The sequence below is a fragment of the Haliotis asinina genome, chromosome 14 (genome assembly GCF_037392515.1).
Source record: "Haliotis asinina isolate JCU_RB_2024 chromosome 14, JCU_Hal_asi_v2, whole genome shotgun sequence".
NCBI lineage: Eukaryota > Metazoa > Mollusca > Gastropoda > Lepetellida > Haliotidae > Haliotis > Haliotis asinina.
Window position 1 is genome coordinate 53,464,319 of NC_090293.1, and position 72,089 is coordinate 53,536,407.

At 37.6% G+C, this 72,089-nt stretch overlaps 2 protein-coding genes and 7 long non-coding RNA genes across 12 annotated transcripts in view; 8 read left to right on the forward strand and 1 right to left on the reverse strand.

The window, feature by feature from the left end:
• Window positions 1-3,074, forward strand: part of LOC137262187 (uncharacterized) — a 3,745-nt gene extending 671 nt beyond the window's left edge. Inside the window, exons 2-4 of the long non-coding RNA XR_010954895.1 lie at window positions 635-679; window positions 2,000-2,023; window positions 2,920-3,074. This is a non-coding gene — a long non-coding RNA (uncharacterized lncRNA). The remainder of the gene's footprint in view (window positions 1-634; window positions 680-1,999; window positions 2,024-2,919) is intronic.
• A 3,510-nt stretch (window positions 3,075-6,584) lies between these two features.
• LOC137262216 (uncharacterized) lies at window positions 6,585-10,391 on the forward strand. Its single transcript, XR_010954901.1, has 4 exons — window positions 6,585-6,632; window positions 7,887-7,931; window positions 9,399-9,422; window positions 10,237-10,391. It is a non-coding gene; the product is annotated as an uncharacterized lncRNA (long non-coding RNA).
• Window positions 10,392-13,793: 3,402 nt separating this feature from the next.
• On the forward strand, window positions 13,794-18,900 carry LOC137262217 (uncharacterized). The gene is made up of 4 exons (XR_010954902.1): window positions 13,794-13,841; window positions 15,097-15,141; window positions 17,908-17,931; window positions 18,746-18,900. It is a non-coding gene; the product is annotated as an uncharacterized lncRNA (long non-coding RNA).
• A 3,515-nt stretch (window positions 18,901-22,415) lies between these two features.
• Window positions 22,416-26,253, forward strand: LOC137262291 (uncharacterized). The gene is made up of 4 exons (XR_010954907.1): window positions 22,416-22,464; window positions 23,720-23,764; window positions 25,232-25,255; window positions 26,105-26,253. It is a non-coding gene; the product is annotated as an uncharacterized lncRNA (long non-coding RNA).
• Window positions 26,254-27,636: 1,383 nt separating this feature from the next.
• Window positions 27,637-38,536, reverse strand: LOC137262185 (uncharacterized). 4 transcript variants are annotated; one of them, XM_067799972.1, is made up of 19 exons: window positions 38,279-38,536; window positions 35,430-35,577; window positions 35,254-35,348; window positions 34,885-35,001; window positions 33,185-33,454; window positions 32,946-33,074; window positions 32,196-32,276; window positions 31,822-31,878; window positions 31,619-31,657; window positions 31,399-31,431; window positions 31,190-31,231; window positions 30,782-30,820; window positions 30,377-30,406; window positions 30,216-30,254; window positions 28,961-29,022; window positions 28,448-28,550; window positions 28,178-28,262; window positions 27,962-28,031; window positions 27,637-27,870 (listed from the first exon to the last, which is right to left on the reverse strand). In XM_067799972.1, the coding sequence occupies exons 1-19, from the start codon at window positions 38,405-38,407 to the stop codon at window positions 27,864-27,866; spliced, it is 1,575 nt and encodes a 524-aa protein (XP_067656073.1). In that variant the 5' UTR covers window positions 38,408-38,536; the 3' UTR covers window positions 27,637-27,863. The 4 variants fall into 4 exon arrangements, with proteins under 4 accessions (XP_067656073.1, XP_067656075.1, XP_067656076.1 ...); XM_067799974.1 differs by lacking the exon at window positions 38,279-38,536 and adding an exon at window positions 35,798-35,897; XM_067799975.1 differs by lacking the exon at window positions 38,279-38,536 and adding an exon at window positions 35,740-35,774.
• Window positions 38,537-39,061: 525 nt separating this feature from the next.
• Window positions 39,062-45,571, forward strand: LOC137261590 (uncharacterized). Its single transcript, XM_067799369.1, has 14 exons — window positions 39,062-39,179; window positions 39,934-40,005; window positions 40,223-40,297; window positions 40,501-40,557; window positions 41,030-41,089; window positions 41,469-41,775; window positions 41,932-42,057; window positions 42,274-42,448; window positions 42,616-42,740; window positions 42,904-43,033; window positions 43,221-43,376; window positions 43,519-43,641; window positions 43,795-44,415; window positions 44,583-45,571. Exons 6-14 carry the CDS (start codon window positions 41,567-41,569, stop codon window positions 44,625-44,627), a joined length of 1,710 nt encoding a protein of 569 aa, XP_067655470.1. The 5' UTR covers window positions 39,062-39,179; window positions 39,934-40,005; window positions 40,223-40,297; window positions 40,501-40,557; window positions 41,030-41,089; window positions 41,469-41,566; the 3' UTR covers window positions 44,628-45,571.
• A 3,290-nt stretch (window positions 45,572-48,861) lies between these two features.
• LOC137262244 (uncharacterized) lies at window positions 48,862-52,670 on the forward strand. The gene is made up of 4 exons (XR_010954903.1): window positions 48,862-48,912; window positions 50,167-50,211; window positions 51,679-51,702; window positions 52,516-52,670. It is a non-coding gene; the product is annotated as an uncharacterized lncRNA (long non-coding RNA).
• Window positions 52,671-56,190: 3,520 nt separating this feature from the next.
• LOC137262255 (uncharacterized) lies at window positions 56,191-59,982 on the forward strand. Its single transcript, XR_010954905.1, has 4 exons — window positions 56,191-56,241; window positions 57,497-57,541; window positions 59,009-59,032; window positions 59,845-59,982. It is a non-coding gene; the product is annotated as an uncharacterized lncRNA (long non-coding RNA).
• Window positions 59,983-68,328: 8,346 nt separating this feature from the next.
• Window positions 68,329-71,336, forward strand: LOC137262190 (uncharacterized). Its single transcript, XR_010954898.1, has 4 exons — window positions 68,329-68,377; window positions 69,135-69,179; window positions 70,262-70,285; window positions 71,182-71,336. It is a non-coding gene; the product is annotated as an uncharacterized lncRNA (long non-coding RNA).
• Window positions 71,337-72,089: the final 753 nt, after the last annotated feature.

Sequence of the window (72,089 nt, forward strand, 5' to 3'; positions counted from 1 at the left end):
AGAAGAACGATAACTTTCAGAAGGTTGAAGTTTCCTCCTGAGGGGGAATGTAGGCCTAACTTCATTCCAAATGTTTATCATTTTCCATGATTTTAATCGTGGAATGTATGTATTTTTAATGTTTGGCTAATTTGGCTAACACCGGAAAGGAGAATTTAAATCCAGCGAGGGACCATGCAGGTAGCAAAGTTAATTTACGTGGCTGTGTTCCCTGGTATCTACCTGCAGTTACTGTTGATAAGAGTATTAAGTGTAATATGAAATCACAAGAAAGATTATTTTAATATTTGAAATAGGTTTTAGATCTAAATTTCATGTCTTTCTAATACTTTTACTGTGTTATGTGACTGATATTTTTTATAGTTAACATAAGTCTTCTCTTTATTAAATGACTAACGTATTGTACAAGGTGACCTTAAATTTTAACCCACCAATGCACTTATAATCAGTTCTCTTAGTTTTTGTTAGTGGTATCACATCGAGTGGTCAGACTCACGTTCCTGTGTATCATATCGATGTCATTGATGTCAATCACTGAAATGTATCATCCACTATTGATGAGAATGGCGTAAATCAATAAATAAACAACCAAGAAATGTACTGAAACATTTGTTTTCTCGCTTATATGTTTCAGTTATTTCCATGGTACAAATGAATACACATTCTGGGATTGTGGATGGTGAGTAGAACAGCCTTTGGGTCAATCATCTGCTCCTTCAGTCCCCAGAGACAGTATATAGAAGATACTAATCGTGTCTCCGCTAACAACACAATACATTGAGGTTCTTGAGAGGTATTTAGAAGTCGGTATTCTAATCTACGACAAATAGTTATGCATATCAACTTCTTCAATATTGTTTTTACGACGTTTGTGTACTATTCCTTGCCCCTTCGTCAGGTGGATGCTAACTAACAGTTAAACAGGATCTATACACTAGTAATGTACATGGATTAGTGTACAATAGTCGGGGGTGATAGTCTAACAATATACAAAAGCTAGGATAAGATAATAAGGGTGGGATGATGCTGTAACAGTGGATTAGGAGGTGATTGGTGAAGCCTTGCGTCTATTTCATTTCCCAAGCATTGGGTAGGTAAAGCCCTTGGTCTCTGTTCATCCGTATGGCTAATCTCTTGATGTTGATAGCTTCTGAAATTTTGCGTCGTCGCCAATCATGGACGTTCGTGGCTATGATTGTAGTTGCTTGCCAGCCAATGGAGTGTGACAGATTGTTCACAATATGTTCAGAAAGGGCGGACTTTACATCTGATTTCTCTGCTGAACTTCTGTGCTCTTTCAGCCTAATGTCAATGGGGCGAGATGTCTCTCCTACGTAGTTGGTACCACAGTTACACATAAGCTCGTAGATGCAGCCCCTAGGCTTGTAAGTGGTCTTGGTGGGTGTACACCTGTCATTGGCCTTCAGAATGGTCTTCAGTGTTTCGTTAGACCTGAAGGTCACGTCACATCTATCTCGGCAGTTTTTTTCTGCAGTCGACTGATGTGGTGGCTAATCTGACCTTGGTAGGGAATGTTAATTCTACCTGTGGATGGCTCAGGTTTTCGTTAGGGTTCTTCTTGCTGTTGCAGGGTTGATGATATGGTTCTGTCTAAAGGTTGTTTGGGATAGCCGTTGAGGTTGACGAATGTAGTTCTTAGATGGTCTACTTCAGTATGCACGTTTGCTGTGGGGTTGAAGGTTGGAGAGGTACTCATTCTACTGGTCGGTATGGGTGGGTTTTCTGTAGACGGAGAAGGCCATGTTGTTGGGGGAGTTCTGCAAGGACACATCTAGGAACGGTAGTTTCTCTTGGTCTTCTATTTCCATCGTGAACAATGGAGTAATCATATTGTTTAGTTCACTAAACCGCATAACCGGCTTGCCATTTTGAGAAAATTCTCTTCACAACATGCTTCTAGAGAAGGCCCTTCATTCATGATCACACTTGGGTGTATCACATCAGAACATGTGCTGATACAGGTGTGTTTGTTTTTCAGCATCCGCCGTCGTGAGTGGCAATAGTGAGTATGGCAGTCCAACAACACTAAATGAAAATATGGAAAGAGAAGCGACAAGATATTACAACATTGTCCTTTTTAATCACTCTCCCATTTTGACTATACCAGGTTTTGTAGAAAGGTGAACTTAATGTGGTCATGTGTTATCATACTTTTTGACTTGTACTTCGTCCTTATTCTTTTTACACTCTAAACATTGGAACCACAACGTACTTACAGCACTTGACTTAGCTACAAGAATGCACATGTAGAAAAGTACAGTGAGTGAAATTTGATGGTAATTATAACATGTTGCACCTGCAGTTTGAAAACGTTTCGCATCTTTCCTTAAAGACCAGCTAGAAATTAATTGTTTAAGTACTGTGTCATCAAGTCAACACATCTTCGGCTGTAATGTTTTGACACTCTAAAGATTAGAACCAGAAGATAGTTACAGCTCTTGACTCAGCTATTTAGCAGACAAAAATATTTGTAGCAGCAGCAACTTAAAAACATAGGAAATACAGCCTCTATGTTACTTATTTCACTCTGTATTTGGTCTCTAACGTTTGTTTAGACAGATATTTTACAATGTAACTCTTTTCGTCACAATATGACTAAAATACTGCCGACGCACTTATAACTTTTGACTCGCTCATTCACTCTTATCAGTGAAAATTGCAGGTGGGAAAGTTGATGATTTTCTTGTCCTAACAGTGGACGTGACTTAATAAAAGGAGTTTGAGCGTGTCTGCGGTAAATCACTCAGCTCAAGATGTCTTTCACTATTGCCATCAACATTCATGAATTAGATGGTATCATTGACGGCAGTGTTCCTCATCATACAGAATATGACACAGGTAAATTATCTTCCTTACCGTAAAACCAAACTCGTTCACACACTGACCTCTTATGTACAGGAATTCCTTTTGGGAAGCGAAGCGGTGGTGAGGATTTGACAGACCCTTCTGGAATACCTGATAATGGTCCCGAGGTAGAGAAATGACGCCGAAGAAGAACTCCCGAACATGCTAACATGTAGAGACTGAAATAAAGAATTCTTGGTCCATGAAAACAGTTTGTTTTCCTTTTTCCGATGCGATGTTTTGATGTGCTACATGGCGTATGGTACAGCTCCGTGGATTACTGAATTACATTTACACGTTACACTAGTAAACCTATGGCATAATATAGACGTATTGCTCCAAGATTTGAAAAATATGTTGATTCCCAAGTTGAAGGGATTGTGTACTTTTATATTCTAGTTGTTTTACTGTCCTCCTCTGGCAGGTTTGTAGCTCTGTTATATAACAGGTTATATATTATCCAAGAATTTGTATTATTTTAAATAATCTCTCAACAAATGCCGGTGAGAACAGCATAACCACAGATATATCCTCAGCAACCAAGGTTGCTCCACCACACTACGATTGGGCAATATTCAACGCCCAATTACCGGTATATCCATTGAAGGTCACATGCAAAGCAAAGCACAACTTTGTAAATTTGGAATACCTTTTGTTTTGTCTTACAATAACAGATTATCAAAAATTGAACTAAGAAACCTGTAAAATAATGCGATGGAAAACTTCAACAGATTCACTAATTTCACAGCAGCGCAGGGGTGAAAAAGGGCTTGAACAACTGAGTTGCACTGCACCCAAAGCGTTTGTGCAGCCACGAGTTTCACATGTTTGGAACCAGAAAGGTGACTCGTAAAAACAAAGCAAGTGATGCATGCAAGGATTATTTCTTTGGTTAAACTTGGAAAACAAGAGATGTTTCTTGTGACTGCAATTAACTTGGCTCTACAGAAATAGAAATACACTGGCTCCGTACTTGGTTGCAGCTTCACAACTTTTCAAGACACTGTAGCATACTAATTCCATTGTTAAAGGTCACATATACTCAAATGGGGTACAAATGCAACATCACTTGCTGGCATCGTTATAAATGAAACCCCGTCATTAAAACTGCTCATTTCCATCTTTAGTTACCTTAAATCGACCTTTTTGTTGACAGTGCACAATTCTCAGCCGCAAACGAAATTTCAACCAATCAGAGCGGCGCGTCTCCGTGACATAATAGTAGGTATAGAAATGAGGGTCTGTGCAGAATTCATCTACATTTCAGGGGGTAAATTATTTCGTTTACAGGTTTGTACAAACCTGAAATCGCGAAAGCTGTTATGAAAAATGAAAGCTATATATTCTCAAAATCTACTATGACTTAGTTTTGTCTCCTGCTTTGCCTTGTTTCCGAGTTACAATCCTTGTTTTCATAGACGATTCTGCCAAAATCACTTGGTGTTGCTAGGTTGCAATTGTAATCTGTGTTAGGTGGTATGAACCTACACGTTATTTGTCATCATTCATTTGATGCTCAGTTAATGAATTTATAACAGGTATAATTAGGGGTAACGCCACTTAGACTACCCGACAAAGGCCCCCATTTGGCATTTCTTGTGTCTGGATCGATCAATGGATTACCCGATAACACACTGATTGATTAATTACTTTTATGCGGATTTAAATGGGGGATTTGTCAAAAGGTAGTGTTTATGTATGTACATTTACTAATCTAGACTGAATACACTTTACCGCATCTGTGTCTGTGTAAAAACAACACCCTTCTTTCAAAGGATTAACCGCCAATACACTGATTGACTATTGGCTAACTAACTACTTTTTTAAAAGAATGACGCACATTATGCAATTAGTTGCCAGGTGTGCAGGTGTGTGTGCAATAATTGACACCCATGATATGAAGTAGGTATGATGCACTGTGCGAGGTATTATTGTACTCGGCATGTAATGACATGCAACAAAAGAAACATTTCCCCTCCTCCCTTAATAAACCTATTACAATCTATTTAAGTGAGGATGAAAGTTTCTCCTGCATTTTATAGGCAAACGATATGGAATCAAAGAGCTAGTATAAAGCTGTGTTGCTAAGGTTTCTTGTAAACTAATACATTCTGACAAATCTTTGATAGTGTTTAAATAATTCTTAAAGGCAGGAGGATAAAGTACCTTTTAACGTTTAGTGTAGATGTATTAAACATATATAAATTTTTGATATATGCGTGCATCTTTTCAAAAATGACATTTGCATTTGTTGGATCTGATCTGGAATTTGTTGTAATATTCATGTTGTGCACAGGAGCAGATAACTGGGGTGTACCATGTGTCTCAATCTTGATGTATTTAGTATGTGATATCTCAGCAAGTGTACATTGATGCCAAATTGTTCAGGGTTTCATGTTAAAGGAGGAGATCATACCCAGGTGGATTCGTTGTGAAACAATAAATCTGTGATACTATATAAAATAATGAATGTCACCTGATACCTCATAGTTAGTGGCATTCTTTGCTGATAACTGGCGATGTGGTAGCCTAGTGGTGTTGGTGTTCGATCGTCTCGTACACATCATATCACATGGAGAAACAAACTAGTATCATACATTGATTATCAAGTAATCACACTGTGCAGACTAATCGAATGGCACCACAACAATGCAAACAATTACGTTTTGGAATTGTTGATCAATGGGAAACACTTAAGATATATTTATTGGTAAAACCCTGCTTCATTCTTACATTCACACATTATACATTCGTTCATTTACACATAGCATGCACATTCACGCATCACGCATTTACACCTCACACATTCGTACAACAGCTGTATATTACGTACAGATTAAGTTTAACACTGCAAAAGAACTAATTATCACAAACTACTCAATACCTACAATATGACAAAGCAGCCAAATTATCAAAGCATATACAGAATGTACACATGACATGAATATGTACAACCACAAAAAGTATTGAAAGAGACTAACCTCTGGAAATGATCCCGACAGTTCCAACAAACTAAATGTCCAAATCAAATCATCCAAATGTGTTTTGTGGCCAGTAGAAATGTTAAAACTCAACTGCTAATAGACAGCAAACTTTAAACACATGACGGCTAGTAAGCTGACAAGGTTTTTGACAAAGGGACGCTAAGTGGCGCGCTTGGGCTGGCTATTGTGTGGCAGTCCTCAGGGTTATTGTAAGCTGAGAGAGAGGGAGTAGAGAAACTGGAGAGTGAAGTATATAGTGTTTAAAAACATGCTAAAGTGAATATTTAATTCAGTTAAAACTAAAGAATAAAAACACAGAATATTTACAAATATTTCATCTTGTCACATTGTAAAATAAGTTCATAACGTGTACAAGATCATTGTCATGAGTTCTGTAAATGGTGGAAATCAGACGAATGCTTAACAAAACTTTACACCACAAAGCAGCTGTTCACATGCAGGTTTGCAGTTGATTTCCCCAAGTTAATGGAGAAATCGATCTTTGATGTAACCATATATATATTGATAACATACTGTCAGTGTTGGAAATCGAAACATTTGAAGAGGAATATACATTACAGAACCAATGTCACAGTTCTATAAATATTCATTATGCTGAAAGATGAAACTCAGTAAGGTGAACCATTCCATTCACAGCTGGAACCAATCATAATGTTCTCCGTGCTGTGAAAATGTTTATAAGTCTGTTGTGTTGATGGATAAAACAGGTTTCCTGACTACCCACACGATTCAACATGAAGCTGTTCCTTCTGATGGTTCTTGGTAAGTTAGCCTATTGTGTGATAGAAAACATCTGTGGCCTTTGAAAACCACATCACATCTAATTTCATTCAGTCTGTTTGCAGTGCAAAAGTACTGATGAAGTTGACTTTATGCAAAAAAGTAAAACAAGTAAAGTGGAATTAAGATTGCGAATCCTCATAATTCGACCTGTAGAAATGTACCTTTAAATCTCAAAATTTTAGTCCACCTTTTGGTTGAGCTGATTTTCTGTCTACACTGCATTACAGGGTAAATGCTTGCACACAGAACGCGAACAACCTGCATAACTGAGGGAAACCCCACGAAAATGATAATTCGGGTTTTGGGCCACTAAATGCAGATCAAATCCTTCCCGACATTAGACTTTTATTTTTGTACGATGATGCATCTTGACGTACTTCTTGAGGTACTTTCCATGCGACTCAAATATCAAAGGAAAGCTGAAGCGAACGTATTGGGGTTGCATTGATGTCATTTCCTTGTGAGTAGCACGGAAAGCGTACTGATTATCAAATGGTTAGTAAATGTTGAACATCAGTTATTCCTGAAAGAAGCATTTAGTCATTCTTCACCTTCTAGAAGGATTACATCTTGGCATATGAAGACCATAACTATTTCTAAGAAGAACGATAACTTTCAGAAGGTTGAAGTTTCCTCCTGAGGGGGAATGTAGGCCTAACTTCATTCCAAATGTTTATCATTTTCCATGATTTTAATCGTGGAATATATGTATTTTAAATGTTTGGCTAATTTGGCTAACACCGGAAAGGAGAATTTAAATCCAGCGAGGGACCATGCAGGTAGCAAAGTTAATTTACGTGGCTGTGTTCCCTGGTATCTACATGCAGTTACTGGTGATACGAGGATTAAGTGTAATATGAAATCACAAGAAAGATTATTTTAATATTTGAAATAGGTTTTAGATCTAAATTTCATGTCTTTCTAATACTTTTACTGTGTTATGTGACTGATATTTTTTATAGTTAACATAAGTCTTCTCTTTATTAAATGACTAACGTATTGTACAAGGTGACCTTAAATTTTAACCCACCAACGCACTTATAATCAGTTCTCTTAGTTTTTGTTAGTGGTATCACATCGAGTGGTCAGACTCACGTTCCTGTGTATCGTATCGATGTCATTGATGTCAATGACTGAAATGTACCATCCAGTATTGATGAGAATGGCGTAAATCAATAAATAAACAACCAAGAAAAGTACTGAAACATTTGTTTTCTCGCTTATATGTTTCAGTTATTTCCATGGTACAAATGAATACACATTCTGGGATTGTGGATGGTGAGTAGAACGGCCTTTGGGTCAGTCATCTGCTCCTTCATTCCCCAGAGACAGTATATAGAAGATACTAATCGTGTCTCCGCTAACAACACAATACATTGAGGTTCTTGAGAGGTATTTAGAAGTCGGTATTCTAATCTACGACAAATAGTTATGCATATCAACTTCTTCAATATTGTTTTTACGACGTTTGTGGGCTATTCCTTGCCCCTTCGTCAGGTGGATGCTAACTAACAGTTAAACAGGATATATATTCCAGTAATGTACATGAAGCCAGGGTGATGATTTTAAGCATGTATGTACGATTAAAACATAGCAGATAAAAACAGGATTAAAATATACAAAAGCTGGTATGGTGTTGTGACAATGGATGAAGCAATAGAAGCTAGTGTATTTGATTGGTGTACAATAGTGGGGGGTGATAGTCTAACAATATACAAAAGCTAGGATAAGATACTAAGGGTGGGATGATGCTGTAACAGTGGATTAGGAGGTGATTGGTGAAGTCTTGCGTCTCTTTCATTTCCCAAGCATTGGATAGGTAACTCCCTTGGTCTCTGTTCATCCGTATGGCTAATCTCTTAATGCTGATAGCTTCTGAAATTTTGCGTCGTCGCCAATCATGGACGTTCGTGGCTATGATTGTAGCTGCTTGCCAGCCAATGGAGTGTGACAGATTGTTCACAACATGTTCAGAAAGGGCGGACTTTACATCTGATTTCTCTACTGAAGTTCCGTGCCTAATGTCAACGGGGCGAGATGTCTCTCCTACACAGTTGCTGCCACAGTTACACATAAGCTCGTAGATGCAGCCCCTAGGCTTGTAAGTGGTCTTGGTGGGTGTACATCTGCCATTGGCCTTCAGAATGGTCTTCAGTGTTTTGTTAGACCTGAAGGTCACGTCACATCTATCTCGGCAGATTTTTCAGCAGTCGACTAATGTGGTGGCTAATCTGACCTTGGTAGGGAATATTATTCTACCTGGGGATGGCTCAGGTTTTCGTTAGCGTTCTTCTTGCTGTTGCAGACTTGATGAAATGGTTCTGTCTAAAAGTTGTTTGGGATAGCCGTTGAGGTTGACGAATGTAGTTCTTAGATGGTCTACTTCAGTATGCACGTTTGCTCTGGGGTTGATGGTTGGAGAGGTACTGATTCTACTGGTCGGTATGAGTTGGTTTTCTGTAGACGGAGAAGGCCATGTTGTTGAGGGTGAGGACACATCTAGGAACGGTAGTTTCTCTTGGTCTTCTATTCCATCCGGAAGTATGGAGTAATCATATTGTTTAGTTCACTAAACCGCATAACCGGCGTGCCATTTTGAGAAAATTCTCTCCACAACATGCTTAAGATATTAAGTACGCAGTTTAAAGTGGAGAATATGATATCTAGAGAAGGCCCTTTATTCATGATCACACTTGGGTTTATCACATCAGAACATGTGTTGATACAGGTGTGTTTGTTTTTCAGCATCCGCCGCCGTGAGTGGCAGTAGTGAGTATGGCAGTCCAACAACACTAAATGAAAATATGGAAAGAAAAGCGACAAGACATCACTAAAGTGTCCTTTTTAATCACTCTCCCATTTTGACGATACCAGGTTTTGTAGAAAGGTGAACTTAATGTGGTCATGTGTTTATTATACTTTCTGACTTGTACTTTGTCCTTATTTTTTGTACACTCTAAACATTGGAACCACAACATACTTACAGCACGTGACTTAGCTACAAGAATGCACATGTAGAAAAGTACAGTGCGTGAAATTTGATGGTAATTATACCATGTTGCACCTGCAGCTTGAAAACGTTACTGTGTCATCAGTTCAACAAATCTTCGTCTTTAATGTTTTGACACTCTAAAGATTAGAACCAGAAGATAGTTACAGCACTTGACTCAGCTGTTCAGCAGACAAAAATATTTGCAGCAGTAGTAACTTAAAAACATAGGAAATACAGCCTCTATTTTACTTATTTCACTCTGTATTTGGTCTCTAACGTTTGTTTAGACAGATAGTTTACAATGTAACTCTTTTCGTCACAACATGACTAAAATACTGCCGACGCACTTATAACTTTTGACTCGCTCATTCACTCTTATCAGTGAAAATTGCAGATGGGAAAGTTGATGATTTTCTTGTCCTAACAGTGGACGTGACTTATCAAAAGGAGTCTGAGCGTGTCTGCGGTAAATCGCTCAGCTCAAGATGTCTTTCACTATTGCCATCAACATTCATGAAGAATATGACACAGGTAAATTATTTTCCTTACCGTAAAATCAAACTCGTTCACACACTGACCTCTTATGTACAGGGGTTTCTTTTGGGAAGCGAAACGGTGGTGAGGAGTTGACAGTCCCTTCTGGAATACCTGATAATGGTCCCGAGGTAGAGAAATGACGCCGAAGAAGAACTCCCGAACATGCTAACATGTAGAGACTGAAATAAAGAATTCTTGGTCCATGAAAACAGTTTGTTTTCCTTTTTCCGATGCGATGTTTTGATGTGCTACATGGCGTATGGTACAGCTCCGTGGATTACTGAATTACATTTACACGTTACACTAGTAAACCTATGGCATAATATAGACGTATTGCTCCAAGATTTGAAAAATATGTTGATTCCCAAGTTGAAGGGATTGTGTACTTTTATATTCTAGTTGTTTTACTGTCCTCCTCTGGCAGGTTTGTAGCTCTGTTATATAACAGGTTATATATTATCCAAGAATTTGTATTATTTTAAATAATCTCTCAACAAATGCTGGTGAGAACAGCATAACCACAGATATATCCTCAGCAACCAAGGTTGCTCCACCACACTACGATTGGGCAATATTCAACGCCCAATTACCGGTATATCCATTAAATGTCACATGCAAAGGAAAGCACAACTTTGTAAATTTGGAACACCTTTTGTTTTGTCTTACAGTAACAGATTATCAAAAATTGAACTAAGAAACCTGTAAAATAATGCGATGGAAAACTTCAACAGATTCACTAATTTCACAGCAGCGCAGGGGTGAAAAAGGGCTTGAACAACTGAGTTGCACTGCACCCAAAGCGTATGTGCAGCCACGAGTTTCACATGTTTGGAACCAGAAAGGTGACTCGTAAAAACAAAGCAAGTGATGCATGCAAGGATTATTTCTTTGGTTAAACTTGGAAAACAAGAGATGTTTCTTGTGACTGCAATTAACTTGGCTCTACAGAAATAGAAATACACTGACTCCGTACTTGGTTGCAGCTTCACAACTTTTCAAGACACTGTAGCATACTAATTCCATTGTTAAAGGTCACATATACTCAAATGGGGTACAAATGCAACATCACTTGCTGGCATCGTTATAAATGAAACCCCGTCATTAAAACTGCTCATTTCCATCTTTAGTTACCTTAAATCGACCTTTTTGTTGACAGTGCACAATTCTCAGCCGCAAACGAAATTTCAACCAATCAGAGCGGCGCGTCTCCGTGACATAATAGTAGGTATAGAAATGAGGGTCTGTGCAGAATTCATCTACATTTCAGGGGGTAAATTATTTCGTTTACAGGTTTGTACAAACCTGAAATCGCGAAAGCTGTTATGAAAAATGAAAGCTATATATTCTCAAAATCTACTATGACTTAGTTTTGTCTCCTGCTTTGCCTTGTTTCCGAGTTACAATCCTTGTTTTCATAGACGATTCTGCCAAAACCACTTGGTGTTGCTAGGTTGCAATTGTAATCTGTGTTAGGTGGTATGAACCTACACGTTATTTGTCATCATTCACTTGATGCTCAGTTAATGAATTTATAACAGGTATAATTAGGGGTAACGCCACTTAGACTACCCGACAAAGGCCCCCATTTGGCATTTCTTGTGTCTGGATCGATCAAAGGATTACCCGATAACACACTGATTGATTAATTACTTTTATGCGGATTTAAATGGGGGATTTGTCAAAAGGTAGTGTTTATGTATGTACATTTACTAATCTAGACTGAATACACTTTACCGCATCTGTGTCTGTGTAAAAACAACACCCTTCTTTCAAAGGATTAACCGCCAATACACTGATTGACTATTGGCTAACTAACTACTTTTTTAAAAGAATGACGCACATTATGCAATTAGTTACCAGGTGTGCAGGTGTGTGTGCAATAATTGACACCCATGATGTGAAGTAGGTATGATGCACTGTGCGAGGTATTGTTGTACTCGGCATGTAATGACATGCAACAAAAGAAACATTTCCCCTCCTCCCTTAATAAATCTATTACGATCTATTTAAGTGAGGATGAAAGTTTCTCCTGCAGTTTATAGCCAAACGATATGGAATCAAAGAGCTAGTATAAAGCTGTGTTGCTAAGGTTTCCTGTAAACTAATACATGCTGACAAATCTTTGACAGTGTTTAAATAATTCTTAAAGGCAGGAGGATAAAGTACCTTTTAACGTTTAGTGTAGATGTATTAAACATATATAAATTTTTGATATATGCGTGCATCTTTTCAAAAATGACATTTGCATTTGTTGGATCTGATCTGGAATTTGTTGTAATATTCATGTTGTGCACAGGAGCAGATAACTGGGGTGTACCATGTGTCTCAATCTTGATGTATTTAGTATGTGATATCTCAGCAAGTGTACATTGATGCCAAATTGTTCAGGGTTTCATGTTAAAGGAGGAGATCATACCCAGGTGGATTCGTTGTGAAACAATAAATCTGTGATACTATATAAAATAATGAATGTCACCTCATACCTCATAGTTAGTGGCATTCTTTGCTGATAACTGGCGATGTGGTAGCCTAGTGGTGTTGGTGTTCGATCGTCTCGCACACATCATATCACATGGAGAAACAAACTAGTATCATACATTGATTATCAAGTAATCACACTGTGCAGACTAATCGAATGGCACCACAACAATGCAAACAATTACGTTTTGGAATTGTTGATCAATGGGAAACACTTAAGATATATTTATTGGTAAAACCCTGCTTCATTCTTACATTCACACATTATACATTCGTTCATTTACACATAGCATGCACATTCACGCATCACGCATTTACACCTCACACATTCGTACAACAGCTGTATATTACGTACAGATTAAGTTTAACACTGCAAAAGAACTAATTATCACAAACTACTCAATACCTACAATATGACAAAGCAGCCAAATTATCAAAGCATATACAGAATGTACACATGACATGAATATGTACAACCACAAAAAGTATTGAAAGAGACTAACCTCTGGAAGTGATCCCGACAGTTCCAACAAACTAAATGTCCAAATCAAATCATCCAAATGTGCTTTGTGGCCAGTAGAAATGTTAAAACTCAACTGCTAATAGACAGCAAACTTTAAACACATGACGGCTAGTAAGCTGACAAGGTTTTTGACAAAGGGACGCTAAGTGGCGCGTTTGGGCTGGCTATTGTGTGGCAGTGCTCAGGGTTATTGTAAGCTCAGAGAGAGGGAGTAGAGAAACTGGAGAGTGAAGTATATAGTGTTTAAAAACATGCTAAAGTGAATATTTAATTCAGTTAAAACTAAAGAATAAAAACACAGAATATTTACAAATATTTCATCTTGTCACATGTATTGTAAAATAAGTTCATAACGTGTACAAGATCATTGTCATGAGTTCTGTAAATGGTGGAAATCAGACGAATGCTTAACAAAACTTTACACCACAAAGCAGCTGTTCACATGCAGGTTTGCAGTTGATTCACAGTTCTATAAATATTCATTATGCTGAAAGATGAAACTCAGTAAGGTGAACCATTCCATTCACAGCTGGAACCAATCATAATGTTCTCCGTGCTGTGAAAATGTTTATAAGTCTGTTGTGTTGATGGATAAAACAGGTTTCCTGGTGACTACCCACACGATTCAACATGAAGCTGTTCCTTCTGATGGTTCTTGGTAAGTTAGCCTATTGTGTGATGGAAAACATCTGTGGCCTTTGAAAACCACATCACATCTAATTTCATTCTAGTCTGTTTGCAGTGAAAAAGTACTGATGAAGTTGACTTTATGCAAAAAAGTAAAACAAGTAAAGTGGAATTAAGATTGCGAATCCTCATAATTCGACCTGTAGAAATGAACCTTTAAATCTCAAAATTTTAGTCCACCTTTTGGTTGAGCTGATTTTCTGTCTACACTGCATTACAGGGTAAATGCTTGCACACAGAACGCGAACAACCTGCATAACTGAGGGAAACCCCACGAAAATGATAATTCGGGTTTTGGGCCACTAAATGCAGATCAAATCCTTCCCGACATTAGACTTTTATTTTTGTACGATGATGCATCTTGACGTACTTCTTGAGGTACTTTCCATGCGACTCAAATATCAAAGGAAAGCTGAAGCGAACGTATTGGGGTTGCATTGATGTCATTTCCTTGTGAGTAGCACGGAAAGCGTACTGATTATCAAATGGTTAGTAAGTGTTGAACATCAGTTATTCCTGAAAGAAGCATTTAGTCATTCTTCACCTTCTAGAAGGATTACATCTTGGCATATGAAGACCATAACTATTTCTAAGAAGAACGATAACTTTCAGAAGGTTGAAGTTTCCTCCTGAGGGGGAATGTAGGCCTAACTTCATTCCAAATGTTTATCATTTTCCATGATTTTAATCGTGGAATATATGTATTTTAAATGTTTGGCTAATTTGGCTAACACCGGAAAGGAGAATTTAAATCCAGCGAGGGACCATGCAGGTAGCAAAGTTAATTTACGTGGCTGTGTTCCCTGGTATCTACATGCAGTTACTGGTGATACGAGGATTAAGTGTAATATGAAATCACAAGAAAGATTATTTTAATATTTGAAATAGGTTTTAGATCTAAATTTCATGTCTTTCTAATACTTTTACTGTGTTATGTGACTGATATTTTTTATAGTTAACATAAGTCTTCTCTTTATTAAATGACTAACGTATTGTACAAGGTGACCTTAAATTTTAACCCACCAACGCACTTATAATCAGTTCTCTTAGTTTTTGTTAGTGGTATCACATCGAGTGGTCAGACTCACGTTCCTGTGTATCGTATCGATGTCATTGATGTCAATGACTGAAATGTACCATCCAGTATTGATGAGAATGGCGTAAATCAATAAATAAACAACCAAGAAAAGTACTGAAACATTTGTTTTCTCGCTTATATGTTTCAGTTATTTCCATGGTACAAATGAATACACATTCTGGGATTGTGGATGGTGAGTAGAACGGCCTTTGGGTCAGTCATCTGCTCCTTCATTCCCCAGAGACAGTATATAGAAGATACTAATCGTGTCTCCGCTAACAACACAATACATTGAGGTTCTTGAGAGGTATTTAGAAGTCGGTATTCTAATCTACGACAAATAGTTATGCATATCAACTTCTTCAATATTGTTTTTACGACGTTTGTGGGCTATTCCTTGCCCCTTCGTCAGGTGGATGCTAACTAACAGTTAAACAGGATATACAGTATGGTTCAAAATTATTGAGAATAGCTAAAGCATTTCATATTATTAAACGAGAACAAATCAGATAAAATTGAATGTATTGTGAAAGTGAACTGACCTTTTCATGTTGTGTAGGTAACAATTTAATATTTTATCAAGTCTCCTTGAGCTTCACGGCACAGTCTAAGACGGGTAGGCATACTTCCTATCAGAGAGGTTAGTGTCTCGTGAGTTATGCTGTCCCAGTATCGGACCACTTCTCTCTTCATGTCTTTAATTTTTGTCAACCCCTTTTGATTCACACATTCCTTCATCATCCCCCAAATGTTCTCAATGGGATTTAAGTCAGGACTATATGCAGGAAATGGTAATGCAGTCACATTTTTCTCCTGAAACCACTGCTTGACATGTTTTGCGGTGTGTTTAGGATCATTATCTTGCTGCAAAATCCAGTCATTTCCATAAAACACATGTGCACTTGGAAGGAGAAAATTATCTAATATGTTAGTGTAGCGTTGACTTGTCAGATTTCCCTCAAACACACACAGCGGGGTCGTTCCTAATAAGGATATCCCTCCCCATACATGAAACTTTGGACTGTATTTAGGTCGTCGATACAACGGTGCTGACGCAGACTTTGTCCATATTTTCACATTATTGGGATATACCCATATTGAGCTTTCATCAGTAAAAATCACATTTTCCCAGTCAAAGTTTTCATGTGCCAAACACCACTCAACACGCCTGTCTTTATGTTCTTGTTTCATGAGAGGAGAAGGAATTCCAGTCTTTTTCTCCCATCCAAGATCAATCAAATTTCTTCTAACTGTAGATTTTGATACAACTGTTGATCCCCTTTCTATCATTTCATACCTGATGTTGGAGATGCTTGCCCTTTGCTTTTTAGACGCTAAAATTCCCAGCCGGGCGGGATCTGAGAAGTCCAATTTTCTGGGTCTCCCTGCTCCTTTCTGGTGCCCAAAATCCTTTCCCTCTTTAAAATTCTTCCTAATCCTATACACAGTAAAAAGAGGAGTTCCTGTTCTCTCTGCCAATGTATTTACATCATCAATTCCTTGATTATACAACTCAAAAATCAACCTTCTTTTATCTTCAGCAGACATTGTTGACAGTGCTGAGGAAAATGACGTCTGCTACAAATTCAGGGGAGGTAACTCTAATTGTACTATACTCAGTAGGCCAAGATGAGTTACCTCCCTTATACCATTACTTAGTTTTAAGTATCAGTGAATCGGTTGAGGTGTTATGGTAGCTCAAAGTAAGAAGAAAAATTCTCAATAATTATGAACCAGACTATATATTCTAGTAATGTACATGAAGCCAGGGTGATGATTTTAAGCATGTATGTACGATTAAAACATAGCAGATAAAAACAGGATTAAAATATACAAAAGCTGGTATGGTGTTGTGACAATGGATGAAGCAATAGAAGCTAGTGTATTTGATTGGTGTACAATAGTGGGGGGTGATAGTCTAACAATATACAAAAGCTAGGATAAGATACTAAGGGTGGGATGATGCTGTAACAGTGGATTAGGAGGTGATTGGTGAAGTCTTGCGTCTCTTTCATTTCCCAGGCATTGGATAGGTAACTCCCTTGGTCTCTGTTCATCCGTATGGCTAATCTCTTAATGCTGATAGCTTCTGAAATTTTGCGTCGTCGCCAATCATGGACGTTCGTGGCTATGATTGTAGTTGCTTGCCAGCCAATGGAGTGTGACAGATTGTTCACAACATGTTCAGAAAGGGCGGACTTTACATCTGATTTCTCTACTGAAGTTCTGTGCCTAATGTCAACGGGGCGAGATGTCTCTCCTACACAGTTGCTGCCACAGTTACACATAAGCTCGTAGATGCAGCCCCTAGGCTTGTAAGTGGTCTTGGTGGGTGTACATCTGCCATTGGCCTTCAGAATGGTCTTCAGTGTTTTGTTAGACCTGAAGGTCACGTCACATCTATCTCGGCAGATTTTTCAGCAGTCGACTGATGTGGTGGCTAATCTGACCTTGGTAGGGAATATTATTCTACCTGGGGATGGCTCAGGTTTTCGTTAGCGTTCTTCTTGCTGTTGCAGACTTGATGAAATGGTTCTGTCTAAAAGTTGTTTGGGATAGCCGTTGAGGTTGACGAATGTAGTTCTTAGATGGTCTACTTCAGTATGCACGTTTGCTCTGGGGTTGATGGTTGGAGAGGTACTGATTCTACTGGTCGGTATGAGTTGGTTTTCTGTAGACGGAGAAGGCCATGTTGTTGAGGGTGAGGACACATCTAGGAACGGTAGTTTCTCTTGGTCTTCTATTCCATCCGGAAGTATGGAGTAATCATATTGTTTAGTTCACTAAACCGCATAACCGGCGTGCCATTTTGAGAAAATTCTCTCCACAACATGCTTAAGATATTAAGTACGCAGTTTAAAGTGGAGAATATGATATCTAGAGAAGGCCCTTTATTCATGATCACACTTGGGTTTATCACATCAGAACATGTGTTGATACAGGTGTGTTTGTTTTTCAGCATCCGCCGCCGTGAGTGGCAGTAGTGAGTATGGCAGTCCAACAACACTAAATGAAAATATGGAAAGAAAAGCGACAAGACATCACTAAAGTGTCCTTTTTAATCACTCTCCCATTTTGACGATACCAGGTTTTGTGGAAAGGTGAACTTAATGTGGCCATGTGTTTATTATACTTTTTGACTTGTACTTTGTCCTTATTTTTTGTACACTCTAAACATTGGAACCACAACATACTTACAGCACGTGACTTAGCTACAAGAATGCACATGTAGAAAACTACAGTGCGTGAAATTTGATGGTAATTATACCATGTTGCACCTGCAGTTTGAAAACGTTACTGTGTCATCAGTTCAACAAATCTTCGTCTTTAATGTTTTGACACTCTAAAGATTAGAACCAGAAGATAGTTACAGCACTTGACTCAGCTGTTCAGCAGACAAAAATATTTGCAGCAGTAGTAACTTAAAAACATAGGAAATACAGCCTCTATTTTACTTATTTCACTCTGTATTTGGTCTCTAACGTTTGTTTAGACAGATAGTTTACAATGTAACTCTTTTCGTCACAACATGACTAAAATACTGCCGACGCACTTATAACTTTTGACTCGCTCATTCACTCTTATCAGTGAAAATTGCAGATGGGAAAGTTGATGATTTTCTTGTCCTAACAGTGGACGTGACTTATCAAAAGGAGTCTGAGCGTGTCTGCGGTAAATCGCTCAGCTCAAGATGTCTTTCACTATTGCCATCAACATTCATGAAGAATATGACACAGGTAAATTATTTTCCTTACCGTAAAATCAAACTCGTTCACACACTGACCTCTTATGTACAGGGGTTTCTTTTGGGAAGCGAAACGGTGGTGAGGAGTTGACAGTCCCTTCTGGAATACCTGATAATGGTCCCGAGGTAGAGAAATGACGCCGAAGAAGAACTCCCGAACATGCTAACATGTAGAGACTGAAATAAAGAATTCTTGGTCCATGAAAACAGTTTGTTTTCCTTTTTCCGATGCGATGTTTTGATGTTCTACATGGCGTATGGTACAGCTCCGTGGATTACTGAATTACATTTACACGTTACACTAGTAAACCTATGGCATAATATAGACGTATTGCTCCAAGATTTGAAAAATATGTTGATTCCCAAGTTGAAGGGATTGTGTACTTTTATATTCTAGTTGTTTTACTGTCCTCCTCTGGCAGGTTTGTAGCTCTGTTATATAACAGGTTATATATTATCCAAGAATCTGTATTATTTTAAATAATCTCTCAACAAATGCTGGTGAGAACAGCATAACCACAGATATATCCTCAGCAACCAAGGTTGCTCCACCACACTACGATTGGGCAATATTCAACGCCCAATTACCGGTATATCCATTGAAGGTCACATGCAAAGGAAAGCACAACTTTGTAAATTTGGAACACCTTTTGTTTTGTCTTACAGTAACAGATTATCAAAAATTGAACTAAGAAACCTGTAAAATAATGCGATGGAAAACTTCAACAGATTCACTAATTTCACAGCAGCGCAGGGGTGAAAAAGGGCTTGAAGAACTGAGTTGCACTGCACCCAAAGCGTATGTGCAGCCACGAGTTTCACATGTTTGGAACCAGAAAGGTGACTCGTAAAAACAAAGCAAGTGATGCATGCAAGGATTATTTCTTTGGTTAAACTTGGAAAACAAGAGATGTTTCTTGTGACTGCAATTAACTTGGCTCTACAGAAATAGAAATACACTGGCTCCGTACTTGGTTGCAGCTTCACAACTTTTCAAGACACTGTAGCATACTAATTCCATTGTTAAAGGTCACATATACTCAAATGGGGTACAAATGCAACATCACTTGCTGGCATCGTTATAAATGGAACCCCGTCATTAAAACTGCTCATTTCCATCTTTAGTTACCTTAAATCGACCTTTTTGTTGACAGTGCACAATTCTCAGCCGCAAACGAAATTTCAACCAATCAGAACGGCGCGTCTCCGTGACATAATAGTAGGTATAGAAATGAGGGTCTGTGCAGAATTCATCTACATTTCAGGGGGTAAATTATTTCGTTTACAGGTTTGTACAAACCTGAAATCGCGAAAGCTGTTACGAAAAATGAAAGCTATATATTCTCAAAATCTACTATGACTTAGTTTTGTCTCCTGCTTTGCCTTGTTTCCGAGTTACAATCCTTGTTTTCATAGACGATTCTGCCAAAATCACTTGGTGTTGCTAGGTTGCAATTGTAATCTGTGTTAGGTGGTATGAACCTACACGTTATTTGTCATCATTCATTTGATGCTCAGTTAATGAATTTATAACAGGTATAATTAGGGGTAACGCCACTTAGACTACCCGACAAAGGCCCCCATTTGGCATTTCTTGTGTCTGGATCGATCAAAGGATTACCCGATAACACACTGATTGATTAATTACTTTTATGCGGATTTAAATGGGGGATTTGTCAAAAGGTAGTGTTTATGTATGTACATTTACTAATCTAGACTGAATACACTTTACCGCATCTGTGTCTGTGTAAAAACAACACCCTTCTTTCAAAGGATTAACCGCCAATACACTGATTGACTATTGGCTAACTAACTACTTTTTTAAAAGAATGACGCACATTATGCAATTAGTTGCCAGGTGTGCAGGTGTGTGTGCAATAATTGACACCCATGATATGAAGTAGGTATGATGCACTGTGCGAGGTATTGTTGTACTCGGCATGTAATGACATGCAACAAAAGAAACATTTCCCCTCCTCCCTTAATAAACCTATTACGATCTATTTAAGTGAGGATGAAAGTTTCTCCTGCAGTTTATAGCCAAACGATATGGAATCAAAGTGTAAGTATAAAGCTGTGTTGCTAAGGTTTCCTGTAAACTAATACATTCTGACAAATCTTTGATAGTGTTTAAATAATTCTTAAAGGCAGGAGGATAAAGTACCTTTTAACGTTTAGTGTAGATGTATTAAACATATATAAATTTTTGATATATGCGTGCATCTTTTCAAAAATGACATTTGCATTTGTTGGATCTGATCTGGAATTTGTTGTAATATTCATGTTGTGCACAGGAGCAGATAACTGGGGTGTACCATGTGTCTCAATCTTGATGTATTTAGTATGTGATATCTCAGCAAGTTTACATTGATGTGAAATTGTTCAGGGTTTCATGTTAAAGGAGGAGATCATACCCAGGTGGATTCGTTGTGAAACAATAAATCTGTAGTAATATATAAATAATGAATGTCACCTCATACCTCATAGTTAGTGGCATTCTTTGCTGATAACTGGCGATGTGGTAGCCTAGTGGTGTTGGTGTTCGATCGTCTCGTACACATCATATCACATGGAGAAACAAACTAGTATCATACATTGATTATCAAGTAATCACACTGTGCAGACTAATCGAATGGCACCACAACAATGCAAACAATTACGTTTTGGAATTGTTGATCAATGGGAAACACTTAAGATATATTTATTGGTAAAACCCTGCTTCATTCTTACATTCACACATTATACATTCGTTCATTTACACATAGCATGCACATTCACGCATCACGCATTTACACCTCACACATTCGTACAACAGCTGTATATTACGTACAGATTAAGTTTAACACTGCAAAAGAACTAATTATCACAAACTACTCAATACCTACAATATGACAAAGCAGCCAAATTATCAAAGCATATACAGAATGTACACATGACATGAATATGTACAACCACAAAAAGTATTGAAAGAGACTAACCTCTGGAAATGATCCCGACAGTTCCAACAAACTAAATGTCCAAATCAAATCATCCAAATGTGTTTTGTGGCCAGTAGAAATGTTAAAACTCAACTGCTAATAGACAGCAAACTTTAAACACATGACGGCTAGTAAGCTGACAAGGTTTTTGACAAAGGGACGCTAAGTGGCGCGCTTGGGCTGGCTATTGTGTGGCAGTGCTCAGGGTTATTGTAAGCTGAGAGAGAGGGAGTAGAGAAACTGGAGAGTGAAGTATATAGTGTTTAAAAACATGCTACAGTGAATATTTAATTCAGTTAAAACTAAAGAATAAAAACACAGAATATTTACAAATATTTCATCTTGTCACATGTATTGTAAAATAAGTTCATAACGTGTACAAGATCATTGTCATGAGTTCTGTAAATGGTGGAAATCAGACGAATGCTTAACAAAACTTTACACCACAAAGCAGCTGTTCACATGCAGGTTTGCAGTTGATTCCCCCAAGTTAATGGAGAAATCGATCTTTGATGTAACCATATATATATTGATAACATACTGTCAGTGTTGGAAATCGAAACATTTGAAGAGGAATATACATTACAGAACCAATGTCACAGTTCTATAAATATTCATTATGCTGAAAGATGAAACTCAGTAAGGTGAACCATTCCATTCACAGCTGGAACCAATCATAATGTTCTCCGTGCTGTGAAAATGTTTATAAGTCTGTTGTGTTGATGGATAAAACAGGTTTCCTGGCGACTACCCACACGATTCAACATGAAGCTGTTCCTTCTGATGGTTCTTGGTAAGTTAGCCTATTGTGTGATAGAAAACATCTGTGGCCTTTGAAAACCACATCACATCTAATTTCATTCTAGTCTGTTTGCAGTGAAAAAGTACTGATGAAGTTGACTTTATGCAAAAAAGTAAAACAAGTAAAGTGGAATTAAGATTGCGAATCCTCATAATTCGACCTGTAGAAATGAACCTTTAAATCTCAAAATTTTAGTCCACCTTTTGGTTGAGCTGATTTTCTGTCTACACTGCATTACAGGGTAAATGCTTGCACACAGAACGCGAACAACCTGCATAACTGAGGGAAACCCCACGAAAATGATAATTCGGGTTTTGGGCCACTAAATCAAGATCAAATCCTTCCCGACATTAGACTTTTATTTTTGTACGATGATGCATCTTGACGTACTTCTTGAGGTACTTTCCATGCGACTCAAATATCAAAGGAAAGCTGAAGCGAACGTATTGGGGTTGCATTGATGTCATTTCCTTGTGAGTAGCACGGAAAGCGTACTGATTATCAAATGGTTAGTAAGTGTTGAACATCAGTTATTCCTGAAAGAAGCATTTAGTCATTCTTCACCTTCTAGAAGGATTACATCTTGGCATATGAAGACCATAACTATTTCTAAGAAGAACGATAACTTTCAGAAGGTTGAAGTTTCCTCCTGAGGGGGAATGTAGGCCTAACTTCATTCCAAATGTTTATCATTTTCCATGATTTTAATCGTGGAATATATGTATTTTAAATGTTTGGCTAATTTGGCTAACACCGGAAAGGAGAATTTAAATCCAGCGAGGGACCATGCAGGTAGCAAAGTTAATTTACGTGGCTGTGTTCCCTGGTATCTACATGCAGTTACTGGTGATACGAGTATTAAGTGTAATATGAAATCACAAGAAAGATTATTTTAATATTTGAAATAGGTTTTAGATCTAAATTTCATGTCTTTCTAATACTTTTACTGTGTTATGTGACTGATATTTTTTATAGTTAACATAAGTCTTCTCTTTATTAAATGACTAACGTATTGTACAAGGTGACCTTAAATTTTAACCCACCAACGCACTTATAATCAGTTCTCTTAGTTTTTGTTAGTGGTATCACATCGAGTGGTCAGACTCACGTTCCTGTGTATCGTATCCATGTCATTGATGTCAATGACTGAAATGTACCATCCAGTATTGATGAGAATGGCGTAAATCAATAAATAAACAACCAAGAAAAGTACTGAAACATTTGTTTTCTCGCTTATATGTTTCAGTTATTTCCATGGTACAAATGAATACACATTCTGGGATTGTGGATGGTGAGTAGAACGGCCTTTGGGTCAGTCATCTGCTCCTTCATTCCCCAGAGACAGTATATAGAAGATACTAATCGTGTCTCCGCTAACAACACAATACATTGAGGTTCTTGAGAGGTATTTAGAAGTCGGTATTCTAATCTACGACAAATAGTTATGCATATCAACTTCTTCAATATTGTTTTTACGACGTTTGTGGGCTATTCCTTGCCCCTTCGTCAGGTGGATGCTAACTAACAGTTAAACAGGATATATATTCTAGTAATGTACATGAAGCCAGGGTGATGATTTTAAGCATGTATGTACGATTAAAACATAGCAGATAAAAACAGGATTAAAATATACAAAAGCTGGTATGGTGTTGTGACAATGGATGAAGCAATAGAAGCTAGTGTATTTGATTGGTGTACAATAGTGGGGGGTGATAGTCTAACAATATACAAAAGCTAGGATAAGATACTAAGGGTGGGATGATGCTGTAACAGTGGATTAGGAGGTGATTGGTGAAGTCTTGCGTCTCTTTCATTTCCCAGGCATTGGATAGGTAACTCCCTTGGTCTCTGTTCATCCGTATGGCTAATCTCTTAATGCTGATAGCTTCTGAAATTTTGCGTCGTCGCCAATCATGGACGTTCGTGGCTATGATTGTAGTTGCTTGCCAGCCAATGGAGTGTGACAGATTGTTCACAACATGTTCAGAAAGGGCGGACTTTACATCTGATTTCTCTACTGAAGTTCTGTGCCTAATGTCAACGGGGCGAGATGTCTCTCCTACACAGTTGCTGCCACAGTTACACATAAGCTCGTAGATGCAGCCCCTAGGCTTGTAAGTGGTCTTGGTGGGTGTACATCTGCCATTGGCCTTCAGAATGGTCTTCAGTGTTTTGTTAGACCTGAAGGTCACGTCACATCTATCTCGGCAGATTTTTCAGCAGTCGACTGATGTGGTGGCTAATCTGACCTTGGTAGGGAATATTATTCTACCTGGGGATGGCTCAGGTTTTCGTTAGCGTTCTTCTTGCTGTTGCAGACTTGATGAAATGGTTCTGTCTAAAAGTTGTTTGGGATAGCCGTTGAGGTTGACGAATGTAGTTCTTAGATGGTCTACTTCAGTATGCACGTTTGCTCTGGGGTTGATGGTTGGAGAGGTACTGATTCTACTGGTCGGTATGGGTGGGTTTTCTGTAGACGGAGAAGGCCATGTTGTTGAGGGTGAGGACACATCTAGGAACGGTAGTTTCTCTTGGTCTTCTATTCCATCCGGAAGTATGGAGTAATCATATTGTTTAGTTCACTAAACCGCATAACCGGCGTGCCATTTTGAGAAAATTCTCTCCACAACATGCTTAAGATATTAAGTACGCAGTTTAAAGTGGAGAATATGATATCTAGAGAAGGCCCTTTATTCATGATCACACTTGGGTTTATCACATCAGAACATGTGTTGATACAGGTGTGTTTGTTTTTCAGCATCCGCCGCCGTGAGTGGCAGTAGTGAGTATGGCAGTCCAACAACACTAAATGAAAATATGGAAAGAAAAGCGACAAGACATCACTAAAGTGTCCTTTTTAATCACTCTCCCATTTTGACGATACCAGGTTTTGTGGAAAGGTGAACTTAATGTGGTCATGTGTTTATTATACTTTTTGACTTGTACTTTGTCCTTATTTTTTGTACACTCTAAACATTGGAACCACAACATACTTACAGCACGTGACTTAGCTACAAGAATGCACATGTAGAAAACTACAGTGCGTGAAATTTGATGGTAATTATACCATGTTGCACCTGCAGCTTGAAAACGTTACTGTGTCATCAGTTCAACAAATCTTCGTCTTTAATGTTTTGACACTCTAAAGATTAGAACCAGAAGATAGTTACAGCACTTGACTCAGCTGTTCAGCAGACAAAAATATTTGCAGCAGTAGTAACTTAAAAACATAGGAAATACAGCCTCTATTTTACTTATTTCACTCTGTATTTGGTCTCTAACGTTTGTTTAGACAGATAGTTTACAATGTAACTCTTTTCGTCACAACATGACTAAAATACGACGCACTTATAACTTTTGACTCGCTCATTCACTCTTATCAGTGAAAATTGCAGATGGGAAAGTTGATGATTTTCTTGTCCTAACAGTGGACGTGACTTATCAAAAGGAGTCTGAGCGTGTCTGCGGTAAATCGCTCAGCTCAAGATGTCTTTCACTATTGCCATCAACATTCATGAATTAGATGGTATCATTGACGGCAGTGTTCCTCATCATACAGAATATGACACAGGTAAATTATCTTCCTTACCGTAAAACCAAACTAGTTCACACACTGACCTCTTATGTACAGGAATTCCTTTTGGGAAGCGAAGCGGTGGTGAGGATTTGACAGAGCCTTCTGGAATACCTGATAATGGTCCCGAGGTAGAGAAATGACGCCGAAGAAGAACTCCCGAACATGCTAACATGTAGAGACTGAAATAAAGAATTCTTGGTCCATGAAAACAGTTTGTTTTCCTTTTTCCAATGCGATGTTTTGATGTGCTACATGGCGTATGGTACAGCTCCGTGGATTACTGAATTACATTTACACGTTACACTAGTAAACCTATGGCATAATATAGACGTATTGCTCCAAGATTTGAAAAATATGTTGATTCCCAAGTTGAAGGGATTGTGTACTTTTATATTCTAGTTGTTTTACTGTCCTCCTCTGGCAGGTTTGTAGCTCTGTTATATAACAGGTTATATATTATCCAAGAATTTGTATTATTTTAAATAATCTCTCAACAAATGCTGGTGAGAACAGCATAACCACAGATATATCCTCAGCAACCAAGGTTGCTCCACCACACTACGATTGGGCAATATTCAACGCCCAATTACCGGTATATCCATTGAAGGTCACATGCAAAGGAAAGCACAACTTTGTAAATTTGGAACACCTTTTGTTTTGTCTTACAGTAACAGATTATCAAAAATTGAACTAAGAAACCTGTAAAGTAATGCGATGGAAAACTTCAACAGATTCACTAATTTCACAGCAGCGCAGGGGTGAAAAAGGGCTTGAAGAACTGAGTTGCACTGCACCCAAAGCGTATGTGCAGCCACGAGTTTCACATGTTTGGAACCAGAAAGGTGACTCGTAAAAACAAAGCAAGTGATGCATGCAAGGATTATTTCTTTGGTTAAACTTGGAAAACAAGAGATGTTTCTTGTGACTGCAATTAACTTGGCTCTACAGAAATAGAAATAAACTGGCTCCGTACTTGGTTGCAGCTTCACAACTTTTCAAGACACTGTAGCATACAAGGCTGGGCGGGACAACTTAGGAATGGCCAGCCAGTCCTAACTTGACACACAGAAGGAAGCATGCTACAAAAACATTTTTTATATCATTGGAAAGATCTCGAGGAGATGAATCCAAAAATATAATGTGCAAGTGTGTTCTTGTGTTCATAAGCTCACAAATTGGCTTTAAAAATGCATTTCTGCAGAAATTTCTGGCAGAAATTTTTTTTTCAGCAGAAATTTCTGGCAGAAATTTTTTTTTCAGCAGAAATTTCTGGCAGAAATTTTTTTTCAGCAGAAATTTCTGGCAGAAATTTTTTCTACATACATAAAAGATTTATGATATGGTCTATGTGCCTCTGTTGCTTCTTTAGTCTCTCTAACTGGACAATGGTACACTGCATATGTATATGGCAGATGCATAACATTTGAAACCTCATATGTGACTTTCACAAATTTACCAGCCATTTTGATGAGGCCAGCCAAATAAAGAATTACTTGGTGAAATCCAACAATTCACTCAAGATGAGAAATATTATCATTGAACCCAGATTTAACATCAGTAATGGGGAAAAAATAACACAAGCAAGATTGTATCACATAATTCCATGTATTCCTTCATGACCAAGTTACATATGCTTCACATGTATATATTAAACATACACATTAACAATGGTTCGACAGGTTACAAGAATTACATACGAATAATTAAACTTATGTAGGTGAGGGAGAAATAATCATGACATCTATCTTTAAATAGCAAAAGGCACCACTTCAGTGATTCATTCCGTCTCTGTACTTCAGAACTTGAGATTCTCTCAGGGTCTGAAAAAAAATCAAAGATTTATGACAGCTTATCTTAATATGTAATGGAGTGGATTCATATTGTATAAGATGACATAATCTGATTACTTACGTTATCTTATCAATATACTTGAAATGAATTCTTTTCTTTGTCTTGTCATTGAATTCAATCCGCACATATTCTGAAAAAAAAAAAATCAAAAACACAATGAGTCTTTTCACTTCATTTATAACTACATTCAACATGCTTTAGAAATTATTAGACACAATGTAATAAATATGAATCATAATTTGAATAAATAGGCTATTTATGTAGTGTCAGAAATACCTCCATCAACATGCTCGACATGGCCAGGATATCGAGCAGCTCTGTGCACCAACCATGGAGCCTCAACTTTGTCACCAGACTTCAACTAAAGGAAACATGTACAATGTATATTCATTCTCATAGGATATCACAAAGTGTAAAACATCACAGTGAAAATCACAAGCAAAACAAATCTGTAGCTTGTTCACAGCTCTTAAGTTTAATGTGATAAAATCATTAACATGTACAGTGAGAGGGAATTCAATGCATTACACTCAAACGTGTACATACCTCAAACCTAACATTCCTTGTTGGGAGCCACTCATCCATGTCATAACCAGTCCAGTGTATTTTAACTCTTTCCCTCTGTACCGATAATACTTTGGCTTTATACCTGTTTTTCATCAAGCGGAAAAGAGTTATGATTTATGGAAATAAGAAGGTTCACACAAATATTTAACTTCACTGTTTCGTTTCAACTTGAAAATGCTCCACTGACATATTCCTGGTTTCATATTTAGTCGATATGACAGCAAAAGAAAGCGTATGCATGTTCATAAAGTACTAACATTTAAGTCCTATCAACTCAAACCACTAAAACTTTCTACCTGAAAAAGTTAACACCTCTTTTCATTTTCAATTCTGAAATGTTCATATCCTTCTTGAACAATAACTTACACTACAGACCAGAGCTCAAGTAACTACTACATAAGAAATGAAGTAACTGTAGTAATAACCAGGGAGGTGAGAGTGATATTTGAGAATGTGAAACTTCCTTGAACAATCATAACAATAATAACATACCAGAAGCCATCATTCTCTAATGCCTCCACAGTCAGTCCAACCTTGAACTTGCAGGGGGCCATCTGTGGGCAAAATATCCATGATATACATGGTTAGTACAATGGACTAGTCAGCTAACTGTCTTTTTTTAGTTGTTTTCAGAGTTTCTCAGTTAATAATTCACCTAGCAATATCTTTCACACAAGTTGCTTGAAACACTGATACTGGTGAGCCATAATATATATATACTGGGTGTTGGGTGACAGTAAGTCACAGCTAATAGAACCAATACACCACACAACACTGATACAGCGTTGTCTGTCATTGAACCATGAATTTCTTTTTCCAAGTTCTTATCTGTCATCTGCATATTGGCAGTTATGTACAGTAGGGGATGATTAGAGTGCAAACAAGGGATTTATCAGGCTGTCATCTGGATGCACTATGCTATAAAAAAAGTCCTATAGTTGTTACTGACCATGGACAGTTCTTCAACAGGCATGAGGGGGATATTTCGGTTGCTATAGAACTAACATGTTCATTCATATGTTGCATAATTCCATATCTGCACAGCATAATCCACTTGTCCACCATTACAAGAGTATGTCACCTCTGACCCAGTTTACCTCAGACCCTCCATGAAATGTCACCAGATGTTATGCAGTTGTGATGAAACATGTCCAGGGGTTCAAAAATTGTTCAAAGCCACTTCCCACTTGGCAAATAACTTTTTGAAAGTAACTTGTAACGAATTTGCTCTGATTTCTTATTTCATGATGATGTAAATAAGAAAGAATACATCAACGTGGCATTGGATGTTATTGTTAACTGGCCTATTTATCGAAGAAGGATAACTTGAATTATCATTGCCCCATTCTTAGCAGATATGAAATGAAATCCAAGTTTATTTTCAGTTTCAAACCATAAGTGGAAATTATCTAGTGGCCGACAAAGAAGTAAGTCATTATCTGATTGTCCGAAATGAAAACTGACTTATACTGTGTGTTGGGCAATGGGATTTTTAAACCCCTGATGTTAACTGCACTGAGTCACAATATATGTTACCTGCACTGGTGCAGTCCAACAATGGATTGATTGAGTATGGTTTTAGGTCACTTTTACCAATATTCCAGCAATATCATTGCGGGGGACACCACAAATGGGCTTCACACATTGTACCCATGAGGGGAATGTAACCCAGGTCATCAGTTCATGAGCAAATGCTTTAACCACTAGGCTACCCAGAAAATCCTCATACATGTACAAACTAACTCACCTCTTTATTGTGTCTCCTCTTTTGCAAATAGGACTCAGCCTGAAAGTAAATGTTGTTTTACATAAGAATCATATCAGTGACAACCTACTGGTATTCACCTGTTACAAAAAGTAGGCCTTTTAGCAGTACATCAATATATTTATCAACATTTATCAACTTACCATTTCCTCAGTTTCTGCAATCCTTGATGCCTGAAAATATATTTATCCACATGTTATTTGTCCATCTTATAGAAGAACATTGTGATAAGAGCTAACTAAAGCAGTGTTAAACCATTTATCTTAAAAAAATACAGGAACATCTTGGATAAAATAAAAATTAATATATAGTTGAAAGCATCATTAATTCAACTCTCAGCGTACATTCATATTCAATATATATGTATGTATGTATGTATGTATGTATGTATGTATGTATGTATGTATGTATGTATGTGTGTGTGTGTGTGTGTGTGTGTGTATGTATGTATGTATGTATGTATGTATGTGTATGCATGCATGCATGCATGTATGTATATATATATATATATAATTCAACAATGCCTGTTAAAGGAGTCTATAACTTACCTTTTCAGGTGCTTTTTTCTTCAAGCTTGTTTGTAGATTCTGTTAAAGAAAGTGTAATACTTTAAGAATATGAATGACATCATTGTTGTTTTAATATCACTCCATAATTTACCAGACATTCATACTTGTTTGTTTAACTACTAAAATTTCACTGGCACGTTTAATCAGAACACAGCAGAAAATGAACAAATCCCAAAAAATGAAAGACCATGTTTGCTGTTCTTCATTAGTGGTGTTACAGTGTTACGGTTAACCTAAATATTTGCAAAGTAATTCTTCTTGCACAATAGATCTAGTTATTCTAGCCCAGATTTTTATGACTGGCATGTGCATGTCCATCATAATCAAATTACTAGTCGATCATTAAACATTTTGTCTATTATTACTAAATATATTAAGAATAATTACCTTTCTACCATTTCTTGATGCTCTTCCCTTGTAAGGTATCACCTGAAACGACGACATAAACACTGCATGAACTGCATTTTCAGGCCAGAAAGAAACATAAACTGGATTAAGTGTATCATAACTTGCATCATTTAAATTCAGTTTATATTGACAAACCATGAGTGTCTCCCTGACATTTAACATGCAAAATAAGAATCTGAAATACTTACTGGAAGCTCTGAACTTTCCACGCCAGGGACATTCTAATGAAAACAAACAGATACATTTTACCATAGTTGCCAATAAAATTAGCCTCAGATCAATCAGTGCCAGTTTATATAAGCAGGGAGTTGAAATCATTTCAGACACAACAGCAGGAAGAAGATTGTCATTAAGAGTAAACAATAATATGAAATTTATGATGTGGTACGAGTGGGCTGACCAACTAACCTCCAGACGTTCCCGTGCCGATTCCTCATGAAGTAAATCCTGCAAAATGGGAAAATTCTGTCAAAAATGCTAATTATTCAGAAATGATATCATTTCTTCTGAGTGATACAGTCCCAACAAAATAATCCATTTTTCTGATCTTTATTCACATTAAATCATGTTAGCTGACATGTTTTCATTGAGAAGGAATAACTGTAACTCACCTGAACTAGGGTTATTTGAAAGTCGTGGTCATCATCACTATCATTGAATGCATACACCTATGAACAAGGAAATAAATAGTTTACAGTGGGCATTATTATGTATAGTTTAAAAAAGATATAATATCAAAGAGAAAATTAGTTACAAGGCATCTTCAAAGTTCCTGGAATATTACTGGGTGTGCATTGAACAACCAACAACTGATACAAGTGACATGACAATACATAATACACAAGCACTCATAATTCATCTGGTGGGCATGTTGTCATGACTTGATGCAACATTTTGAAACCTTGAGAAGACATGACAGGACGGTGTTCAATTAAAAGTCATTATTGACTTAAGATATTCAGTCCAATTACAAACTTATCCTCACATCAGGCTCAGGCAATCTCTCTGCCTCTTGCAAAGTTTCTTTACTCCGATGCTGTTGTAACTGCTGTGATTTCTCTTTTCTCTGGAAGTGGCAATTGTATTTCCAGATTAGGTATTCTTCCATGTTTTTTTTTTTCAAATTTCCTGTAATGGTTGTTATTGCACACACAAAAATAGAGAAATGTGTAATTCTCTGATGTATATTCATAACTTTGAACAAGCTTGTAGTGTTTATGTTATATAAATTTAATGACAAAACCAACCATGTGAAAAATATTGAAAAATATTGTTAATGTAAACAAGTGCTCTAAAACTGTTTTACTTTGAGAAAATATGGTCAACTGCTTGGTTGTTTCATTGCTGCGACCAATCTTCAATTACTTTAATCCATCAGGTCACCACCAGTGTTATCAAAAATGATACACAATCAAGAATGACACACAATCATCAAAGTCACAGATTCTCACAACCCAAAGTCTTTAGTGACCCTAATTGACCTGCATACGCTTCTGGGGACTATTTGTAAGCATGATCAGACATTGGGAAAGAGAACTTTGACAATAGACCATTTTAAGATCACTAGACATTTCCTTGACAAATGCCATTGTATCAATAGTAAAGCTCAAACTTTTAAAGGGCCATGTTGTATTCTAATGTGCAAAATGTCCCATGTCCCCTGCCTTTCCCAATCCCTGCATGATTCCCAAACGAATCAGAAGAATGAATGAACATTTACACAAGTGAACCATACCATCTTATCCAGTTCCTGTCTTAGAAATAGGTTCTGCGTCCTCAGCTCCTCAATCAGTCTGTCCTTTTCTTTCAGTTGTTCTTTTAATACCAATACATCAATAGCTGTGTCCTGACTGATTGCAGCTCCCTTCAAATACAACATACACATCAATTTATTCTAATGCCACTTGACACATAACCATATGAAGTTAACTGAAGGAATTTATTCAAATGTCAGATCTGATTCTGTTCTGTTACCTTGTTTGCTTGTTTAATTTGTTTCAGTTGAAGATTGAATTCTTCTTTGGAGATTTCACTATTTCTGAATTCTGTCAATTTTCTGTAAAGGGTTGCCTCATCTTTGAATGAAACAGTCTCCAAGAACAGACATGTGTTCACTTTAGTATGTTTCTGCTCCTTAAGTTTGCCAAGGCTGAATAAGTCGATGATCTCAAGGATGAGGCGATAGCATCTGTCGGATGTTGCAGCTACTGCAAGGTGAACTTTGAAACGACCACCGAAATGATGCTGGAAAGGGACAATTAGAAAAGTCCAACATTAAAAAACAATGGATGCATATATTTAAACAGGGAGCCTATATAAAGGGGGAGAAGAAACTCCTCGAAAAGCCGCTGAATGTATGTCTCGGGGCGTTACCAGTGTAGCCAATATGGTGGCAGTGTAGTATTTAAGACTGAGCCCGGTTTATTTTCAACAGCTGATTAAGTTTGCTGAGTGTTGTAACAACTGAAATCCTACATGCAGAAGATTTTGTCACTTGTCCCTTCAGTTCAAGTCAAATAATTGGTATTAGTGTCGTATTAGGACAGTAGATTTGTATTTAAGTTTCAACTCGGTATGTTATAGCTCACTGGCTTCTATTCTCGATCCACTGCGAAGATAAACTCAGTTGTCCCGATAAAAACTTCTTTCACACTTTCGTTTAATCTTTAGAGGAAAAAATTCCTTTAGCTAAAAGGTATTTGCAAGTAATAGTGGCAGTTTTATCACTTAAAAATTGTTAGGGTGTAACTGAGGTGTGTGAAAAATATGAGATTTCGCCGATCTGTTCTGATCCGCCACTGAAATGCTACACGAGATTGTTTGAGTGTTTCTAGTAATTACTTCAAAAACATCTTTCACATACACATTTATTTCTTATGTGGGGAATATACTTGAGATGTGTTTGCAAGTAAAAGTGATAGTTTCATAATCTAAAACAAAATGTTAGGGTATTTGAGGTGTGTGAAAGATATGACATATTGCCGATCTGATCTGATTTGTCATTGATGCCTGAGGGCTATAGTTCCATAACTTCTTTCTTTCTTGTTGATCTAATTATTTGACAAAACTGGAAAGGTGTTTTAGAATGCTTTGTGACAGTTTTATAATTTAATTTTGAGGGCAGTGTGACAGTGTCAGTTAACATTTTGTCAATGTCAATTCCATTCCCCACATGCAATAAGATATCTGAATTAATTATTAATGTAAACAAAAATGTCTCAAAGTAGCTTTTTTAAAAGGACAGCTCATGTTAACACATGTGTTCTCACGATATTTTTGCTTTCTTTAACATGTTTTGAGAGTGAAGGCCACAGTGTATCATTTATGCTTTCATTCATTCACATATGTACTTCTTTCTTTTATTCTTTTTCTTTCTTTCTTTAATTCATTCACATAATTCTTGGTCTTAATTCTTACTAGAATTCATTCATTCATTCATTGTAAAATTCTGACTGATACAATAAAGTGGCTGAAGTTCTGTTGCGGTGGGAACAAGCCAAATCACTGTGTGTTGGAGCATGACGAGGCACATGTTAATTAGTACATATGGTAAAGAAAGCAAGCGAGTGATCTATCCCTGTTGTACAGTATCCCTGATTTAAAGGATGAAGAACACGAAAAAAGGACAACAATAGAGTATAAGTGAACTGCTTCATGCTCTTAGTGACACTTACAAGTGATGGATCTGTAGGTTTCAAGGTTGCTTGGCACTGTTTTCTCCATTTCATATCCGCACCGCCAAGAGGGGCTGTCTCACTTTTCCCTGATCTTGGGTGAAGGTTACGAAAAGCCTGGATAAAATAATAATGCAACATTTTACACACTATGCAATCGTTAGTCCAGGAAGTATGTTTGGTCTATTGTATATAGATTTAAAGGGTGGGGACTTATCTAAAAATTTGTTAAACCATCGTAGGGATGTGATAAGGATCCCATACCTAATTTGGCAGCACTGGACTGTAGAATGTATTGACATTGCATTAAAAGGGGTTTTCAGTTTTGAAATAAAAACATGAAAAACTTACCATTAACGAATCACTTACCATTACTGTAGCTTTGAAATTTAGGGGTTCTACATCTGTAGGAGAGGTTTCTGCAGGAGATGCATCCAGAGCCTGGTTTTGAATCAGGTCAGCTCCTTAAGAAATAGGAGATTAAACTGATAATATTGTAAAGAACTAAATTATAGTTCATTCAAACAAAAATAAATATTTTCTACCTTGATATGTAACTTTATATACACCCATCAACATGTCAAGTGTCTCCAGAAAGTCATCGGAATCTTCTCGTTTGGACAGGTCACTCCATAAGTTGTCAGTAACTGCATACTTGTGTATGGGGCACTCAATGTCGACATCATCATGAAGCTGAAATTAAAATCTTCACATTTAATACATCTACGATAAGAATTAAACTTGTACCTGCACATGCAGGATCACCATCATAAGCACTACAACCTGCGGGCGATGTTGCCCTCTGTTTATACATGTAGGTATGTCGAGTTCTGATGAGTGTTTGTAAACGCCTACTTCAGCAGCGAAAATGTGTTCGTATCCTTTCGTGTTGCCTGTGGAATAAGGAAATGACCTGAAAGTCCGACAGCCTCTTTCGGTGTCCGATGTAAAAGGTTCAGAATGAAAACATGACAAGACTATACACATTCCTGCATTTACGGAAACTTTACGTGTAACTGGAATCCAGAGTAGTTCTTGAGTTTCAAAATAGGAATCGAAAGACGAAAAGAAAATATCTGGTCATCAGTTCTGCTCACATGAAGAGAGAGAGAGAGAGAGCGAAATCCCAGCAAAAGTTATCATATGGCTCACCATTTGTTATTTTGTTATGAGTAAATGTGTTTTGTTATGAGTAAATGATTATTTGCATAATCATTATTTTATATATATATATATCCCATCAAAAGTTATGGCTTGTGGATAATATTACGAGGATGACAGTTGTACTTGGGTAGAATGAATGAATAAATAGAAGTACAACTGTCATTCTCGTAAACATAACTAGAGAGTTACAGTGTTGAACGTCTAACAAGCCATATGTTGAAATAAGAACAATTATGAGAATGTAATTGTTTTCCTGTGAAAAATTAAAGCGTTGTAACTTGATGGTAAAATGGTGGACGGAGTCAAAACATTTTCTGTTTTTCACAGTAAGGTGTTTTCGTGCACTAGGTCATCTCCTCTGTCAGCCCCCACCCCCATTAGGTCGAGTGGAATTGTTTAAACGAACAAGCCCTTTCGACCATGCCAAATAAGCCTCTTAACTCCTCATTTAAACAACATACCTGGCTGGCAAAAAGAGGAAACCCCCATTAAGAAATATCACTCAAAAATAAGGGGTTGGGGGCGGGGAGGGTCACTGATTTTGTACATGACATGCAGGGGGTATAAACATAAGTGACGGGGGGCATACACATTATACACGCGGCCCCATAAAGATTATCATCCCCTACCCCAATCCTGCCCCGGAACGATATGTTTGTAATGAAAGTGACAATACCCAATGAGGTAATTTAATTACCTAGTAATTGCCTCGGCGCCGCATAGACAATTACCATCTTGGGCATACATCTATAACATGTTTTGTTGTTTCAGGTGTCGTACCCGGAACCCTAAAATTTATTTTCCAGATGTCACGGGAAGGATAAAATGTAAATTTCCCGCCAAATCTAAAGATACGGTGACAGGAAGCATTGTCCATGTCGGGTGTAGATAGGTATCGTTTCAAAACATCGTGGTAGTAGATTGAACATTTATATTCTTTGCTTGTTTAGAACTTTATTCAAGTGGCGTTTATACTTCAGATGTATATGAATTATGAAAGCATTAGCGTAATAGTCTCAAGGCATAATCCATGAGTAGATGGATTTCTTTTCAAAACTTTGTTACCCAGCTGGAACAAAACGTTTATGAAAAGTTTTCCAGTAGTTTCATGATGTATTTAAAAAGTTCTTTAAAACGGTATGAAATCGTCCGGAGTAACGTTATGAAAACGTCATCAAGAAACAAAATCCAAAGTTCTACACACCAATGTTTTAGAGCCATTGTTGAAACACTGGCGAAGTTTTCCCTACGTAAAATTGTTATTGAAACTTTAGAAGTGAATAAAAGCATGTCTCCGTTCTCTGCAGGCATGCATATGACGTGAAAATAATGATTATGCAAATACACCTGAACATAAATATTTGTGAAATTTATATGTTTTTGAAAACTGTTCTGAACATTCTGCTAAGCTGAATAAGATGTGTTATAATTACTGATTTTTGTACTATTCCATTTTCTGTAGATCAGATAGTTCTTATAATATTCGTTTACTGCTACGTAGCATGTAAGTTCAGCCTTCCCTGAGTAGACAATTTGCTGACGGACTCAGCAGGGACTAATATCAGGGGATAATATTAAAAGCGAATATGAATGTGTAATGAAGAATGGACGTGAAAATGTGTAAATTACTTGATCTATATTTTTGTATGTTCCCAAATGAAAGAGCGTCCGTGTTAATCCTATTTTCTTTGTAATTTGTCAAAGCCTCAAAGTAGGGCGCGCGCGTTTATTCAGCCATAACATTGCATTGCAGGTACAGTTAAAGGCTAGGCTCCCTGATCCGAGATGCGTCATGATTTTTGCCCTCTCGACAACGAACCGATTCAGATCAATACCAGATGGCGATATTGTTCTTGACCTCAGGCATACATTAAGATTTCTTTACATTGATCCACCAAAGCTATGTTTCATATCTAATGAACTTTATTGTCACAAATACTTGAAATACTAAATAGTAACATACATCAATAGGAATCACTCCGTGAAGCTTACATCTGTTTCTTAAGCATTTATGTTGTTGTTTAATGGCTGTCTCCCCCCCCTCCCCATCCAGAATTGGCTCTAGTGAAATAACAAAGACACAAAAAAGGCACCCGACGCACAGTACGAAAACGTTTGATTGACTGTTATTTACTTTCCTCTGCATAGAAGTGCCAGTATGAACAAAACAATTTTATACGATATGCTTTGGTAGGCTTTTCTGTAAATCAAGAATACCATATCGCCTCACCTGTATAGTAACTGCAGTAGGTTGCCCAGACGGTTTAACGTTGCTGACGGCACATGGTTCGGGATTGTTGCTGTGGCTGAAATACAAAGTACTGTTTTTCACAGAAAGAGACCAAGTTGCCCGTGCCATAGTGCATATGACTGTTCATGAATGCGTTGTCCGATTCACAGACTACCCGAATATATCCCAGCGGCATGACAATGGTTGTACAGGTGAGGTACTGAAGATTACGTTGATTGAGGAATGTAGGTTTACTCTGCTCAATGCAATTATGGGTTACCATCAGTCAATGCAAACGACACAACAGTGAATCATGGAGAAGGTAATTATAAATACCTGGTGCAGCAGCCAAATGTCCGCTCTTTGAAGTTGCCGACAAACAGGACGCATCGTTAATTGGAGTTCGCAAGACAGCGTGTACACAACTTCTCCCCAGATTATGTGGAGATTTACCGTGCGTAAGTCAGGCATGACAGTTTACGAATATGCATCCTCGTGTTTGTTTTGCAATAACAGCAATGGATGCCCCACCTTTCTCATTGTACAGAGGTGATGTGTACATATATATAGTGGCATGAGCAAAGTGGCAGTATTCAGGCTTTGAGAGCGTTCAGTCAGACGGTGAAAAGAGACTTAATTTGTCAAGTCGGCAAACAACTGAAAGAAGTATCGGGGTCCATCACGTAACTATCAGCTCAGCTTCGACGTCGTTGCAATGGGTGAGTGTATCTAATTCTCAAACATCTGCAGTATGCTTGCATGGAATTCTTTATAAATTTATAATAAGATCCATTTGACGCTGTGATTCATGATTTTTTTCAACCGTTTACAGATCATACTAACGTCATCACCAGTAAAGAAAGAAACCACCATTCTTCGAAAAGGAAAGGCACAGAAAGAGGTAAGATAAATGTTCAAGGGATAGATTGTTTGAAACGAAATGGATGAATGACTTGAAAAAAAATAACAGTTTAATGCGATGTTTTAAACTGATACTCGGTGTGATTCTCATGGTTTCGTTTCGGACGTTAGTACGGCGCTCATTTTTTACAATTATTCACAACCACAAGACGTGCGAGATATGAACGTTGATTATTGGTTGGTATTGCATCAGATAGCACTCGGTTGCTAACAGGGATACCATGTAGGGGAAGGTGGACGTCGAGGGTGACGCAGAGGTGTCAACTATTGGGCAGTGGAGGCAGGTTTACTAGACGCTATCTCGGTTGAGTAGTGGTTGATCAAAGTCTTAAATTTCGAAAGAGATTCAGGTAGTACTATATTTTCTACTGGAAATACCAATACAGATGAAAAAGGTGCACGTTAAGTATAGGATAACACAACCGTAGAGAACGTAACCAGAAATACGTTTCAAGGATTAATTAGCAAATACTAATGAAATGGTGAAGCAAATGCGCAAAATGCTGAGATCTGTGTCAGCTGGCCACAATGCTTATTCATTACCTGCAATACACAAGCAGGTGTGTCACGGCTGATACAGGTGGTTGTATGGTGAAATACACACCTGCCCAAATGAATGAAATAAAGTATCTTTTGACAGGATTGAATCAATATGCTTCATGTTTTCAACAAATTTAATGAAAGAATTGTATACTGACATTTATTGAAATAATAATAATTTTATTTTTTCATAGGAGGCCAAACAGTGAAAAGAAGACTGGTCAAATTTGAAGATTTGACAAGTGGGACAGATAAAAAATTCACGGGTATGTTCATCCAGCAAGTCAGTATTTATCTTGTCAATGTGGGTCCAGTTTCTAAATTTGTTTCAGTCCATCATTTAGGGCCCATGCCACAACTACTTTTGACTGAACTTTTTTCATATGGATGTATTAGCATGTATCAGCTTAAGAGGCATGTATTTAAAATTGTTGGTTTATGCAGAATGACTTTTTTCTAATCATTCTTTCAATCATTACATAGGAGGCCAAAAACCTGTGACGAGAAGACTGGTCAAATTTGAAGATTTGTCAAGTGGGCCAGGATTACTTTCCTCAGGTTTGTTCATTAATTTCAACAGAGATGTCAGTAAGTTGTCGACCTGACACTGCTGCAGGTATTTTCAGTTTTTTAACGGGCAAAGGCAGGTAAAGCAAATTTGATTTCTAGCCTTGTGTAGTTTTAGAGGCTGGGGGTGTGCTTTGTATCAGAGGGAGAATATAATTTTTACAAGTAAATAATGATATATTTTTTCTTTCTAGGAGCAGAAAAGACCCCACCATTTCTGAGTCAGACAGCTGTTGACACTGCAATCCAAGGTATCATTTTTAGTGCCATTGCACAACAGACATGAATCGAAACCAAAAACATGATGTATATCATTGATCATGCAATTCAACTTTTCTATCATTGTGCCTGTATATAGAAAATGTAGACGTGGCACACAGTTCATTCCAAGCACAAAAAAGGGACTGAGTTCATTGGAAATGCATGAAATGTGTATGAATGTTATCATGAAGAGAAACTATGCCAAAAATGTTGAAAATATGCCCAAAATATAAACATCAAGATGATTTGCTAGTGTTTAGGGTTTATTGCATATCAGCAGATTTTTGGCTAGAGTGATGCCTGTTTTGTCTTCACCAACCCATGCATGTCAGTAGGCTGACCTACTTGACAGGCGAAGATAATACTCAGTCATTAGTGTCCTTGTTCTGTGTGAACTGCTTGAATATTATGGAGTGTGTCAAAACAAAGCAAACAATAATTTTCTGTAATGTTTTATTTCAGTGGCACAATGTTCAAGAGAGGAACCATATTCTGACAGACAGCCCTTGAGATCTGGTCCGAGTGAGTGTACAATTAATCTTCTGTAATGGGTTTCAGTGGTTGTTTTAGTTTTTATTGACATAACGCACTATTGTAGCTAACTGTTCCGCCTGCAAACATGTATAGATATTCTTTGAAAACCTCAATATTCGAGAGATTTATCATAACTGGAGAGAATAAATCTGCTAGCAGCCATGAATGAAGCAGTTTCTGGTCTTAATGTGGTGATCATGTATGTTCAATATGGATATTTCTTGACTGTATATTTTCACTGAATGGATAACATATATATGCCATGTTGGGGAATCAGGGTCATTTATGATAGAAAATTGAAGGAATATAGAAGGACATCAGGCTGGACATTTCTTCAGATATAGTTAACATTAAAAATATTTTGCAGGGGAGAGGTCAAAGAGATGCGGACAACGAGAACAAAAGGCACTAACATCACAAGACATTAGAGAAGCTCAGGTCACCAAGTGCTGTGTGAAACAGTGCATGAAGAAACTGTCTTTTGATGTTATCTACCAACTCAGATTGTCATTTTGGAGGAAGACCCAAACCAAACAGAGCTGCTTCATCAACAGCCACTTGAGAGCTATCTTCAGATACCAAGAAGAAAGACTGTCAGATGTTTTCTTCACCCTTGAAGGACATGAAGTTTGCAGCGTTTGTTGGTGTACTGTTTTCAAGATCAGTAAAACCAGGTAAGTTTGGCATAATTGTTTAAGGTATTCATGTCAGGAGGAAGAAAATACTCATTTCTCATGAATTTCTTCGGTATACTAAGTGATGATATTTGTTTAGGTAGGGATTGTGTTAAGTATAATGTTGTGATTCATAAATGAAATTTATTTTTAAAGATTTTTTCATCATGGGAGAGCTGTGAAGGACTGTCTACCACCAAAGGTTGATCAAAGATGTGATCAAAACTATGATTCACAGACGTACCTGGAGGCTAAAGTGTGGCTGGATCAGTATTTCAAAAGGTTTGTTTGCATGTACATTTCTAAAGCATCATCATGTCATCTGTATTATTATTTGTGGTTATATTTTTATGACAGGATCTAGTGTGTGGATATACTATGTTGATAACTCAAATCAAATCAGTGCAAACTGTCTCTTGTTCTTCCTTTCCCTTACTATGTCCAAGGGTCATGAGCAATTTTGTCACTGACAGGCAAAATATTTTTTTATGTTGACAGACATGGAGACCACATGCCACACAAGACTGAAGTCCAGCTGCCATCATGCCTTACAAAGAGGCAAGTCTTTGACACCTATGTTGAAGACACCATTGATCAGGACAAGCCGCGGATTGGGTACAGTCGTTTTAAGGAGCTCTGGAGGGAGTTCTTCTCATATGTGAAAATACTGAAGGTAAATAGGGTATACCAACTTGTCAAGATGTATTTGATTCATATTACTTCAAATAGCTACTGTGATACCCCTGTAATTTTTCAGTATGTGCACCATGTTCTCACAGCGTGAAGTGTTATAGTGTAAAAGATCACGATGATGTTGAAACTGTTTACTTCTTGTTCCAGGCAAAGGATTTCACACAATGCACTCTGTGCATCTTATACAGAGATGCACTACAGAGAAAAAACTTGGGAAAGGGAGAAGTGACGACCTTGAAAGAAGCCAAACAGGGACACTTAGCTTTGCAAAGGTTTGTTATTTCTGTAATAATCAGTGAAAATGTAGTCTCAGAAATGGATGATTTTGCATCATAAGATATTAAACATGAGAGCCACACACTGCTTTGTGTTTGTTTACAGGTTCAGTGTATGCAAGTATGTTGTTTTCATATTCTAACTGTTTTGTGTTTGTAGACTACTTAGAGAGAAATATTATAAACATGGGGACAAGGCAAAGAGGTCACCATCTAAGTATGTGTCCCTCATCATAGACAACATGGACCAAAACAAGACGAACCTTCCTGTATTCCCAGAACAATCAAAGGTATGTGTGATATATTGAATCACAGGCGACTTTAATCATTCAACAACTGACACTCTCATTTCAAAAGCTAAATATAATGAATTTGTCCTAGTTAATGTATCTATCTTGTGTTATGAATGTTGATATATTTCCTGAAAATACTAGTATTTGACAGGTATTACAGTACAATAATTTTCAAACATTTCAGATTGATGGCAGCCTGGCACATGTCAAGCACCACGTGACAGGTGTTGTCGATCATGGGAACCAGTCAACCCATGCTGTTGTCTGGAATACATGCATTCCAGGTGATGCAAATGTGACTTGCACAGTGCTTCTGTATGTCCTCAGTAGAATTGCACAGGTAATACTACTATATATCTTCAGTATGAGTCATTGCCTAATTAATCAAGAAACATTTTAAGTTGTAGTTTCACATTTGTTCCTGCACAAATACTTTAAAATGGTATCTAATTCATTTACTGCAAACATTTACTACATTTCAGCTGAACCAAGGACATCTACCGGAAACTCTGTATTTGCAAGCTGACAATTCGCCCAAAGATAACAAGAACAAGACCCTCCTGTATTTTTTGGCATTGTTAGTTAAATTGAAAATCTTCAAAAAGGTATGTGTTTACTTATACTTACTTATTTACATACTAGTACAGTTTTGGAATGCATGCAATAGAGAGGATCTTTAATATTCTTTATTAGAATCTCAGCAGATTTCAAATAATCCAAACTTGAATGTGTGTTTTATTAGTGGTACTCTTTTCCAGGTGAAACTTTCATTTCTTATGGTGGGGCACACCCATGAAGATGTGGACCAGCTGTTCAGCGTCTTTGCAAGGGAGCTAAGACAAAGACGTGCTGCAACATGTGAGGCTCTCCTACAAGTTCTTGCCAGCAGCAGCAACCCCAAACCCACTGCAACTGCACTAGATGGTGTCTGGGACATGAGACAGTTGTTTAGCAACTGTGATTCCCCTAAAGGACACAAGGAAGCACATGTGTTTGTGTTCCGAATGGAAGGGCCCTCAGTTTCCATGTTGTACAAAGATTGGCCTCTGAAAAGTGAAATGTACAGAAAGGTGATATTAGATTTCCAGGTTGACCTGTCAACACTGACACCTGTAACGCTAAACAAGGACAGGGTAGATGACACGTGTAAAACCATGGAGAGAGACTTGCCCAAATGGGTGTCATCTGCAAGGTTGTCTGAAGAGGAGGGCTTGTGGTGGGCGTCCTACATTAGGAAGATGGGGGACATTCACACACCAGCCATCAAGCTGTCCCACTTCAAGCCATTCATGCCTGCCCCAAGGGAAGAGAACACCCTCCCAAGGAATGTGCAAGAGGCATTAGAGCGAAGCAATGAGAAAATGCAGAAGCTATCAAAGGTATTGCGTTATAATTTTTAAGAATACATTGTAATCTGTTGTACATTGAATGTTAAAAACATCCAAACATCAAGATGAATTGTAAACTTGTTAAACAGCTAAGCTTGTACTGATTTTCACTTGTTTTTGTATGTCAGTTCTTATTATCCTAACTTTTTCCTTTGCAGGTATCACTTACAAAGCATCGAAGGCAAGCCTCAGCACAGCTCTAAGATCTGGCCTGTTGATGATGTAAATATGCATAGGCAATGTATATATATGCACAGAACATTTTTCTTTGTATAACCACAAGCTATTTTTCCTCACTGTTGATCTCTTTCATTTACCCCAAAGTAGATTTGCAGATTTTTGGCATTTACATTTTTCCTGGTTTACGGACAAATAATTTATACATTTTGGCATCCATCAAACAGGTCTTGAAGTGGTGCCTTTAGCAGTTGGTAGATTTTTGGCTTTTATATTTTTCATGATTTCCATGGAGGCAATTAGCACATAGTCACTTTAAATGCCAGATGACTGCCAGATGATGTGATCTTTCAAATACAAGGGGCCAGGGAGATTTGTCATGTTCTGATGACCCATGGAATTGTTGTTCAGTCTGATATTGGCATTGATATCTCCTTGTAAATATCCCTGTCTAGGAATAGACATAATGGACTATAATGGTTATAAATTTACTTCTTTTCATGAAATTGTCAGGTGTTTGGATATACTTATAGATCCTACTTATTGATCAAGTTGTGCTTGAGGTGTAGATTGTACATCTCATTGGTGTAATGGTTTGAATGCAAAATTTCATTAAAAAAGTAACACAGTATTGTTAAAACTGTCCCATGATACTTTATACATTTTACTTCTGATGACATTAAACTGTTACTATAATCTTTGGATATTCAGATCTAAAGTAATGAAGAAATAACTGAGACTGAAGCTCATTACAAAAAGTCACAAAAGTACTGATGTCTGCACAAGAAATCTTTGTATTTTTATATATGTCCCTCACCCTACGATATATGTAAGTTTCATTATATATTGATATGGTTTGTCCAAGGGTTAAATTTCTGTTCTTTTGTTACATACAGAAAGAACCTAACACACCAAAGGGTTGTTTAATGTTTGGAATATATACAAGTGTAGCATGTGTAACCTTGTTGTCTATGGCATTTATGAAGCAATACATGCAATTGTTTTACGACCTTGTTTGTGTTATATTTCCCCATTACTGATGTTAAATCTGGGTTCAATGATAATATTTCTCATCTTGAGTGAATTGTTGGATTTCACCAAGTAATTCTTTATTTGGCTGGCCTCATCAAAATGGCTGGTAAATTTGTGAAAGTCACATATGAGGTTTCAAATGTTATGCATCTGCCATATACATATGCAGTGTACCATTGTCCAGTTAGAGAGACTAAAGAAGCAACAGAGGCACATAGACCATATCATAAATCTTTTATGTATGTAGAAAAAATTTCTGCCAGAAATTTCTGCTGAAAAAAAAATTTCTGCCAGAAATTTCTGCTGAAAAAAAAATTTCTGCCAGAAATTTCTGCAGAAATGCATTTTTAAAGCCAATTTGTGAGCTTATGAACACAAGAACACACTTGCACATTATATTTTTGGATTCATCTCCTCGAGATCTTTCCAATGATATAAAAAATGTTTTTGTAGCATGCTTCCTTCTGTGTGTCAAGTTAGGACTGGCTGGCCATTCCTAAGTTGTCCCGCCCAGCCTTATACTAATTCCATTGTTAAAGGTCACATATACTCAAATGGGGTACAAATGCAACATCACTTGCTGGCATCGTTATAAATGAAACCCCGTCATTAAAACTGCTCATTTCCATCTTTAGTTACCTTAAATCGACCTTTTTGTTGACAGTGCACAATTCTCAGCCGCAAACGAAATTTCAACCAATCAGAGCGGCGCGTCTCCGTGACATAATAGTAGGTATAGAAATGAGGGTCTGTGCAGAATTCATCTACATTTCAGGGGGTAAATTATTTCGTTTACAGGTTTGTACAAACCTGAAATCGCGAAAGCTGTTATGAAAAATGAAAGCTATATATTTTCAAAATCTACTATGGCTTAGTTTTGTCTCCTGCTTTGCCTTGTTTCCGAGTTACAATCCTTGTTTTCATAGACGATTCTGCCAAAATCACTTGGTGTTGCTAGGTTGCAATTGTAATCTGTGTTAGGTGGTATGAACCTTCACGTTATTTGTCATCATTCATTTGATGCTCAGTTAATGAATTTATAACAGGTATAATTAGGGGTAACGCCACTTAGACTACCCGACAAAGGCCCCCATTTGGCATTTCTTGTGTCTGGATCGATCAAAGGATTACCCGATAACACACTGATTGATTAATTACTTTTATGCGGATTTAAATGGGGGATTTGTCAAAAGGTAGTGTTTATGTATGTACATTTACTAATCTAGACTGAATACACTTTACCGCATCTGTGTCTGTGTAAAAACAACACCCTTCTTTCAAAGGATTAACCGCCAATACACTGATTGACTATTGGCTAACTAACTACTTTTTTAAAAGAATGACGCACATTATGCAATTAGTTGCCAGGTGTGCAGGTGTGTGTGCAATAATTGACACCCATGATATGAAGTAGGTATGATGCACTGTGCGAGGTATTATTGTACTGGGCATGTAATGACATGCAACAAAAGAAACATTTCCCCTCCTCCCTTAATAAATCTATTACGATCTATTTAAGTGAGGATGAAAGTTTCTCCTGCAGTTTATAGCCAAACGATATGGAATCAAAGTGTAAGTATAAAGCTGTGTTGCTAAGGTTTCTTGTAAACTAATACATTCTGACAAATCTTTGATAGTGTTTAAATAATTCTTAAAGGCAGGAGGATAAAGTACCTTTTAACGTTTAGTGTAGATGTATTAAACATATATAAATTTTTGATATATGCGTGCATCTTTTCAAAAATGACATTTGCATTTGTTGGATCTGATCTGGAATTTGTTGTAATATTCATGTTGTGCACAGGAGCAGATAACTGGGGTGTACCATGTGTCTCAATCTTGATGTATTTAGTGTGTGATATCTCAGCAAGTGTACATTGATGCCAAATTGTTCAGGGTTTCATGTTAAAGGAGGAGATCATACCCAGGTGGATTCGTTGTGAAACAATAAATCTGTAATAATATATAAATAATGAATGTCACCTCATACCTCATAGTTAGTGGCATTCTTTGCTGATAACTGGCGATGTGGTAGCCTAGTGGTGTTGGTGTTCGATCGTCTCGTACACATCATATCACATGGAGAAACAAACTAGTATCATACATTGATTATCAAGTAATCACACTGTGCAGACTAATCGAATGGCACCACAACAATGCAAACAATTACGTTTTGGAATTGTTGATCAATGGGAAACACTTAAGATATATTTATTGGTAAAACCCTGCTTCATTCTTACATTCACACATTATACATTCGTTCATTTACACATAGCATGCACATTCACGCATCACGCATTTACACCTCACACATTCGTACAACAGCTGTATATTACGTACAGATTAAGTTTAACACTGCAAAAGAACTAATTATCACAAACTACTCAATACCTACAATATGACAAAGCAGCCAAATTATCAAAGCATATACAGAATGTACACATGACATGAATATGTACAACCACAAAAAGTATTGAAAGAGACTAACCTCTGGAAATGATCCCGACAGTTCCAACAAACTAAATGTCCAAATCAAATCATCCAAATGTGTTTTGTGGCCAGTAGAAATGTTAAAACTCAACTGCTAATAGACAGCAAACTTTAAACACATGACGGCTAGTAAGCTGACAAGGTTTTTGACAAAGGGACGCTAAGTGGCGCGCTTGGGCTGGCTATTGTGTGGCAGTGCTCAGGGTTATTGTAAGCTGAGAGAGAGGGAGTAGAGAAACTGGAGAGTGAAGTATATAGTGTTTAAAAACATGCTAAAGTGAATATTTAATTCAGTTAAAACTAAAGAATAAAAACACAGAATATTTACAAATATTTCATCTTGTCACATTGTAAAATAAGTTCATAACGTGTACAAGATCATTGTCATGAGTTCTGTAAATGGTGGAAATCAGACGAATGCTTAACAAAACTTTACACCACAAAGCAGCTGTTCACATGCAGGTTTGCAGTTGATTCCCCCAAGTTAATGGAGAAATCGATCTTTGATGTAACCATATACATATATTCATAACATACTGTCAGTGTTGTAAGTCGAAACATTTGAAGAGAAATATACATTACAGAACCAATGTCACAGTTCTGGAAATATTCATTATGCTGAAAGATGAAACTCAGTAAGGTGAACCATTCCGTTCACAGCTGGAACCAATCATAATGTTCTCCGTGCTGTGAAAATGTTTATAAATCTGTTGTGTTGATGGATAAAGCAGGTTTCCTGGCGACTACCCACACGATTCAACATGAAGCTGTTCCTTCTGATGGTTCTTGGTAAGTTAGCCTATTGTGTGATAGAAAACATCTGTGGCCTTTGAAAACCACATCACATCTAATTTCATTCTAGTCTGTTTGCAGTGAAAAAGTACTGATGAAGTTGACTTTATGCAAAAAAGTAAAACAAGTAAAGTGGAATTAAGATTGCGAATCCTCATAATTCGACCTGTAGAAATGAACCTTTAAATCTCAAAATTTTAGTCCACCTTTTGGTTGAGCTGATTTTCTGTCTACACTGCATTACAGGGTAAATGCTTGCACACAGAACGCGAACAACCTGCATAACTGAGGGAAACCCCACGAAAATGATAATTCGGGTTTTGGGCCACTAAATGCAGATCAAATCCTTCCCGACATTAGACTTTTATTTTTGTACGATGATGCATCTTGACGTACTTCTTGAGGTACTTTCCATGCGACTCAAATATCAAAGGAAAGCTGAAGCGAACGTATTGGGGTTGCATTGATGTCATTTCCTTGTGAGTAGCACGGAAAGCGTACTGATTATCAAATGGTTAGTAAGTGTTGAACATCAGTTATTCCTGAAAGAAGCATTTAGTCATTCTTCACCTTCTAGAAGGATTACATCTTGGCATATGAAGACCATAACTATTTCTAAGAAGAACGATAACTTTCAGAAGGTTGAAGTTTCCTCCTGAGGGGGAATGTAGGCCTAACTTCATTCCAAATGTTTATCATTTTCCATGATTTTAATCGTGGAATATATGTATTTTAAATGTTTGGCTAATTTGGCTAACACCGGAAAGGAGAATTTAAATCCAGCGAGGGACCATGCAGGTAGCAAAGTTAATTTACGTGGCTGTGTTCCCTGGTATCTACCTGCAGTTACTGGTGATACGAGTATTAAGTGTAATATGAAATCACAAGAAAGATTATTTTAATATTTGAAATAGGTTTTAGATCTAAATTTCATGTCTTTCTAATACTTTTACTGTGTTATGTGACTGATATTTTTTATAGTTAACATAAGTCTTCTCTTTATTAAATGACTAACGTATTGTACAAGGTGACCTTAAATTTTAACCCACCAACGCACTTATAATCAGTTCTCTTAGTTTTGTTAGTGGTATCACATCGAGTGGTCAGACTCACGTTCCTGTGCATCGTATCGATGTCATTGATGTCAATGACTGAAATGTACCATCCAGTATTGATGAGAATGGCGTAAATCAATAAATAAACAACCAAGAAAAGTACTGAAACATTTGTTTTCTCGCTTATATGTTTCAGTTATTTCCATGGTACAAATGAATACACATTCTGGGATTGTGGATGGTGAGTAGAACGGCCTTTGGGTCAGTCATCTGCTCCTTCATTCCCCAGAGACAGTATATAGAAGATACTAATCGTGTCTCCGCTAACAACACAATACATTGAGGTTCTTGAGAGGTATTTAGAAGTCGGTATTCTAATCTACGACAAATAGTTATGCATATCAACTTCTTCAATATTGTTTTTACGACGTTTGTGGGCTATTCCTTGCCCCTTCGTCAGGTGGATGCTAACTAACAGTTAAACAGGATATATATTCTAGTAATGTACATGAAGCCAGGGTGATGATTTTAAGCATGTATGTACGATTAAAACATAGCAGATAAAAACAGGATTAAAATATACAAAAGCTGGTATGGTGTTGTGACAATGGATGAAGCAATAGAAGCTAGTGTATTTGATTGGTGTACAATAGTGGGGGGTGATAGTCTAACAATATACAAAAGCTAGGATAAGATACTAAGGGTGGGATGATGCTGTAACAGTGGATTAGGAGGTGATTGGTGAAGTCTTGCGTCTCTTTCATTTCCCAGGCATTGGATAGGTAACTCCCTTGGTCTCTGTTCATCCGTATGGCTAATCTCTTAATGCTGATAGCTTCTGAAATTTTGCGTCGTCGCCAATCATGGACGTTCGTGGCTATGATTGTAGTTGCTTGCCAGCCAATGGAGTGTGACAGATTGTTCACAACATGTTCAGAAAGGGCGGACTTTACATCTGATTTCTCTACTGAAGTTCTGTGCCTAATGTCAACGGGGCGAGATGTCTCTCCTACACAGTTGCTGCCACAGTTACACATAAGCTCGTAGATGCAGCCCCTAGGCTTGTAAGTGGTCTTGGTGGGTGTACATCTGCCATTGGCCTTCAGAATGGTCTTCAGTGTTTTGTTAGACCTGAAGGTCACGTCACATCTATCTCGGCAGATTTTTCAGCAGTCGACTGATGTGGTGGCTAATCTGACCTTGGTAGGGAATATTATTCTACCTGGGGATGGCTCAGGTTTTCGTTAGCGTTCTTCTTGCTGTTGCAGACTTGATGAAATGGTTCTGTCTAAAAGTTGTTTGGGATAGCCGTTGAGGTTGACGAATGTAGTTCTTAGATGGTCTACTTCAGTATGCACGTTTGCTCTGGGGTTGATGGTTGGAGAGGTACTGATTCTACTGGTCGGTATGAGTTGGTTTTCTGTAGACGGAGAAGGCCATGTTGTTGAGGGTGAGGACACATCTAGGAACGGTAGTTTCTCTTGGTCTTCTATTCCATCCGGAAGTATGGAGTAATCATATTGTTTAGTTCACTAAACCGCATAACCGGCGTGCCATTTTGAGAAAATTCTCTCCACAACATGCTTAAGATATTAAGTACGCAGTTTAAAGTGGAGAATATGATATCTAGAGAAGGCCCTTTATTCATGATCACACTTGGGTTTATCACATCAGAACATGTGTTGATACAGGTGTGTTTGTTTTTCAGCATCCGCCGCCGTGAGTGGCAGTAGTGAGTATGGCAGTCCAACAACACTAAATGAAAATATGGAAAGAAAAGCGACAAGACATCACTAAAGTGTCCTTTTTAATCACTCTCCCATTTTGACGATACCAGGTTTTGTGGAAAGGTGAACTTAATGTGGTCATGTGTTTATTATACTTTTTGACTTGTACTTTGTCCTTATTTTTTGTACACTCTAAACATTGGAACCACAACATACTTACAGCACGTGACTTAGCTACAAGAATGCACATGTAGAAAACTACAGTGCGTGAAATTTGATGGTAATTATACCATGTTGCACCTGCAGCTTGAAAACGTTACTGTGTCATCAGTTCAACAAATCTTCGTCTTTAATGTTTTGACACTCTAAAGATTAGAACCAGAAGATAGTTACAGCACTTGACTCAGCTGTTCAGCAGACAAAAATATTTGCAGCAGTAGTAACTTAAAAACATAGGAAATACAGCCTCTATTTTACTTATTTCACTCTGTATTTGGTCTCTAACGTTTGTTTAGACAGATAGTTTACAATGTAACTCTTTTCGTCACAACATGACTAAAATACTGCCGACGCACTTATAACTTTTGACTCGCTCATTCACTCTTATCAGTGAAAATTGCAGATGGAAAAGTTGATGATTTTCTTGTCCTAACAGTGGACGTGACTTATCAAAAGGAGTCTGAGCGTGTCTGCGGTAAATCGCTCAGCTCAAGATGTCTTCACTATTGCCATCAACATTCATGAAGAATATGACACAGGTAAATTATCTTCCTTACCGTAAAATCAAACTCGTTCACACACTGACCTCTTATGTACAGGGGTTTCTTTTGGGAAGCGAAACGGTGGTGAGGAGTTGACAGTCCCTTCTGGAATACCTGATAATGGTCCCGAGGTAGAGAAATGACGCCGAAGAAGAACTCCCGAACATGCTAACATGTAGAGACTGAAATAAAGAATTCTTGGTCCATGAAAACAGTTTGTTTTCCTTTTTCCGATGCGATGTTTTGATGTTCTACATGGCGTATGGTACAGCTCCGTGGATTACTGAATTACATTTACACGTTACACTAGTAAACCTATGGCATAATATAGACGTATTGCTCCAAGATTTGAAAAATATGTTGATTCCCAAGTTGAAGGGATTGTGTACTTTTATATTCTAGTTGTTTTACTGTCCTCCTCTGGCAGGTTTGTAGCTCTGTTATATAACAGGTTATATATTATCCAAGAATTTGTATTATTTTAAATAATCTCTCAACAAATGCTGGTGAGAACAGCATAACCACAGATATATCCTCAGCAACCAAGGTTGCTCCACCACACTACGATTGGGCAATATTCAACGCCCAATTACCGGTATATCCATTGAAGGTCACATGCAAAGGAAAGCACAACTTTGTAAATTTGGAACACCTTTTGTTTTGTCTTACAGTAACAGATTATCAAAAATTGAACTAAGAAACCTGTAAAATAATGCGATGGAAAACTTCTACAGATTCACTAATTTCACAGCAGCGCAGGGGTGAAAAAGGGCTTGAACAACTGAGTTGCACTGCACCCAAAGCGTATGTGCAGCCACGAGTTTCACATGTTTGGAACCAGAAAGGTGACTCGTAAAAACAAAGCAAGTGATGCATGCAAGGATTGTTTCTTTGGTTAAACTTGGAAAACAAGAGATGTTTCTTGTGACTGCAATTAATTTGGCTCTACAGAAATAGAAATACACTGGCTCCGTACTTGGTTGCAGCTTCACAACTTTTCAAGACACTGTAGCATACTAATTCCATTGTTAAAGGTCACATATACTCAAATGGGGTACAAATGCAACATCACTTGCTGGCATCGTTATAAATGAAACCCCGTCATTAAAACTGCTCATTTCCATCTTTAGTTACCTTAAATCGACCTTTCTGTTGACAGTGCACAATTCTCAGCCGCAAACGAAATTTCAACCAATCAGAGCGGCGCGTCTCCGTGACATAATAGTAGGTATAGAAATGAGGGTCTGTGCAGAATTCATCTACATTTCAGGGGGTAAATTATTTCGTTTACAGGTTTGTACAAACCTGAAATCGCGAAAGCTGTTATGAAAAATGAAAGCTATATATTCTCAAAATCTACTATGACTTAGTTTTGTCTCCTGCTTTGCCTTGTTTCCGAGTTACAATCCTTGTTTTCATAGACGATTCTGCCAAAATCACTTGGTGTTGCTAGGTTGCAATTGTAATCTGTGTTAGGTGGTATGAACCTTCACGTTATTTGTCATCATTCATTTGATGCTCAGTTAATGAATTTATAACAGGTATAATTAGGGGTAACGCCACTTAGACTACCCGACAAAGGCCCCCATTTGGCATTTCTTGTGTCTGGATCGATCAAAGGATTACTCGATAACACACTGATTGATTAATTACTTTTATGCGGATTTAAATGGGGGATTTGTCAAAAGGTAGTGTTTATGTATGTACATTTACTAATCTAGACTGAATACACTTTACCGCATCTGTGTCTGTGTTAAAACAACACCCTTCTTTCAAAGGATTAACCGCCAATACACTGATTGACTATTGGCTAACTAACTACTTTTTTAAAAGAATGACGCACATTATGCAATTAGTTGCCAGGTGTGCAGGTGTGTGTGCAATAATTGACACCCATGATATGAAGTAGGTATGATGCACTGTGCGAGGTATTGTTGTACTCGGCATGTAATGACATGCAACAAAAGAAACATTTCCCCTCCTCCCTTAATAAATCTATTACGATCTATTTAAGTGAGGATGAAAGTTTCTCCTGCAGTTTATAGCCAAACGATATGGAATCAAAGAGTATAAAGCTGTGTTAAAGTAAAAAGCTAAGGTTTCCTGTAAACTAATACATTCTGACAAATCTTTGATAGTGTTTAAATAATTCTTAAAGGCAGGAGGATAAAGTACCTTTTAACGTTTAATGTAGATGTATTAAACATATATAAATTTTTGATATATGCGTGCATCTTTTCAAAAATGACATTTGCATTTGTTGGATCTGATCTGGAATTTGTTGTAATATTCATGTTGTGCACAGGAGCAGATAACTGGGGTGTACCATGTGTCTCAATCTTGATGTATTTAGTGTGTGATATCTCAGCAAGTGTACATTGATGCCAAATTGTTCAGGGTTTCATGTTAAAGGAGGAGATCATACCCAGGTGGATTCGTTGTGAAACAATAAATCTGTGATACTGTATAAAATAATGAATGTCACCTCATACCTCATAGTTAGTGGCATTCTTTGCTGATAACTGGCGATGTGGTAGCCTAGTGGTGTTGGTGTTCGATCGTCTCGTACACATCATATCACATGGAGAAACAAACTAGTATCATACATTGATTATCAAGTAATCACACTGTGCAGACTAATCGAATGGCACCACAACAATGCAAACAATTACGTTTTGGAATTGTTGATCAATGGGAAACACTTAAGATATATTTATTGGTAAAACCCTGCTTCATTCTTACATCCACACATTATACATTCGTTCATTTACACATAGCATGCACATTCACGCATCACGCATTTACACCTCACACATTCGTACAACAGCTGTATATTACGTACAGATTAAGTTTAACACTGCAAAAGAACTAATTATCACAAACTACTCAATACCTACAATATGACAAAGCAGCCAAATTATCAAAGCATATACAGAATGTACACATGACATGAATATGTACAACCACAAAAAGTATTGAAAGAGACTAACCTCTGGAAGTGATCCCGACAGTTCCAACAAACTAAATGTCCAAATCAAATCATCCAAATGTGTTTTGTGGCCAGTAGAAATGTTAAAACTCAACTGCTAATAGACAGCAAACTTTAAACACATGACGGCTAGTAAGCTGACAAGGTTTTTGACAAAGGGACGCTAAGTGGCGCGCTTGGGCTGGCTATTGTGTGGCAGTGCTCAGGGTTATTGTAAGCTGAGAGAGAGGGAGTAGAGAAACTGGAGAGTGAAGTATATAGTGTTTAAAAACATGCTAAAGTGAATATTTAATTCAGTTAAAACTAAAGAATAAAAACACAGAATATTTACAAATATTTCATCTTGTCACATGTATTGTAAAATAAGTTCATAACGTGTACAAGATCATTGTCATGAGTTCTGTAAATGGTGGAAATCAGACGAATGCTTAACAAAACTTTACACCACAAAGCAGCTGTTCACATGCAGGTTTGCAGTTGATTCCCCCAAGTTAATGGAGAAATCGATCTTTGATGTAACCATATATATATTGATAACATACTGTCAGTGTTGGAAATCGAAACATTTGAAGAGAAATATACATTACAGAACCAATGTCACAGTTCTATAAATATTCATTATGCTGAAAGATGAAACTCAGTAAGGTGAACCATTCCATTCACAGCTGGAACCAATCATAATGTTCTCCGTGCTGTGAAAATGTTTATAAGGCTGTTGTGTTGATGGATAAAACAGGTTTCCTGGCGACTACCCACACGATTCAACATGAAGCTGTTCCTTCTGATGGTTCTTGGTAAGTTAGCCTATTGTGTGATAGAAAACATCTGTGGCCTTTGAAAACCACATCACATCTAATTTCATTCTAGTCTGTTTGCAGTGAAAAAGTACTGATGAAGTTGACTTTATGCAAAAAAGTAAAACAAGTAAAGTGGAATTAAGATTGCGAATCCTCATAATTCGACCTGTAGAAATGAACCTTTAAATCTCAAAATTTTAGTCCACCTTTTGGTTGAGCTGATTTTCTGTCTACACTGCATTACAGGGTAAATGCTTGCACACAGAACGCGAACAACCTGCATAACTGAGGGAAACCCCACGAAAATGATAATTCGGGTTTTGGGCCACTAAATCAAGATCAAATCCTTCCCGACATTAGACTTTTATTTTTGTACGATGATGCATCTTGACGTACTTCTTGAGGTACTTTCCATGCGACTCAAATATCAAAGGAAAGCTGAAGCGAACGTATTGGGGTTGCATTGATGTCATTTCCTTGTGAGTAGCACGGAAAGCGTACTGATTATCAAATGGTTAGTAAGTGTTGAACATCAGTTATTCCTGAAAGAAGCATTTAGTCATTCTTCACCTTCTAGAAGGATTACATCTTGGCATATGAAGACCATAACTATTTCTAAGAAGAACGATAACTTTCAGAAGGTTGAAGTTTCCTCCTGAGGGGGAATGTAGGCCTAACTTCATTCCAAATGTTTATCATTTTCCATGATTTTAATCGTGGAATATATGTATTTTAAATGTTTGGCTAATTTGGCTAACACCGGAAAGGAGAATTTAAATCCAGCGAGGGACCATGCAGGTAGCAAAGTTAATTTACGTGGCTGTGTTCCCTGGTATCTACATGCAGTTACTGGTGATATGAGTATTAAGTGTAATATGAAATCACAAGAAAGATTATTTTAATATTTGAAATAGGTTTTAGATCTAAATTTCATGTCTTTCTAATACTTTTACTGTGTTATGTGACTGATATTTTTTATAGTTAACATAAGTCTTCTCTTTATTAAATGACTAACGTATTGTACAAGGTGACCTTAAATTTTAACCCACCAACGCACTTATAATCAGTTCTCTTAGTTTTTGTTAGTGGTATCACATCGAGTGGTCAGACTCACGTTCCTGTGTATCGTATCCATGTCATTGATGTCAATGACTGAAATGTACCATCCAGTATTGATGAGAATGGCGTAAATCAATAAATAAACAACCAAGAAAAGTACTGAAACATTTGTTTTCTCGCTTATATGTTTCAGTTATTTCCATGGTACAAATGAATACACATTCTGGGATTGTGGATGGTGAGTAGAACGGCCTTTGGGTCAGTCATCTGCTCCTTCATTCCCCAGAGACAGTATATAGAAGATACTAATCGTGTCTCCGCTAACAACACAATACATTGAGGTTCTTGAGAGGTATTTAGAAGTCGGTATTCTAATCTACGACAAATAGTTATGCATATCAACTTCTTCAATATTGTTTTTACGACGTTTGTGGGCTATTCCTTGCCCCTTCGTCAGGTGGATGCTAACTAACAGTTAAACAGGATATATATTCTAGTAATGTACATGAAGCCAGGGTGATGATTTTAAGCATGTATGTACGATTAAAACATAGCAGATAAAAACAGGATTACAATATACAAAAGCTGGTATGGTGTTGTGACAATGGATGAAGCAATAGAAGCTAGTGTATTTGATTGGTGTACAATAGTGGGGGGTGATAGTCTAACAATATACAAAAGCTAGGATAAGATACTAAGGGTGGGATGATGCTGTAACAGTGGATTAGGAGGTGATTGGTGAAGTCTTGCGTCTCTTTCATTTCCCAGGCATTGGATAGGTAACTCCCTTGGTCTCTGTTCATCCGTATGGCTAATCTCTTAATGCTGATAGCTTCTGAAATTTTGCGTCGTCGCCAATCATGGACGTTCGTGGCTATGATTGTAGTTGCTTGCCAGCCAATGGAGTGTGACAGATTGTTCACAACATGTTCAGAAAGGGCGGACTTTACATCTGATTTCTCTACTGAAGTTCTGTGCCTAATGTCAACGGGGCGAGATGTCTCTCCTACACAGTTGCTGCCACAGTTACACATAAGCTCGTAGATGCAGCCCCTAGGCTTGTAAGTGGTCTTGGTGGGTGTACATCTGCCATTGGCCTTCAGAATGGTCTTCAGTGTTTTGTTAGACCTGAAGGTCACGTCACATCTATCTCGGCAGATTTTTCAGCAGTCGACTGATGTGGTGGCTAATCCGACCTTGGTAGGGAATATTATTCTACCTGGGGATGGCTCAGGTTTTCGTTAGCGTTCTTCTTGCTGTTGCAGACTTGATGAAATGGTTCTGTCTAAAAGTTGTTTGGGATAGCCGTTGAGGTTGACGAATGTAGTTCTTAGATGGTCTACTTCAGTATGCACGTTTGCTCTGGGGTTGATGGTTGGAGAGGTACTGATTCTACTGGTCGGTATGAGTTGGTTTTCTGTAGACGGAGAAGGCCATGTTGTTGAGGGTGAGGACACATCTAGGAACGGTAGTTTCTCTTGGTCTTCTATTCCATCCGGAAGTATGGAGTAATCATATTGTTTAGTTCACTAAACCGCATAACCGTCGTGCCATTTTGAGAAAATTCTCTCCACAACATGCTTAAGATATTAAGTACGCAGTTTAAAGTGGAGAATATGATATCTAGAGAAGGCCCTTTATTCATGATCACACTTGGGTTTATCACATCAGAACATGTGTTGATACAGGTGTGTTTGTTTTTCAGCATCCGCCGCCGTGAGTGGCAGTAGTGAGTATGGCAGTCCAACAACACTAAATGAAAAAATGGAAAGAAAAGCGACAAGACATCACTAAAGTGTCCTTTTTAATCACTCTCCCATTTTGACTATACCAGGTTTTGTGGAAAGGTGAACTTAATGTGGTCATGTGTTATTATACTTTTTGACTTGTACTTTGTCCTTATTTTTTGTACACTCTAAACATTGGAACCACAACATACTTACAGCACGTGACTTAGCTACAAGAATGCACATGTAGAAAACTACAGTGCGTGAAATTTGATGGTAATTATACCATGTTGCACCTGCAGTTTGAAAACGTTACTGTGTCATCAGTTCAACAAATCTTCGTCTTTAATGTTTTGACACTCTAAAGATTAGAACCAGAAGATAGTTACAGCACTTGACTCAGCTGTTCAGCAGACAAAAATATTTGTAGCAGTAGTAACTTAAAAACATAGGAAATACAGCCTCTATTTTACTTATTTCACTCTGTATTTGGTCTCTAACGTTTGTTTAGACAGATAGTTTACAATGTAACTCTTTTCGTCACAACATGACTAAAATACTGCCGACGCACTTATAACTTTTGACTCGCTCATTCACTCTTATCAGTGAAAATTGCAGATGGGAAAGTTGATGATTTTCTTGTCCTAACAGTGGACGTGACTTATCAAAAGGAGTCTGAGCGTGTCTGCGGTAAATCGCTCAGCTCAAGATGTCTTCACTATTGCCATCAACATTCATGAAGAATATGACACAGGTAAATTATCTTCCTTACCGTAAAATCAAACTCGTTCACACACTGACCTCTTATGTACAGGGGTTTCTTTTGGGAAGCGAAACGGTGGTGAGGAGTTGACAGTCCCTTCTGGAATACCTGATAATGGTCCCGAGGTAGAGAAATGACGCCGAAGAAGAACTCCCGAACATGCTAACATGTAGAGACTGAAATAAAGAATTCTTGGTCCATGAAACCAGTTTGTTTTCCTTTTTCCGATGCGATGTTTTCATGTGCTACATGGCGTATGGTACAGCTCCTTGGGTTACTGAATTACATGTACACGTTACACAAGTAAACCTATGGCATAAGATAAACGTATTACTCCAAGATTTGAAAAATATGTTGATTCCCAAGTTGCAAGGCGAAATTGCTGAAGTACTATGTGGGAACCAGGAACCAACAGAGAAATGCGCCTTAAATAACAATGGTATTCTTAAATGTCAACCAAAAAGGTATTACTCTGGCAGCATAGAATTGTCTGGCAGGATACATTCAGAAGCAATGCAATAAAAGAACTGTAGCGATAGACACAATGATGGTTACATCCACCTTTCAGCAACAACAATTACTCTATTTCATCGTATCTTATCTTAATTTATGGCTAGATTATTACAATTGCTAAGTCCTGAAGGGATTGTGTACTTTTATATTCTAGTTGTTTTACTGTCCTTCTCTGGCAGGCTTGTGGCTTTTATGTAACATGTTATATGTAATCCAAGAATTTGTATTATATTAAATAATCTCTCAACAAATGCTGGTGAGAACAACACAACCGCAGATAGATCCTCAACAAACATGGTTACTCCACCACACTACGATTGGGAATATGGTTTAAACATATTTTTATTTCCAAAATGAAATGTGGATTGACGAACAAGAGATATGGCTTATATTAGTGCCGCTCCAAAACACCTTTTGCAGAAGTGAAGTGAAATATGACGTCGTGAACCTTCTTAATCAGTAAACATCAATAAAGTGTTAAATGTCTCAGTTTGGTGTGTCTAACGAGCCATCATAGATGTGGATAGTTGTGAACAGATTCTAATATTTTTTAGTTTTCCTGCTTGCCATTCATAATGGTATCGAGATTGTAGCCCGCCGAATAAAAGTACGTAATAGATCTTAATTGTGAATAATTAACACAAATGAAAAAGAAGTGCAGAGCAGTTTCATGCCCGTATCCACATGAACAGTAAGGACTGTTGGTTAAATGTCGATTGAACATGTCGGCGTTCAGATCACTATATCCGAGTCTGAGACGTGATTTGTGACATGCGAGATCCGTAGCTGAGGTCAAAGTAAATATTATTTTCTCTTTTTGGAAGCAGTTTCTTAAATTCCGATAGACTGCATGTTTCTTTTGAGTTTGGCAAAGCGTTCCAAAGACTAATGGTGTCGGGTAGGAACGAATTGGCATAGGAATGAGTTCGACAGTAAATGCCTTGAAATTCAGAATTATTTCTTAGATCATACCGAGTGTTTGCAGAGACAGTTTGAGGGATTAATTCGCATAGATAGTCCGGTAAATGGTTATTGTACATTTTAAAGAAAAACGTTAGTTTCTTATAATGGCTTCTGTCTTTCAGAGAGTGAAATTCAGTTTCATTATAAATCGTATGGTGACTTGTACCACGCACAGCACCACAGATCGTTCTCAAGGCATCAAGATGTAAACTTTCTAATATCCGTGATTATTCAGATGTACAATCGTTCCGTCTATAAGTAAATTTGATTTTATTGAGGGGTTTCTTTTACGAGAAAACTGAATAGATTCGGTTTTATTAGGGTTAAAAGTAATTTGCCATTCCTGACCCCACCGGGAGATTTTATCTAGATCCTTGTTAAGAGTAGAAACTGAGACCAGCGGATCTTCAATAATTGTATATAATGAGGTATCATTCGCAAAGAGGCGAATGTTACTATCAATATCACATACAATATCGTTGATATATTAAGAATAAGAGAGGTCCGAGGACTGAACCCTGCGGTACTCCGACCAAGACACCTTTCTTGTTAGAAATGTAACCGTTAATTGCAACTCGCTGTGTTCTATTATTGAAATAACTTTCAAACCATTGTAGTAATTCATCTTGCATACCAAAGCTTCTGAGTTTATAGATAATCCCTTTGTGCCATACTTTGTCAAAGGCTTTATTGATATAATAAAATACTGCCCTTACTTCTTTACCGTCATCGATGGCTTTAGCTATGAAATTATACAGACACGTTAATTGATTAGACGTTGAATCTCCTGGCATGAATCCTGACTGTAAATCCGTTAGAAAATTATTGTCTCTAAGGAAATTAAATATGTATTTAAATACACATTTTTCAAAAATTCTAGATCAGCAAGGGATTAATGCGACTGGACGGTAATTCGAGCATTCATGGACGCTACCGTTTTTGTGAATAGGGATAACAGAAGCTTTTTTCCACGTCAAGGGAAATGCTGACTGACTCAACGATAGGTTAAATAATTTCGTGAGTATGGGACTTAGACTTTTGGCAGTATATTTCAATACTTTGTTGCCCATTTAGGATATTAGCGATTTCTTCGGGATCGTTATATTCAATATCGTTTGATATAATTGTTGGAAATTGATTTTCAGTGTTTTGTGATTTCAAAAATTCTTTAGTCAGGCGCCACCATGTTTTAGTACCGATTGAGCGATTTACAGAATCTTCGATTTTAGAGATGAATAGACGTTTGGCTGTTCTAATAGCAGAAGTAACCTTATTTCTATCTGATCTGAAATTTGCCCAATTTGATGGGACGTGGGATTTTGTTGCAATTTTATGTAAACGGTTACGATTCCGAATCAAGGCGCGTATTTCACTTGTCATCCAGGGCTGATCTAAAGGTCTGATTGTGACGATCGTGTTAGGTATATGCTGGTTGCAGATATTACCCATTATAGATGGTAGTTGTGTGGTGATGTCATCTACATTGTTGGAAGAAAATAAACAGTCGCAATCAATGTTGTCTATGCATTTGTTCAGACCTTCTGTATTGGCTAGTGAGTAGTTGTAAACTCTTCTTTTGTAATGGAAGGGATTGGTTCTTTTATTGTTACATATATGGGACAGTGGTCGCTACAGATAGGATCCAGAACAGCCGGTTCCTTCACACTATCGACATTCGATACAAAAATCATGTCAATCCGGGTGCTTGAGTGAGGTGTTATCCTAGTAGGTTCAGAGATTATTTGTTCGAGTCCGTACAGCAATTCGAGATTTTCGATTTTGATTTTATTTTCCCGAAGGAAGTCAATGTTGAAATTGCCGGCATTGATAGTGTACATATTTTGATTAATGGCTTTACCAATAGCGTCTTCGAGGAGCTTCCAATATGCCGCACCGATAGATACAGCCGACAAGATAAGGACAGGTTTTGCAGTCACCCACAGGTTTAATCGTCACCCACACCGCTTCAAGCCCGGGGGTGTCAAGACTCGTCATGTGTTAGAGGTATAGATTACGTTTGACGTAGATGGCGACACCACCACCACGACTCGGCCTGTCTTTCCGGATTGCAAGGTGATAACCTAGCATTTCTATAACAGTATTACGGATCTCGGCATGTAACCAGGTTTCTGTTGAGCATATAATATCATATAAGCGACAATTTTGTCTTCCAAGCTTCGTATGTTTAATTGGAAAATTTTAAGATCACGGAAATGGCGCGGTCCTGGGTCTCCACAACACAGAAGGATAAGAGCAGGTAATATAGAAACAAGATGATAATAGAGGGAAAGGAACTTACATCTGTATACGGATTTCATAAGATAAGCCAGTGATTTGGAGAGTAAGCTCAAAGCAAAGGAACCCACTGCCTGGTTCCTTCCTGGGCAATATTTAACGCCCAATTACCGGTATATCCATTGAAGGTCACATGCAAAGGAAAGATTACATGCAAACTTTGCAAATTTGGAATACCTTTTGTTTTGTCTTACAGTAACAGATGATCAAAAATTAAACTAAGAAACTTGTAAAATAATGCAATGGAAAACTTCTACAGATTCACTAATTTCACAGTAGCGCAGGGGTGAAAAGGGGCTTGAACAGCTGAGTTGAACTGCACCCAAAGCGTATGTGCAGCCACGAGTTTCACATGTTTGGAACCAGAAAGGTGACTCGTATAAACAAAGCAAGTGATGCATGTAAGGACTTTTTCTTCGGTCAAACTTGGAGAACAAGAGATGTTTCTTGTGACTGCAAGTAACTTGGGTCTACAGAAATAGAAATAAACTGGCTCCGTACTTGGTTGCAGGTTCACAACGCAACTTTTCAAGACACTGTAGCATACTAATTCCATTGTTAAAGGTCACATATACTCTAATAGGGTACTAATGCAAAATCACTTGCGGACATCGTTATAAATGAAACCCCGTCATTACAACTGCTCATTTCGATCTTTAATTATCTTAAATCGACCTTTTCGACAACAGTGCACAATTTTCAGCCGCAAACGGAATTTCAACCAATCAGAACGGCGCGTCTCCGTGACATAATAGTAGGTATAGAAATGAGGGTCTGTGCAGAATTCATCTACATTTCAGGGGGTAAATTATTTTAATAAAGAAACCTGAAATCGCGAAAGCTGTTATGAAAAATGAAAGCTATATGTTCTCACAATCTACTATGACTTAGTTTTGTCTCGAGTTACAACTCTTGTTTTCATAGACGATTCTGCCAAAACCACTTGGTGTTGCTAGGTTGCAATTGTAATCTGTGTTAGGTGGTATGAACCTACACGTTATTTGTCATCATTCACTTGATGCTCAGTTAATGAATTTATAACAGGTATAATTAGTGGTAACGCCACTTAGATTACCCGACAAAAGCCCCCATTTGGCATTTCTTGTGTCTGGATCGATGAAAGGATTACCCGATAACACGCTGATTGAATAATTACTTTTATTCGGGTTTAAATGGGGGATTTGTCAAAAGGTAGTGTTTATGTATGTACATTTACTAACATATACTGAATACACTTTAACGCATCTGTGTCTATGTGAAAAACACCCTTCTTTCAAAGGATTAACCGCCAATACATTGATTGACTATTGGCTAACTAAATACTTTTTGAAAAGAATGACGCACATTATGCAATTAGTTGCCAGGTGTGCAGGTGCGTGTGCAATAATTGACACCCATGATATGAAGTAGGTATGATGCACTGTGCGAGGTATTATTGTACTGGGCATGTAATGACATGCAACAAAAGAAACATTTCCCCTCCTCTCTTAATAAATCTATTACGATCTATTTAAGTGAGGGTGAATATTTGTTGCTTTTTAGAGCCAAACGATATGGAATCAAAGTGTTAATATAAAGCTGTGATGCTAAGGTTTCTTGTAAACTAATACATTCTGACAAATCTTTGATAGTGTTTAAATAATTCTTAAAGGCAGGAGGATAAAGTATCTTTTATCGTTTAGTGTAGATGTATTAAACATATATAAATCCTTGATATATGCGTTCATCTTTTCAAAAATGACATTTGCATTTATTGGATCGAACCTGGAATTTGTTGTAATATTCATGTTGTGCACAGGAGCAGATAACTGGGGTGTACCATATGTCTCAATCTTGATGTATTTAGTATGTGATATCTCAGCAAGTGTACATTGATGTCAAATTGTTCAGGGTTTCATGTTTAAGGAGGAGATCATACCCAGGTGGATTCGTTGTGAAACAATAAATCTGTAATAATATATAAATAATGAATGTTACCTCATACCTCATAGTTAGTGGCATTCTTTGCTGATAACTGGCGATGTGGTAGCCTAGTGGTGTAGGCGCTCGATCGTCTCGTCGAAGATCCGGGTCTGAATCCTCTCATGGACACAATCCGGGAAGTCCATTATACAGCTGGAATATTGCTAAAGGCGATGTACAAATACTCACTTACTCACTTTCATTGCTGATAAACCCAAAATCTCATGCTGGAGGTACCACAGCTGAACTGGATTTGGTAGAACACTGCTTTTAGGAGTATTTCATGCTATGATGGTAGTGTATGGTTCTCAGGAGCTCAGGCCCCAATTAGTTGAAACTGAGCAACGTTGGAGAGACCTTTGAGGTGTGAATGTGTTTTGCAGCTTGACCCATTAGTCTTTCTAAAATTTCAATCCTACGCCACAAGGAAACACATGTGATACATGTGGTCTCACCTTAGTAAACTCAGTTTATTCACTACTGCCTTGTCAACCCACCAGTAAATTCTGTCCCTGAGCCTTGAGAGCTTGACAGCGACCTGTTGTATTCTCCACATTGAGTGTTCTGTACCTGATGTGTGACAATGGTAGTCTGAATTTTGAACCTTGAGAGCCTGACATGCGACCTGCTGTATTCTCCACATTGAGTGTTCTGTACTCGTTGACCAAGGATAGTATGTTCTCGCTTTGAGCATGCACAGTGCATGGATAAATGCGCAACATAAACGGATTATTATGTTCTACAGATTAAAGATAGATTATAGCAGAGAGGGTTCAAGTGAATCAGATCCGTTAGGCTGGTAGGGCTCATCATCACCTTAGGACAATTGCCCCTCGGGATCGGATGGCATGCACCAGCCACGTCGGTATCGGGTGTGACCGCCACATTCCATATGTCACCTTCTACAATAACCACAGGTTGCTGAATCATTTTTACGTACAGTTTTCAATCTCTTCTACAAAACAATGTGGAGTAGAAAAATGCTATATTTATATTAATTAAGAATCCAAGAAAATACGTGCAACATGATCATTCCATTCCGTAACTAGCCTCCTTTGATAACTACGGGTTGCTGAAGACCAGTTCTCACCCAGGTCATCAGGCTTGTGAAACATCATAGGTTTGATAATTTTTTCATGCATAGTTTCCAATGTCTTCTCAAGAACCACAATGCGCAGAAAAAGCTAAATTAATGATGATTATAACCTGAAAGTTACCTTTGAAGTCAGTTTGTTTTGTTTTCTTCTGACAGTACTCATACATACTTAAGTCTAGATTCACTGGTACAAACACAGCCTTTTACTTCAGGCAACTGGTCTCTAAAGACTTTGCTAAATATGTAATACTGTTTAAAGGTAATGTTTACACATGAACCTATGTATGAAACCGGAACTGTCACAATATGTGAACAGACACGGTGGTGTTCACAATATGGCCTTTATTTATCAGGTAGAAAATACACTGAAACAATTAAAACATCCCTTAGATACAACGTTAGTATATGCTGATAGATAATATCAGCCATTCATACAATCTGTGTATATATGTAACCATTTACATAATGTTATATTTGCTGAGCCAATTCATACACATTGCCTCAAGACTTAATTGATAGCAGATTCCATGTAAGGTATACTTTAATTCATACATAGAACACAAACATGTACACATCATATCAAATGGAGAAACAAACTAATATCATACATTGATTATCAAGTAATCACACTGTGCAGATTAATCGAATGGCAGCAACAACAATGCAAACAATTACGTTTTGGAATTGTTGATCAATGGGAAACACTTAAAATATGTTTATTGATAGAGCCCTGCTTCATTCTTACATTCATACATTATACATTCCTTCATTTACAGATAACATACACATTCACGCATCACCAACATCACACATTCGTACAACAGCTGTATATTACGTACAGATTAAGTGCAAAACTGCAAAACAACTAATTATCACAAACTACTCAATTCCTACAATATGACAAAGCAGCAAGTTATCAAAGCATATACAGAATGTACACATGACATGAGTATGTACAACCACAAAACGTATTGAAAGAAACTAACCTCTGGAAATGATCCCGACAGTTCCAACAAACTAAATGTCCAAATCAAATCATCCAAATGTGCTTTGTGACCAGTAGAAATGTTAAGACAGCAAACTTTAAACGGGGACAGCTACTAAGGTGACAAGGTTTGTGACAAAGGGACGCTAAATGGCGCGCTTGGGCTGGCTGTTGTGTGGCAGTGCTCAGGGTGATTGTAAGCTGAGAGAAAGGGGTTAGATAAACTGGAGAGTGAAGTATATAGTGTTTAAAAATATGCTAAAGTGAATATTTAATTCAGTTAAAACTAAAGAATAAAAACACAGAATTTTTCCAAATATTTCATCTTGTCACATGTATTGTAAAAAAAGCCTCATAACGTGCACAAGATCATTGTCATGAGTTCTGTAAGTGGTGGAAATCAGACGAATGCTTAACAAAACTTTACACCACAAAGCAGCTGTTCACATGCAGGTTTGCAGTTGATTTCCCCAAGTTAATCGATCTTTGATGTAACCATATATATATTGATAACATACTGTCAGTGTTGTAAGTCGAAACATTTGAAGAGAAATATACATTACAGAACCAATGTCACAGTTCTGTATATGTTCATTATGCTGAAAGATGAAACTCAGTAAGGTGAACCATTCCGTTCACAGCTGGAACCAATCATAATGTTCTCCGTGCTGTGAAAATGTTTATAAGTCTGTTGTGTTGATGGATAAAGCAGGTTTCCTGGCGACTACCCACACGGTTCAACATGAAGCTGTTCCTTCTGATGGTTCTTGGTAAGTTAGCCTATTGTGTGTTAGAAAATGATATTTCGGGTTTTGGGTCACTAAATCAAGATCAAGATCTTCACCTTCTAGAAGGATTACATCTTGGCATATGAAGACCATAACTAGTTCTAAGAAGAACGATAACTTTCAGAAGGTTGAAGTTTCCTCCTGAGGGGGAATGTAGGCCTAACTTCATTCCAAATGTTAATCATTCTCCATGATTTTAATCGTGAAATATATGTATTTTTAATGTTTGGCGAATTTGGCTAACACCGGAAAGGAGAATTTAAATGCAGCGAGGGACCATGCAGGTAGCAAAGTTAATTTACGTGGTTGTGTTCCCTGGTATCTATCTGCAGTTACTGGTGATACGAGTATTAAGTGTAATATGAAATTATAAGAAAGATTATTTTAATATTTGAAATAGGTTTTAGATCTAAATTTTCATGTCTTTCTTATACTTTTACTGTCTTATGTGACTGATATTTTTTATATTTAACATAAGTCTTCTCTTTATTAAATGGCTAACGTATTGTACAAGGTGACCTTAAATTGTAACCCACCAATGCACTTATAATCAGTTCTCTTAGTTTTTGTTAGTGGTATCACATCGAGTGGTCAGACTCACGTTCCTGTGCATCGTATCCATGTCATTGATGTCAGTGACTGAAATGTATCATCCAGTATTGATGAGAATGGCGTAAATCAATAAACAAACAACCAAGTAAAGTACTGAAACATTTGTTTTCTCGCTTATATGTTTCAGTTATTTCCATGGTACAAATGAATACACATTCTGGGATGGTGGATGGTGAGTAGAACAGCCTTTGGGTCAGTCATCTGCTCCTTCATTCCCCAGAAACAGTATATAGAAGATACTAATCGTGTCTCCGCTAACAACACAATGCATTGAGGTTATTGAGAGGTATTTAGAAGTCGGTATTCTTATATAAAGCCCTTGGTCTCTGTTCATCCGTATGGCTAATCTCTTGATGTTGATAGCTTCTGAAATTGTGCGTCGTCGCCAATCATGGACGTTCGTCGCTATGATTGTAGTTGCTTGCCAGCCAATGGAGTGTGACAGATTGTTCACAATATGTTCAGAAAGGGCGGACTTAATATCTGATTTCTCTACTGAAGTTCTGTTCTCTTTCAGCCTAATGTCATTGGGACGAGATGTCTCTCCTACATAGTTGCTGCCACAGTTACACATAAGCTCGTAGATGCAGCCCCTAGGCTTGTAAGTGGTCTTGGTGGGTGTACATCTGCCATTGGCCTTCAGAATGGTCTTCAGTATTTTGTTAGACCTGAAGGTCACGTCACATCTATCTCGGCAGATTTTTCAGCAGTCGACTGATGTGGTGGCTAATCTGACCTTGGTAGGGAATGTTAATTTTACCTGGGGATGGCTCAGGTTTTCGTTAGCGTTCTTCTCGCTGTTGCAGGCTTGATGATATAGTTCTGTCTAAAGGTTGTTTAGGATAGCCGTTGAGGTTGACGAATGTAGTTCTTAGACGGTCTACTTCAGTATGCACGTTTGCTGTGGGGTTGAAGGTTGGAGAGGTATTGATTCTACTGGTCGGTATGAGTGGGTTTTCTGTAGACGGAGAATGCCATGATGTTGGGGGAGTTCTGCAAGGACACATCTAGGAACGGTAGTTTCTCTTGGTCTTCTATTTCCATCGTAAACTATGGAGTAATCATATTGTTTAGTTCACTAAACCGCATAACCGGCGTGCCATTTTGAGAAAATTCTCTTCACAACATGCTTCAGATATTAAGTACGCAGTTTCAAGTGGAGAATATGATATCTAGAGAAGGCCCTTTATTCATGATCACACTTGGGTTTATCACATCAGAACATGTGTTGATACAGGTGTGTTTGTTTTTCAGCATCCGCCGCCGTGAGTGGCAGTAGTGAGTATGGCAGTCCAACAACACTAAATGCAAATATGGAAAGAAAAGCGAAATCATATCACAAAAGTGTCCTTTTTAATAACTCTCCCATTTTGACGATACCAGGTTTTGTAGAAAGGTGAACTTAATGTGGTCATGTGTTATTATACTTTTTGACTTGTACTTCGTCCTTATTTTTTTACACTCTAAACATTGGAACTAGAACATACTTACAGCACGTGACTTAGCTACAAGAATGCACATGTAGAAAAGTACAGTATGTGAAATTTGATGGTAATTTTACCATGTTGCACCTGCAGTTTGAAAACGTTTTGCATCTTTCCTTAAAGACCAGTTAGAGATTAATTGTTTAAGTACTGTGTCATCAAGTCAACAAATCTTCGTCTTTAATGTTTTGACACTCTAAAGATTAGAACAAGAAGATAGTTACAGCACTTGACTCAGCTATTCAGCAGACAAAAATATTTGTAGCAGTAGTAACTTAAAAACATTGGAAATATAGCCTCTATTTTACTTATTTCACTCTGTATTTGGTCTCTAACGTTTGTTTAGACAGATATTTTCCAGTGTAACTCTTTTCGTCACAACATGGCTAAAATACTGCCGACGCACTTATAACTTTTGACTCGCTCATTCACTCTTATCAGTGAAAATTGCAGATGGGAAAGTTGATGATTTTCTTGTCCTAACAGTGGACGTGACTTAATAAAAGGAGTTTGAGCGTGTCTGTGGTAAATCACTCAGCTCAAGATGTCTTTCACTATTACAACCTAACATTCATGAAGGAGATGATATCATTGACGGCAGAGTTCCTCACCATACAGAATATGATACAGGTAAATTATCTTCCTTACCGTAAAAGCAAACTCGTTCACACACTGACCTCTTATGTACAGGGGTTCCTTTTGGGAAGCGAAGCGGTGGTGAGGAGTTGACAGACTCTTCTGGAACACCTGATAATGGTCCCGATGTAGAGAAATGACGCCGAAGAAGAACTCCCGAACATGCTAACATGTAGAGACTGAAATAAAGAATTCATGGTCCATGAAAACAGTTTGTTTTCCTTTTTCCGATGCGATGTTTTGATGTGCTACGTGGTGTATGGTACATCTCCGTGGGTTACTGAATTACATTTACACGTTACACTAGTAAACCTATGGCATAATATAGACGTGTTGCTCCAAGATTTGAAAAATATGTTGATTCCCAAGTTGCAACGGGAAATTGCTGAAGTACTATGTGGGAACCAGGAACCAACAGAGAAATGCTCCTTAAATAACAATGGTATTCTTAAATGCCAGTCAAAAAGGTATTACTCCGGCAGTATAGAATTGTCTGGCAGGACATTCAGAAGCAATGCAATAAAAGAACTGTAGCGATAGACACAATGATGGTTACATCCAACTTACAGCAACAACAATTACTCTATTTCATCGTATCTTATCTTAATGTACTTGCTAGATTATCTACAGTTGCTAAGTCCTGAAGGGATTGTGTACTTTTATATTCTAGTTGTTTTACTGTCCTTCTCTGGCAGGCTAGTAGCTCTGTTATATAAAAGGCTATATATTATCCAAGAATTTGTGTTATATTAAATAATCTCTCAACAAATGCTGGTAAGAACAACATAACCACAAACAGATCCTCAGCAACCAAGGTTACTCCACCACACTACGATTGGGCAATATGATTTAAACATATTTTTATTTCCAAAATGAAATGTGGATTGGCGAACAAGACATATGTCTTATATTAACGCCGCTGAAAACACCTTTTACAGAACAGAAGTGAAATATGACGTCGT

Excerpts from the sequence above, each read along its gene's own strand:
- LOC137261590 (XM_067799369.1), top strand. The coding sequence starts at position 41,567 with ATGAAGAAACTGTCTTTTGATGTTATCTACCAACTCAGATTGTCATTT. Across the intron at positions 42,741-42,903 it reads GGACACTTAGCTTTGCAAAG|ACTACTTAGAGAGAAATATT; the intron begins GTTTGTTATTTC and ends TTGTGTTTGTAG. Across the intron at positions 43,642-43,794 it reads AATTGAAAATCTTCAAAAAG|GTGAAACTTTCATTTCTTAT; the intron begins GTATGTGTTTAC and ends ACTCTTTTCCAG.
- LOC137262185 (XM_067799972.1), bottom strand. The coding sequence starts at position 38,407 with ATGGCACGGGCAACTTGGTCTCTTTCTGTGAAAAACAGTACTTTGTAT. Across the intron at positions 30,407-30,781 it reads AGAAAAAAGCACCTGAAAAG|GCATCAAGGATTGCAGAAAC; the intron begins GTAAGTTATAGA and ends ATATATTTTCAG. Across the intron at positions 30,255-30,376 it reads TTGCAGAAACTGAGGAAATG|GCTGAGTCCTATTTGCAAAA; the intron begins GTAAGTTGATAA and ends ATTTACTTTCAG.